The sequence below is a fragment of the Pleurodeles waltl genome, chromosome 3_1, assembly GCF_031143425.1.
Source record: "Pleurodeles waltl isolate 20211129_DDA chromosome 3_1, aPleWal1.hap1.20221129, whole genome shotgun sequence".
In the NCBI taxonomy this organism is placed as follows: domain Eukaryota; kingdom Metazoa; phylum Chordata; class Amphibia; order Caudata; family Salamandridae; genus Pleurodeles; species Pleurodeles waltl.
In genome coordinates, this window is record NC_090440.1 from 1,418,593,765 (window position 1) to 1,418,665,853 (window position 72,089).

Consider the following 72,089-nt stretch of genomic DNA (forward strand, 5'->3'; position numbering starts at 1 on the left):
TTGACATGGCATTAGCCATTACTTTTTGTATTCAGTTTGGCTGCCTATTGGCTTTGACATTGCATTAGCCATTACATTCTGTATTCTGCCTATTGGCTTTGACATGATGTATTCAGTTTAGCTGCCTATTGGCTTTGACATGCTATTAGATATTACATCCTGTATCCAGCTTAGCTGCCTATTGGCTTTGACATGATATTATATATTACATTTTGTATTCAGCTCAGCTGCCTATTGGCTTTGACATGATATTAGACCTTGCATTTTGTATTCAGCTCAGCTGCCTATTGGCTTTGACATGCTATTAGATATTACATTCTGTATCCACCTCAGCTGCCTATTGGCTTTGACATGATATTATACATTGCATTTTGTATTCAGCTCAGCTGCCTATTGGCTTTGATATGACATTAGACATTGCATTTGATATTTAGGTTAGCTGCCTATTGCCTTTAACGTGGAGTTAGACATTGCAGTTGAGAATCCCAGCTGTATTTTTCCAAGCTGTGTTTTTGCACAAGATGAACCAAGCTGTTTTCTTCTCACAGTAGACTAGACCTGATAAGAGAGGGTACATTGAGTGTTTTTCTCTCTGCTTGAGCCTGGGAAGAGGAGCAGTCTAGGAGATCTGGCCAATCTCCAAAGGCTTGCGTAGTTTTCCCGGGTCTGAGAGGAGGGGGAACGCTGTTCTAAGGGTGGCTCACAGGCTTCAGAGAATTAGATTCGAATCTGCCTGACTTCGTGCTGGAACTAGGCGCCAGTTGCCAGCATCCCGTGTGGGTAGATAAATCTCTTTCTCGCAGCTGACAAGGAGTCATCAGCTTGCAGACCCTAGAAAGATGAAGCTGTAAATAGTTTCTCACACAGTGAAGTATTTGTTTTGCTTTGCATTCAATATCTTATAAATATAACCTGCTGTGTATATTGCAAACTGATATATTTTGTTTTCATTGAACGTGTGCTTGAAATCTACTAATCCTCAGTTACGAAATTGCGGTTGGGGAAGAATTAACAACAATAAAAGTCTTCTTTGAACTCAGAAGTGCATTCTTGATATGTTATGTAAGTGCTAAAAATGAGATAAGAGCAGAAGCACTACATTTGGTACCAGGAGTGGGGTTTGACGAATTAATAGATTTCTACGTGCACACTTTAAAAGTGTAATTGTTTTTGTTGTTTGGAGAGTTACAGATATTGTTTTTTGTTGTTTGGAGAATCACAGAAGCACGGCAGACCATGTTTGAAAATGCATGTGTTGTTAAACTGCCCGATGGTGCTATGAAAAACGGTGAATTGTTTTCTGTTTGGAGAATTACAGAAGCACGGCAGACCATGTTTGAAAATGCATGTGTAGCTAAACTGCCTGATAGTGCTTTGAGAAATATTTGTTGTGATGAAGCATATTTAGAAAATGTGCCTTTTGGAAGCAATGATGACAGAAAGGGTTGGATACCTTTATCTGCTTACAGAGAAATGCAGGAGAAATGTAGGCAGTTGGAACATGAAAATGAGAATTTACGTGAGCAAATTAGCCAGAATACATTAATTCAAGATAATGCTGAAAGTTATAAAAATGCTGTTTTAGAAGAATCTTTCTTTTCCCATTCCAGTAATGAGGGGGTTAAGACAGCTTCCAGCTGCTCTGAGCCTTCGTGGGAGCCAGGGTTTTTGGCAGTCAAAGTGCATTCCTTAACTGATAACACGGACGAGAACAAGAGAGCTCAGAATGTGATTTACGAGTTACCGTTGCAAAATGCACAAGTAAAAAGAAAGATCTTAGAGCTTCTTACTGTTTGCACTAAGCAAGAGACACCGAGTTTCATTAGCTTGTTTGATTTTTGGAAACAGAATAGCCCTCATTTGAGTGAAATCCTAACACTTTTGTATATGGTCACTGTGAAAAATAATATGCAGCTGCGCGCTTGTGATTTGGCAAATGAAATAATGCAGACTTTAGGTTTCTGCGCAGTGCAAGAAGGAAATTCTTATGTACATGTAAATCATCAACAGGGAAAGAAAAGAGTGCCCCTAGCTAGAATCATACAATGGATCTGGTACTTGCAAGACAGGGCTAGAGTACCACAGGTAAAAGAGTCACCAGTGAAATTGTGTGCACCATTTGAATTCGTGTTCACTGAAGATAAAAAGCATGTTTGTTTTACTAATGATTCATTGACTGAAATGTTATTTTATGGCACAGGAGAAGGAACAGCGTTGTACAATGTGTGCCAGATTTTAAAGCAAGAGCTACGTGAGATGTGTCATTTTTACACTGATTCTTGGTTCATTGCCAATGGTTTAGCTGTTTGGTTTTCCACATGGCTTGCACCTAACTGGTTCAATTCCCTTTCAGATGTTAAAGAGAAAAAATCAGAGAGAGAAGTGGACACCCAGAATTCTGCCTTAGTGGGGATGGCTAAGTGGGTGTCCCAGAAATGTGAACAGCTGGGAGAAAAAGCCACTTACAGGTGGGCAGAGATGAGAGAGATGCACATTCCCCTAGATTTGATAAAAACTGTGCAGCACGCACAAAAGCAATCTGTCACGCAAGCAGTCACAGAGCAGTTGGGGAGAGGAAAGTTACCAGGACAGAAATGGCAAATTGATCAGGTTTTAGGGAGAGTGATTGCTGCAGATTACCAAGGAGAAATCAAAATTATGCTGATAACTAGAAAAGAATCTGATTTATTGATACAAATTGGAGACAGAATGGCCCAAATTGGCAAAAATGCAGTGAATGCAGGTTTGGTAAAGAATGAGTCTGCCCCAGCCCTTCTGACAGTGCAAGAAAAGGGAAGCTGTGGTGCAGCAGATAAAAACCTCAGTGCTGAGGTGTGGGTTAAAGCCCCAAATGACCCTCCAGAATCTGCAGAAAATATAATAAAGGGCCCCAAAAACGTCCTGCTGATTATAAAACAGGGAAAAGAGGAATGGTACATTTTAAATGACAAATGTTATTTGCAAGAAAAGTCATACTTGTTTCTTTTGCAGATCCTACCACGTTTCGCCACTGTCCCTGAGTGTGCTGTGTGGTCCCCCTTCGGGTGTGTGCGTGTGGGGTCGGGGAAGGGACCGAACCCCCAACCTGAACCTGGCTGAGTAAAGTGCCATCACCATGGATCCATTTTGCGCAAATGGCGCCTTCAGTTCAAGTTCAACTTGTTTGATTGCCTTCTTCCACTTGAACTAAGCTGTGTTTTTTTTTCTTCTCGTATGGAACTCTGACTTTCACTTATCTTCCAGCATACCTTTCAGGTGGACCGTGCACCTTTAATTGAGTAGTACTCATGCCACATCAAATTGCTAACACTGTTGAATTAGAGACACTATAATCTCATTCAGTCTTTTCTGTGTAGATGTATCTGATGTGAAAGGTTATGAGATCTATATGTTAATCCACTTCTATTGCTTTACAGGGATTGCTTTGATCATTCAAATCTGATTTGCTGATAATGTTTTTTGTGCTGATGTTTTTTGTTTTTGTTTGAAACAAGAGATATGTGAAACAAAAATTAATTGGTCAAAGGGTGGAATGTCCTGCCATTGATTAAGTTTGTTTGACCAATGACTTTGTGTTTCACCACTGAGCATATTAGTTGCTCAATGTTCACCAGTAGCACATTGTATGTTTTGTTCAGTTGAGCCGCCTATTGGGTTTGACATGGCATTAGCCATTACTTTCTGTATTCAGTTTGGCCGCCTATTGGCTTTGACATTGCATTAGCCATTACATTCTGTATTCTGCCTATTGGCTTTGACATGATGTATTCAGTTTAGCTGCCTATTGGCTTTGACATGCTATTAGATATTACATCCTGTATCCAGCTTAGCTGCCTATTGACTTTGACATGATATTATATATTACATTTTGTATTCAGCTCAGCTGCCTATTGGCTTTGACATGATATTAGACCTTGCATTTTGTATTCAGCTCAGCTGCCTATTGGCTTTGACATGCTATTAGATATTACATTCTGTATACACCTCAGCTGCCTATTGGCTTTGACATGATATTATACATTGCATTTTGTATTCAGCTCAGCTGCCTATTGGCTTTGATATGACATTAGACATTGCATTTGATATTTAGGTTAGCTGCCTATTGCCTTTAACGTGGAGTTAGACATTGCAGTTGAGAATCCAAGCTGTATTTTTCCAAGCTGTGTTTTTGCACAAGATGAACCAAGCTGTTTTCTTCTCACAGTAGACTAGACCTGATAAGAGAGGGTACATTGAGTGTTTTTCTCTCTGCTTGAGCCTGGGAAGAGGAGCAGTCTAGGAGATCTGGCCAATCTCCAAAGGCTTGCGTAGTTTTCCCGGGTCTGAGAGGAGGGGGAACGCTGTTCTAAGGGTGGCTCACAGGCTTCAGAGAATTAGATTCGAATCTGCCTGACTTCGTGCTGGAACTAGGCGCCAGTTGCCAGCATCCCGTGTGGGTAGATAAATCTCTTTCTCGCAGCTGACAAGGAGTCATCAGCTTCCAGACCCTAGAAAGATGAAGCTGTAAATAGTTTCTCACACGGTGAAGTATTTGTTTTGCTTTGCATTCAATATCTTATAAATATAACCTGCTGTGTATATTGCAAACTGATATATTTTGTTTTCATTGAACGTGTGCTTGAAATCTATTAATCCGTCAGTTACGAAATTGCGGTTGGGGAAGAATTAACAACAATAAAAGTCTTCTTTGAACTCAGAAGTGCATTCTTGATATGTTATGTAAGTGCTAAAAACGAGATAAGAGCAGAAGCACTACACCTTCACAGACCAAAGTAAAGCCTTCTTCACAATGAATGTAGGTGTAGAGGAACAGACTGACAAATAGGAAATTGTTTTGAGTATATATTAGCAAAATTACCACTGAAGGGCAACGCTGCTTGTTACTCCGGGTAGAAAAACTACAAAGAAAATCCCCCAGAAATAAAGCACACTAGAAAGCTGCTAAATAAGAATACTTGCCTCCCGCAAACCAGTCCACCCAATAAGGATCTAACAATAATAGTGAAATTGAGAAGAAGAAAAATTAAAAAGTAACTGCAAAGCAGACACTGAAAATCGCGACGGGTGCCACTGCACCCGTCGCACCCCTTCAACTCCGCCGGCTCCATTCGGAGACGGCTTCATTGGTGAAGGGGCTTTCCCGCTGGGCCGGCGGGCGGCCTTCTGGCGGTCGCCCGCCGGCCCAGCGGGAAAGCCGGAATGGCCGCCGCGGTCTTTTGACCGCAGAGCGGTCATTCGGCGGGAACCGCTTGGCGGGCGGCGACCGCCGCCCGCCGCGGTCAGAATGACCGCCTAAGAGCCTAATTACAAGGTTGGCGCCAGGCCTGTGGAAATTAGACTTCAGCAGAGCTGGCGGTCTCCCACCTGAGTGGATAACAAGGTTTCTACTAGGCTGACTGGCAGAAACCTCCAAAATTGGAGGTTTCCAGCAGTCTGCCCAGTGGAAACAGTGTCCTTATGGGGCTGGGGCCAATGGCGTCACACAGAATGTGCTCCCAGTGCCCTCGGAATACACACTGTCTGCCATAGCAGACAGTGTAGATTTTGAGGGTGTTGGGCAGGGGCCCCTGAACTGCCCATGACATCGCCCTGGGCAATGCAGGGGCCCCCCTGTGGTCCCCCTGGACTGGTTTTCTGCCAGCCTTTTTAAGGCAGGGTCCTGCCATGAAAAGGCTGGCAGAAAGAGGACTCGTGATCAGCACGGCAGTGCTGAACTCATTGCCGTCGTGGCTGACCACGCATCTGACTGCAGCCACCCTGTCTGGAACCATGTTCCTGGCAGTGGCAGCAGTCCCCAGGGGGTCTGACTGACCGGGTCATAATTTGGCTGTCGGTCTACCAGGAGTGTGGCAGTCGACCCCACTGTGAGTCTCGTGGTCTTAAGACCACCAGACTTGTAATGAGGCCCTAAACAACTATTGAGTTAAGTTAGCCCATGCAAGTAAGAGTAAGAGCCCAGCATAGTTCTGGCAGATAGTAAACAAGACAGAACATGGGCAACATACGGCAACCAACATGAAGAACTAGGAGCAAGAATTGGCTCAGGGCCATATTTATGACTCGGTTTGCAACACATTTGCACCAGGCAATGTGGTACATGCACAATGAAAACCTTAAGTGAGATTTATGAATCCACACTAGGCCTCTTTGCATGCCCTGATTTCCTCCATATTTCTTGTAAGGCAACGCAGAGCAAATTGATTCATTGTCATACTCTGCACTGGGGTGGGTGCTCCTAAGTATATCCCATGTTTTTTTACACATTCCCAGATTTACCAGGACTTGTAAACCTGGGAATACGCCAAAATGATATGCCTTCCCAGAAGAGGCAAAACGAGGAGAAATATTTTTATTTCTTTCCATTCTTTGCTATTTCTTTGTGTGCTGCTTCAGGGGATTGTTTTTGTGCAGGGAGGAGCTCCTTTCTGCACAAAACAAATCCTGCATGCAACGGAGGCATCTTTGCACCATTGTGTAAGGGTGCCTGCGTTGGTGCTATGCAGCCAAAATGGCACGAGCAAGGGGGAAAAGGCAGGATTACGCTGTATTCCTTTAAATACAGCACATTTCTGCCCTCTGCTCTGTCAAGCATGGCAGTGACAAATTCATAAATATGCCCCTTAGGGCCAGATGTAGGTAGAAAGCAAATTGCGAGTTGCAAATTGCGAGTCCTTCCGACTCGCAATTTGCAACTCGCAATTTGCTATGCAGAAAGGTGTCTCAGACACCTTCTGTGACTCGCTATGGGGTCGCAAAGACCCACCTCATTAATATTCATGAGGTGGGTCGCAGTTTGCGACCCCATAGCGAGTCGGGCACTCACGGGGATGGTGGCCTGCTGGAGACCGCAGACCACCATGTCTGTGACTGCTTTTCAATAAAGCAGTTTTTTTTTCTTTCTATCTGCAGCCCGTTTTCCTTAAAGGAAAACGAGCTGCAAATAGAAAAAATTACCGAAACCTTTTGTTTCGGTTTTTTTCAGAGTAGGCAGTGGTCCATAGGACTACTGCCTGCTCTGAAAAAATAATTTTGTGATCATTCACAAAGGGGAAGGGGTCCCATGGCGACCCCTTCCCGTTTGCGTATGAGTTACCATCCACTTCAAGTGGATGGTAACTGCGAGTTGATTTGCGACCGCTTTTGCGGTCGCAAATCAACTTACATCGCGGTGCGAGTCGCAAATAGGAAGGGAACATCCCTTCCTATTTGCGAGTCGGAAACACATTTTGCGAGTCGGTTCCAATTCGCAAAATGTGTTTCTGCATCGCGTGCAGGCATTAGCGCCTTGCAAACGGCGTTTTTCACCATTTGCGAGGCGCTAATGCCTTGCTACATCTGGCCCTATGTTCCTAGCCACCCACTTGAAAATTAAGGAGGATAAACAGCAAATAGACGGCAATCATCGGTTAAAAAAGAAGGAGGTAAGCAGGCCACTTAATCGCCATGCTAATGCTAAAGAAACATTGCGAAGCCACAAGCTGCAGCAAAAGGAAAATCAGGATGGTGCACACAGGCAGGAATTCAGCTCACTGGTAGCAATAGAATCAATCAGCCTTCAGTTGTTCAATCTCGCACGGACTGTTCTCCAGGGCCAAATGAGATACCTGCAAGCAGTTTTTTAAACAAATCCCCTCATTTTGGTCAGATTAATTAGCCACTCTCTTCAATGAAGTGCACCAGATCGAAAAGGTCCCATATTCCTTGAGAGGTTCAATCCTATGTCCAGTTTTTAAGAGTGGGAACGGAACTAACCAATAAACTATTGTCTGATATTTATTCTGGATCTGGAGGCAACAAACATTGTAGGTTTACTGCTGGAAAACCTCAAATCCTGGGTTGAGGAAAAGGGGCTAGTACCCCTTAACCAGACACTGTAACGACAAAACTAAGGCTGTATTTCGAATCTGATGTCAATTTCTATGCTTACAGCTTGAGATGTGTGTTTGAGTACATTATTATACATCTGCTATGATGATTTTTATGCAGCCTTTGATAGTGTACCCAGAAGTTTATTGTGGAAAAAATGACACTCCTGGTCAATCCCAAATAAGTTTCTAACAGCAATAGAACTTCTATATTCGGGACATGGACAAGGATAAAACTACGAGAAATAGTAAAAATCGCAGTATGGTGAGATTAAAGCAAGGATGCATTTTGGCCTTCTTGTTATTCAACTTATACATATCAGAGATGACAATAGCTTTGGATCAAACTCGCACCCACCAAAATTAGGAGGAAACCACTGTCCCATTTGTTGTACACAGATGCTTTGGTGATAGTGAGCAAACAAAAGTGGGCCCCTAGGAACAGATCAACAAATTAGGCAAATACACTAACACCAACAAGCTTGAACTGAATCTGATAAAAACAAAGTTAACTATCTAGGAAAAAGAGTCATGGAGCTTGGTATTTGAGAAGAGAAATTGTACAAGTACATTGTACAAGTACACAGGATTCTGGATTGATTAAAGAGGACATCTTCTTCAGCAGAAAGAACCAATTAGAAATAAAGCTCAGTCTCTTCAATCTGCATTCTCAACTGCCTCAAAACACCGATGGGGCTCCAGCTTAGACCAAACCCTTCAGGTTATAAAGGCAAAGCTATTGCCATCAAAATCTTATGGAAGTAATATCTTGCTTGAAGAGGATGCAAGCATAAAAAAAGCATAGAGGTTAAAATATTTAAGTCAAACTTTCATCTCCCAAGAACAAAGGGGCATATTTAAACTCCGTTTGCGCCGGAATTGCGTCGTTTTTTTGACGCAATTTCGACGCAAAACTAACTCCATATTTATACTTTGGCATTAGACGCGTCTAGCGCCAAAGTCCATGGAGTTTGCGTCATTTTTTAGCGTGGACACCTACTTTGCGTTAATGAGATGCAAGGTAGGCATTCACGTCTAAAAAATCGACTCCGAGTCATCTGCGTCGGATTTATTCTCCCGGGCGTGATTGACTCCGAGGCATGTGCGCCGTATTTACACTCCCGGGCAAAATTCACGCCCGGGAGTGTGCGGGTCAAAAAAAATGACGTACGGCCGTTTTTTAGCGCCTGCAAAAGGCAGGCGTTAAGGGACCTGTGGGCTCTGAAGGAGCCCAGAGGTGTCCTCCCATGCCCCCAGGGACCCCCCCTGTCACCCTTGCCCACCCCAGGAGGACACCCAAGGCTGGAGGGACCCATCCCAGGGACATTAAGGTAAGTTCGGGTAAGTGTTTTTTTTTTTTTTTTTGTGGCATAGGGGGCCCTGATTTGTGCCCCCCTACATGCCACTATGCCCAATGACCATGCCCAGGGGACAGAAGTCCCCTGGGCATGGCCATTGGGCAAGGGGACATGACTCCTGTCTTTGCTAAGACAGGAGTCATTTCTATGGGGGTTGGGAGTGAAAAAAAATGGCGCAAATCGGGTTGAGGCAAAAAAATTGCCTCAACCTGACTTGCCCCATTTCTTGACGCCCAAGCTCCATTTTACCCTACGCCGGCGCTGCCTGGTGTACGTCGTTTTTTTTTAACGCACACCAGACGGCGCCGGCGGATAACGCCGGCTAACGTCATTCAATAAATACGGCGCCCGCATGGCGCTTCAGAATGGTGTTAGCCGGCGCTAATTGTTTTGACGCAAAACTGCGTTAGCGCAGTTTTGCGTCAAAAAGTATAAATATGGGCCAGAGTCTAGAATATGACCCATTGAACCAAGTTATAGCCAGACAGCATGCATTCCTCACTCTGTGCCATAAATGAAGAGCTTCAAAGCCAGATACCCTGGATAATCTAATAATTTTAAGCAGCCCCATTTCATTGCCACACCATCGATTTTAAGAAAAGGCACTGTATTCACTACAAGAAAGGGAGTTGTGTAATCAGAGAGTTGGTCACCAACCAGCATATTTATGAGCCCGTTGCCCCACCCATGCATCACTTTTTGTGACACATAGCTGGCGCAAACCTTGAACTCATGTCTATGAGGCCACTCAAAGCCATTTTATGTGGCTGTGAATGGACTCATAGATATGGAGTATGGCAAGGCAGCACAATTCACTGCGTTGCCTTACTCAGTGCATGGGAGGTGTTCCATGGGCATTGTGGTGGCTGTTCCATGCAACATTCATGGATTTTGATGCATCATCAGATTTCTAAGAGCTTGTAAACCTGAGGATGCACCAAAAACGTATGCCTTCCCATGGGAGGCCAACAAGGAGAAATGCCTTAACTTCCTATTGTTCTGGCCTCTTTTTATGTGTGTTGCATTGTGCAGCACACAAAGAAAGAGGAAAAAGCCTCCCAGGATTGTTTTTGTGCAGGAAGGTGACCCTTCCGGTACAAAAACAATCCTGCATGCAACACAGGCCCTTGCACCATGGTGCAAGGGTGAATGCGTTGGCACTAGGCTGCCAAATGGGAGTGCAGTGTATGCCATAGATACAGTGAATTTCTTCCCTTTCCATTTGATGCAGGACCATTTCTAGCATCAATTTTAAGCAGGCATTAAAATGAGGCTCCTATTTATTTCAATGGGCCTCTTAATACTATAGTGGATTACCGTACTTTTTAACACTAATCTAGTATAACTTTACAATAGCATCCAAAAAATGACGCCATTGCCCCAACATGCACAATAGTGCAAAGTATTGTAAATACGGAGCTACCAAGGTGGCATTACGGACCGCAAGAGGGCCGCAAGAAAAGTGGCACTACTTTCTTGTAAATATTGCCCTTTGTGTTTAAAAAGCATATTGACACCAATGCTCTCAAACGTAGTGGATTGCAGGATAAAAATGTGCTAGCATGGCAAAGTCATGCCTGGATAGTGATAAACACTTACAACAAGAAAGGTCAACAAGCATTCATCGGCATAAACCATTCAAAATATATCTCATATGCAAGTTCATTCTGTACTGGCTTGGAGGACTGTTGACATTGGGTTTTTCGCCAAAGTGATTTATGTAATCCACAGTTATAAACAGCAGATTATGTAATAAGGAAGAAGAAACTTATAGAAGTCATATGTATGTGTCTTCCACTTCTAAGAAATATAGGCAGCTCATATGCAGACCTTTTTTTTACCTGAGGGTAAGGACATGTAGGCAGGTTATGATAGTTGTTAGAAATGGGGTTTTTGGTTGGCAGTCAGGTTACCCTCTGTCCAAGCAAGAACCCTCACTCTAGTCAGGGTAAGTCACACACAATCCAAAATTATCCTGCGCCCACCATCTGGTAGCTTGGCACAAGCAGTCAGGCTTAACTTAGAATGCAATGTGTAAAGTATTTGTGGAATAAATCATACAATAACACAATATAGCACCACAAAAATACACCACACAGTGTTTAGAAAAATATATAATATTTATCAGGATATTTGTAGGTCAAAACGAATAAAGATGCAATGTGAAATTGTAGAGATATCACTGAAAAGTGATATAAAGGGGGTCATTCTGACCCTGGCGGTCATGGACCGCCAGGGCCAACGACCGCGGAAGCACCGCCAACAGGCTGGCGGTGCTTCCGGAGGCATTCTGACCGCGGCGGTAAAGGCGCGGTCAGAAAAGGGAAGCCGGGGGTTTCCCGCCGGCTTCCCGCTGCCCCAGGGAATCCTCCACGGCGGCGCTGCAAGCAGTGCCGCCATAGGGATTCCGACCCCCTTCCCGCCAGCCTGGTTCTGGCGGTTTTCACCGCCAGAACCTGGCTGGCGGGAACGGGTGTCGTGGGGCCCCCTAACAGGGCCCCACATAGATTTTCAGTGTCTGCGTGGCAGACACTGAAAATCGCAACGGTTGCAACTGCACCCGTCGCACCCCTTCCACTCCGCCGGCTCCATTCGGAGCCGGCATCCTCGTGGAAGGGGGTTTCCCTCTGGGCGGGCGGGCGGCCTTCTGGCGGTCACCCGGCAGCCCAGCGGGAAACTCAGAATGAACGCCGCGGTCTTTTGACCGCGGTACGGTCTTTTGACCGCGGTACGGTCTTCTGGCGGTTCCCGCCAGGCCGGCGGCATCCGCCGCCGGCGGGGGTCAGAATGACCCCCAAAGTGTCTTAAGTCTTTAAAAAGCAAACAAAGTCTCTTTCAAGCACAAAGTACCTGGTTTAAAGTGGAAAATCTCTGCAAAGGGCCGCAGAAGAAGAGATACGTGGAAAAATGGTGTGTGCGTCGATTTCTCCCCTGCACACACAGACTTGCATCATTATTTTTCACGCGGGGAAGTCGTGAGTCGTTTTCCGGCACGCAGACAGTCTCTTTCTGTTGGTCGTGGGATTACCAGATGTCCCGGGGTCTGTGCATGGATTCTTCGGCTTGTTTTCCGGCTGCGTGTCGTTCCGGGAGGCTGTGCGTGGAATTCTCGTTCTCACGGCAGACGTCGCGTCGATTTCCCCTCTGGAAGTCGGGCGGCGTTGTCCTTGCGAGGCCGTGCGTCGAAGTTCCGGTCGCCCCGAAGGTGTCGCGTCGATCACCGTCAGTGTGCGGCGATTTTCTCGCTGCGGAGCAAGCTTTGTGTCCAAATTTTCGGCGCACGAAGAGTCCAAATGAAAAAGAGAAGTCTTTTTGGTCCTGAGACTTCAGGGAACAGGAGGCAAGCTCTATACAAGCCCTTGGAGAGGACTTTTACAGCCAGACAAGAGTTCAGCAAGGCAGCAGGGCAACAGCAAGGCAGCAGTCCTTTGTAGAAGCAGTCAGGTGAGTCCTTTAGGCAGCCAGGCAGTTCTTCTTGGCAGGATGCAGGTTCTGGTTCAGGTTTCTTCTCCAGCAAGAGTCTGATGAGGTAGGGCAGAGGGACTGTTTTATACCCAAATGTGCCTTTGAAGTGGGGGAGACTTCAAAGAGTGGCTAAGAAGTGCACCAGGTCCCCTTTCAGTTCAATCCTGTCTGCCAGGGTCCCAGTAGGGGGTGTGGCAGTCCTTTGTGTGAGAGCAGGCCCTCCACCCTCCCAGCCCAGGAAGACCCATTCAAAATGCAGATGTATGCAAGTGAGGCTGAGTACCCTGTGTTTGGGGTGTATCTGAGTGAATGCACAAGGAGCTGTCAACCAAGCCCAGCCATACGTGGTTTGTAAGGCACAGAAAGATTTAAGTGCAAAGAAATGCTCACTTTCTAAAAGTGGCATTTCTAGAATAGTAATATTAAATCCAACTTCACCAGTCAGCAGGATTTGGTATTACCATTCTGGCCATACTAAATATGACCTTCCTACTCCTTTCAGATCAGCAGCTAGCACTTCAATACTGTATGAGGGCAGCCCCAATGTTAGCCTATGAAGGGAGCAGGCCTCACAGTAGTGCAAAAACGAATTTAGGAGTTTTACACTACCAGGCCATGTAAACTACACAGGTACATGTCCTGCCTTTCACCCACACAGCACCCAGCTATAGGGGTTACCTAGGGCACACATTAGAGGTGACTTATATGTGGAGAAAGGGGGGGTTTAGGCTTGGCAAGTACTTTTAAATGCCAAGTCGAGGTGACAGTGAAACTACACACACAGGCCTTGCAATGGCAGGCCTGAGACAAGGTAAAGGGGCTACTTAAGTGGGTGGCACAACCAATGCTACAGGCCCACTAGTAGCATTTAATCTACAGGCCCTAGGCACATATAGTGCACATTACTAGGGACTTATAAGTAAATTAAATAGTCCAATCAGGTATGATCCAAGGTTACCATGTTTAAAGGGAGAGAGCATATGCACTTTAGCACTGGTTAGCAGTGATAAAGTGCGCAGAGTCTAAAAGCCAGCAAAAACAGTGTCCAAAAAGTGGAGAGAGGCAGGCAAAAAGTTAGGGGTGACCACCCTAAGGCTGTCAGGTTTAGCAATAGTCATTGAACCTAATAAACACAGCCCTGAATATTAGGCTGGTAATTTTCCTGTCTATATTTCAGCAAAAATCTCGACCCCAAGCTGGCCTAAAAAAGAAATGTAGATGCAGAGCACAAATACACCTCACCAGCACAGAATGATCTGCCTTACCTTAATGCTGATTTTTATGATTAACTCTGATTATGTGGGTGCATACATTTCTAGATAGTGTTTTACTTTTATCTTGTTTTTAAAATTAAATAACTATTGTTGCAAGGATTTTAATTGATCATGCAAATAAAACAAATTTGAGTTTCAATATTCTAAAAACGTAGGGGCATATTTAAGAGCCCCTTGCGCCATTCTAATGCCACATTAGTGTAATTTGTTTTATGCTACTGTGGCGTTAGAAGGCTAAAAACGTCAAATGATATTTACAAAGTGGGGCAATGCATGCATTGCGCCACTGTGTAACAGTTTGCGTTACATTATGCCTGCGCCAGGCATAACGTTTGCAAAGTGGGCTTTCTCCCATTAGGGGGGCTGAAAAAAATGGAGCAAAGAAATCTAAGAGATTACTTTGCATCAATTCTTCAGCACTTTTAACGCCTGCTCAGGGCAGGCATTAAAAGAAGGCTTCCATTGGTTACAGTGGAGCTCTGGGTGCTTTGCAGCATTAGCGTCAACATTTTTGATACTAATCCTGTAAAGCGCAAGAGTAGCGTCACAAATTCTGATGCTAGTCCCCTAACTACCACCACGGTGCACCATATTTGAAATACGGCGCACACATTATGTCATTGGGGGGGACACTAAGGGGTGCACTGTGTGCAGTGCCACTTTTCTTAAATATGCACTCTGATACCATATATTAAAACACAGAACACAATAAAACGAAGCAACAATATTAAAATAAAGTATTAAAGTGAAGAATATTTTAAACTTCAATATTATAATAAAATACCATGCTGACATTAGATATTTTGTTCACTATAGTTTTTCATCACAATATTTTGTTCATAATATGGTCAGATGATGATTTTTTCCAGCAATATTTATGTGAAATACCCATTGGAAAACCTCACCATTAGGACTGAAAGCAGACCAAAAGAGGAAACTATAAAAAATAGTCCAAAATTGTTATCCTCCAAAGGAGAAATAAAGATTCATAGCCACGTGCCAAAGATTGGACTAGCACCAAGGTCTCCAGGTTCAGGAATTGGCAAAAAGCCAGCAGACCAACTGTCCTCTATCCAGCAAACTACAGACGAAACTACTCCCAACTAACCCACCTAGACAAAACCTGTGACCACCACAGAGCAAGAAGTTAACAATCTACCAAATGAGAAAGACTCAATAACACAGAGTAGCAAGATTCAAGATGACATATGACAGGATCCAAAGATAAATAAATGAGAAACAGAAGACGGGACTGGCCTGCCACAACTTGTCCAGGAGTCACAGAACCCTCCTGCCTCCCAAGCAAGAACAAAGAAAATGACAAACTATGAAATCAAACAAATATATGGCATAGTAGTTAGGCTATGAACAGTGCTACATGTAAAAAAGGGAAGCTATAGAAGAAACCCTATAGTAATGACCATCCTCAAGAGATGCAGAGGTTCACCTCCAAAAGTGAAGTGCATGAAAGACAGTTAGCTGACCAACTTGATGGGGGATTCCACTCAAAGAGTGCCTGTAAAAGAAAAAGGAAACAGGAAACCCAAACCAGGTGACGAGAAGTGTCACAAGGAGAAAGAAAGTGTCCCATCCCTGTGAAGACTAGTGTGAGGATTAGTATTTCACGCAAGAAACCCTGGGCTTTAACAACTAGGAATCTTTACACTGATAATTATGTGTTAGCATATTCGACAGAGCATTAAAACACCTTATGATTTAACTGAGACTCAGAGTCATTTACGAATATGCCACAAGTCAATCAGATTGAGGACTACATCTGAACCTTCCGCCAGGGTCATGTCAACTGCAGCACATGAGTCGTAAGTGTCAGATTGAGGGTCTAGGATTATAACCACTAGGTCTCAAATGACTCTGTCAGAGCAAGCAACACCTAGGAAAGTGATCAGACATAGTGTCCCACTGCAACGATTTGGAACTGCCTTTGAGTCTCAAACCTTGGTTCTGCATGTGTGAGCAATGTTAGAGACCACAGTATTGTCAGTAGGGTATTTGGGTCTCTAACCACAGCCACAGGTGAATGAGGGAGATGTCCAAGGGCTAGGACTGCATCAGCAAGAATGCAATAGGTTTGCACCAAACCCTGTTGCACTGCTCCACCAACTTATTACTTTGCACTGGTCCACTAACTTATTACTTAGGGCCTCATTACGAGTTGGCTGATGTGATTACTCAATCACAAACATGACGGATATCCTGTCTGCCATATTACAAGTGCCTTAGGATATATAATGGAACTTGTAATATGGCAGGCGGGATATCCGTCATGTTTGTGACGGAGTAATCCCTTTCGCCAAACTCGTAATGAGACCTTTAATGTTTGGATTAGTCACATTCAGTGAGATACATGGCCATGCTTACCCCTTCACCTGAACCCTTAGCTCTCAAGCTAAGAAAAAGAACCATAACCACTCAAGAAGGGAGCCTCAGGAGACCCTAAGAACCCACATCTGTTGTGATGATCACACAGACCTCTAGCCTGAGCCCTCACAATTGGAGGGGAAAGCCAACACTGTCTGTCACAAGTGCATGCAACTGAAGCAAGCATAGTAGATGGCACACAACCCTAGATTTCCAAAAGACAAACCACTCAACCAGACAGTAAGAACGGGAGCAGTAACAAGAAAAATACTGCTAGTTCAAGAAGGATAGACAGCCCCCAACCCAGGAAGAGTGATACCTTCTAAAAATGAGAATGGAGAGTCAGGAACCCCACTCTCCTAACATCTTCCCGCCACTGGAAAATGCATGTAAAGAGCAGAGACAGCAGTGAAGCATAAGGGGTGAGAACACCAGCTGAACACAAGTTCCTTGCAGGAGGACCCTGCTGGCATAAAAGCCCCAACTGCTAAGAATGCTAAGAGAGTATCACTAAAGGAGCCACTATGGAAAGAAAGCAACCTGCTGAATTACTACTAGAAAAGAAAAAGTGTATATGATACCACAGCTGCACAACAAATATCTTGAAGTACAGAGTGCAAACAACAGGGAACATGAAGTTGAAGATGAGAGGATGTGGCGTAAATGTCAGAGTTGCCAAGTTTGTAACTGGGGAGCTGTGCATCCATTTTTTACATATGTTCAACATCCCTTGATTCTGGGTAAATGACTTAATATCCCCATAACTAAAAAAACAAAAATGAATGTGTCCTTGTGTAATATACCTAATGCTCATGTAAAGTACACAATACCTTTTGGTTGAGCTTGCAATATATTAAAAAAAGCACAGAACCCCTTAGGAAATCATTGTCCCCCATCCACCTTGGGAAATGTCTCAATTACTTACTGGTAATCAACATTACCCTAGTGGCTGTTTGTCCTCATCTCATTAATTGCTAGTGAGGTGAATCAGCCTCCTGAGACTGAAAAGAGAACAGGAATTGTTTGAAAAGTGTCCCTCCCCACAGGCATTAACCAATAAGGCTAGCCTTTACTCAACATTCCTCCTGGAATTCCAAGGTCCCACAACAGTTTGAAGTTCTTGAAACCTGGGAGGGCAGGAGGGATATAATGAATGGGATAGGGACAATCAGGACAAGGATTAATGAAGATCACTGTTAAGTAGTTGAGACATTACCTCCACGTCCTTATGTCCCAGTCCCATACATTACTAATGAGGAATACTAAAGCAGTCCAAACAAGGCCTTCAAACAATACCATCAAAAAACACCAGTCACAACAAAACCAAGATGCTGGCAAAATCAAAATGGGTTTATGAAAAATTTAACAGAACAAAAGAGAGCTAGGTCAGAGCAGAATCCAGAAACTGAAGCTAAAAATTCCTATGAGCATGCAAACATTCTGAAGGCAATAATGTCTAACAAAAGTCCTACAAATCTCAGCAATGGAAACACCCCACGCCTCAGCCCTTGAGGAGGAAAGACTTCTAGTGGATTGACTCTTAAGGCCATCTGGCTGGGGTTTTACCCGCTACGTAGTATGCTAGGGAAATAGCCTGCTTGATCTATCTGCAAATGGAAACCAAAGATTTCTCACTCTTGTGAGATGAGCTAAAAGAAACAAAAAGGAAGTCAGATCTATGAAAACATTTTGTCCTGGCCAAATAAATCTGCAATGCCCTTTTTACGTCTGGGAGATGCCAACCCATCTCCTGAAAAGCCTCAGGCACCTCTAAAAGTGCTGCAGAGAAGTACTTGCTGATCCCAGTGAAAGGTAGAAGCCAACACAGAACAAAAGAGGAATCCAGACAAAGCACCACACTGTTCCCTAAGAAGGTAAGAAAAGGCTCTCTAGCCATAAGAGCAGCAAGCTCTTCAATCACACTGTTAGATGTAAAAGATACTAGAAAAATAAATTTTAAGGTCACAAACTTAATGTCTGCCTGCTCAAGGGGCTCAAAAGGAGAAGTCAAAGCCCTGAAAAACAAATCCAAACCCCACAGAGGAAACAAAGGCTTAACCATTGGCCTAGACCAAGAAAAGCCTTTTAATACATTTCTCAAATTCTCCCAGGGAGCATGAAAAGCCGAGACGGCAGCCGACTGGGCTCACAATGCAGAAACAGACAACTGCGTCTCATAACTATCTCAGAGGAATTGCAACACATCAAGAAAGAAACAAGCTACTGGATAGACTCAGGAGCAGATTTATAGAAAGTGGTGCTGCACCGAGTGCAGCACGACTTTCCATGCACCCCTTAGCACCAACCCTTTAAAATACGGTGCACCAAGGTGCAGGCTAGAGGGCAATAGCGCCATCTTTATTTGCGCTACTCGTGCAGAGTACATAAGGCCCAATTCTAGAGAATGGAAGGCCCCTTTTAATGTCTGCTCTTGAGCAGGCGTTAAAAATGCCATAAAAAATGGTGCAAGGAAACCTCATAGATTTCCTTATGCCATTTTACCAGCTCCCCTAACGGGGAAATGCCCCCTTTGCATACATTATGCCTGACTCAGACATAATGTAGAGCAAAGGTTTACGGGTGGCACAATGCATGTATTGCACAACCCTGTAAATACGGTGCAGGGATTTTGGCCTTGTTGGGACACATTAACGTCAGAAGAAATTATGTTTATGTGGTGCAAGATGGCACTAGGGGCCTATAAATATGCCCCTGAATGTCCTGTGCACCTTGTCTGGAATTTGCGCAATGGCATCCATATGTGTGCAATGTCAAAGGGCAACAGGAATTCTGAACTGCCACTCCTAGGTGATCAGCTATCCCTTTCCACTTTCAAACCCTCCTCTCAGCTTCAAAATGAACAGCTGCAGCCTCTGGCAGAGAACTCTGGTAGAGAACCAGTAAGGGGAACAATGGAGAGAAAGCAACCAAGGAACTTGCAGGGCCAGGGACTTGAAAATCAGGAGCCATGCCCTCCTGGGCCAAAAGGTGAGCACCAGAATCATTACGCTGTACTCCCCAGAAGCCTGTCCAGAAGTTAGGGGAAAAGGGGGAGATGCATAAAGCAGTGAGCTCAGCCATGGGACTGTTAGAGCATTCACCCCATGATCCGTCCTATGGAGCCCTTGCACAAAAACTCTATAGTTGGACAAAAGGATCCAGAAAAGAAAGTCCAAACCTCTGACAAATCTCCCTGAAAATGCGCACAGACAGTGACATCTCCTGAGGGGTGGTGCGTGGTACTCGACTGTGGGAGTCTGCCATCACATTGCCCCAACCCAAATGTGAACTCTGAAATGGAAACTAGTCCATCAAGTGCTGTGCTATCAAATTTGTGAACCTTGATCTGGTGCCACTGTGTTTGTTTATGTGGGCCATCATTACCATATGATCGGCCCTGACCAACACTTGTTGCCCTTGAAGAACAGCATGGCAATACAGCAGAGCCCACTGGACAGTCGTTAACCTCCTCCAGTTGGAGGACTGCCTGCTCTCTGCAAGGGACCAATGTGCTTGCTTGAAGGCAGCCTCCAAAGGTGCTCCCCATCTGAAATAGCTGGTTCTTTTATCAACACCTTTGCAGTGTCTGGCTGCTGCTCCACACCATTGCATTAGAATTCTGTGAGAAGCCACTAAGCAAGAACCTACTTGATCTCAGGATTCATAGGGACCATCTCCTCAAAGACCTTCGCATAAGGAACCTGGAGGGAATGAAGATGACTCCAAAGAGGATGAAGATTCAGTCTGGCCCTCAGAACTGTAAAATCAGTAACTGCCATGTGCCCCTGCAGCCACTGCCAACGGCGATATAATAGTGACTGACTCTGAAGCACCTAGGAAACCAATTCCCTCAGAGTCCTGACCCACTCTTATGCAGTCTGGAGGTGACAGTTGTCCCAATTAAGGAGGAATCCATGCTCCTAGGCCTGTACCAGAACCATCCCTAACTCCAGTAAAACCTGTTGTTTCATGGAAGCGCGCAGGAGCCAATCATCTAGTTAAGGACACAGGAGGATACCCTTAAGAAGCAGAGAAGTTTCTAAAAGTGCCACCACCTTGGTGAGCACCTGAGAAGCCATCTTGAAACCAAATGGAAGAACATTTAAATGGAAATGATGATTGCTGATACAGACTTTAAATAATTCAGTGGAAGTGGATGAACTGTAACATGGAAGTATGTGGCCTGAAGACCTAAGGTATACATCTAATCAATGCTGCATACCAAGAACATAACCATTTGCTGGGTCTCCATCTTGAATGGGAGAGTAAGCACAAATTTGTTCAGTTGTTTGAGATATAGCACCATCTGAAAATCTCCTGAGGGATTCTGAGCCAGAAGAATTATGAAATAGAAGTCCTGACCCCTAGACACTAGGAAACCTCCACAATTGCCTCCTTTTGCAACAGAATATCTACCCTAGCTGAATAGTGAGCCTCTTTTCCTTGTATGATGGTCATGGCATCGGTCTCACTCTTGGATCTGTTGTAAAGGACACAAATTCTATCCTGTATTCTGTGCAAATTATTTGGAGAACTCAAGAGTTGAAAGTGGAGTTGAACCAGGCCCCCCAGGAAAAAACACATTCTCCGTCTGACCACATAGGACTGTCTATCCCCTAGATAGTCAGGAATGGTGTTTCATTTGGAACATAGGTCCTGATTTAGAGTTTGTAAGAGGGGGTTACTCCACAACAAAGGTGACAGATATCTTGTCTGCTGTATTATGTTCCCATTATTGCCTATAGAGATCAGAATTCGGTGAATGAGATATCTGTCATATTTGTGATGTAGTAACCTGTCCACCAAACTCAAAATCAGGCCCTTAGACTTTTATTCCAGCTCCCTCCTAGGACAAAATTTCCCATGCTGATTCTGATTCTGGCGACGAGAAGCCTAACGTAAAGGAAAGGTTTTTGCAGGTGGAGGAAATGATGACTGTTTGGGAGAAGAGAAATGCTTATTCTCCTTAAATAATCCATGCAACTAGTCTTTCAGCTCTGCCTCAAACAGGTGAGTACCCTCAAATGGCAGCTGCACCACAGAGGACTTTTGGCACAAATCTATGCTTCAGTCCTTGAGAACCAAGTTATGGTGAGCCAAAATTGAAGCCCAAGCTGCCAGAGCAATAGCCCGTATGGCATCAAAAGAAATGTCCAACGTACATTCAATCTGTCATTCAATACCCTCTAACAAGGAGGAACACTCTGCCTCCTCCTCCACTGCTTTAAAGAGCTGTTTGAAAATTGAGATTAGGGATTACAACACTTAAGTACATTGAATGCCAGTCCTCAAAGCCAGGTGGGCACCTGAGTGCACCTTCTTCAGGATGGAATCAATCTCTTTATCTGTCTTATTACAAATAACAAAATCCTTGATTATTGATGCGTGGAATATGCCAATGCATTCTGCATATCTGAGATAGGATATAACCTGGCGATAAAACTAGCCAAATAAATCCTATCAGGGTCCTTCCATTCTCAGGGCAAGACCCCCATAACATCCAGATACACAGGGCAATCCAACTTGACTGACTTCTGAAACTGCTACAAAAAGGCTTTCACTTGAAGAAGACTCAGAGGTCTCTTCCCCCTGAAAACCCATGTTCTCCTCATATGTGATAGGAGCTCGCAGAGTAAGTCTTTCCCAATATACTTGACCTTTTGTTCATTCCAACTGTGGTCTGCTCTTCTTCAGGCAGAGGTGGCACATCAGCAGACAAATCTCCCATAACTGCTATGCAGGAAGTTTCACCACATTAAGCTGAAGCAAGGTCTCCTTGATCAGTCTCTTGAGATGCTCATCCTCCCCCTTCTTAGCAGCCCATTTTAGAGGATGGGAGACCAAAGAATCACGGGAGGACGGGCCACATTTCTCCAACACAATGCTTGCCAAAATAGCTCCAAAACAGAAGACAGCAACCACCACTATGAGGACTCAATCATGGATTTGTAGAGTGCGTTTAATCAGCCAAATTGTCTTAATGTGCTGTATGTGGGAGTTCTGTTCAGTCGAAGAGCCAGGTCTTGAGGTCCTTCCTGAACTGCTTCAATGATGCGGTCTGCCTGAGCTTGAGATGTAGTACATTCCATGTCTGGGCTGCTAGGTAGAAGAAAGATCTTCCTCCTGCTGTATGTTTCCGGATCTTGGGGATGGCTGTAAGGCGGTGGTTGAGGTATGCCAGTCCTATGTTGTGCAGTGCCTGGAAGGTATGGATCAGGAGTTTGTCTGTGATGCGCTTGTTGACTGTACCAGTGTAGGTCTCTGAGGTGGGAGGAAGTGCGGCTGTGTAGGGGAATCTCCAGGATGAGAATGGCTGTTGCATCCTGGACTCTTTGTAGTCTTGACTGAAGTTTTTTGGTGATGTTGGCATAGAGTGCGTTGCCATAGTCCAGTTTGCTGGTTATGAGTGTGTGGGTGACTGTCTCCCTCATGTAGGGGGGAATCCATTCGAAAATCTTCCACAGGGAGTCGAAGGGTGTGGAAGCATGATGAAGAGACGGCATTGAGTTGGCGGGTCATCGATAGAGAGGAGTCCAGGATGATGCCCAGGTTGTGGGCATGGTCAGTGGTGGTGGAGCGGTGGGACACCAGGAGTCATTCCAGGCAGAAGGAGTGGAGCCGATCATGAGGATTTCTGTCTTGTCCGAGTTGAGCTTGAGGCAACTGGCCTCCATCCAGGTGGCAGTGCCTAATCTCAGGAGAGGAAACACAGGGTAGGTCCTCATGCTGGCTCCCACCCAGCAGAAGCCGAACACACTCTGTCCCTTCTTGAGAGAGACAGATAAGAGAACAGGATATGAGAACAGGAGGAATGCTGGGTAAAGTGTACCCTTATGCACCAATGTCTGTCAGAAAGGACACATTTCAAGCATTTCTTGCTCTCTTTTCTGTCTCAGGAGGTGGATTCTCCTCCTTAGTAATGAATGGGACAGGGACATGATGATGTGAAGATAATGAGAAGCAGCCTAGGACGACCAAAAAAATTGGCGAATTCTGCTGTCTTCAGATGGAGAAAGAAAAACACAGGCCAGCTTAAGGCACTGGAAATGTATGGGTAATAAAGGAGAAGAGCCAAGCAGAGAATAAAGACTTTGCTTGGAGTTTTAAAATTAAAATTAAATAAATAAACAATGGATACACTGCTGCAGTTGATTACCCTCTCTCCTCTGTTAGGAATGTAAAGCAAAAGTCGGATAAGGAGGAAGTGCATTTTGTGCTTCCGATAGCCCTTTCTGAGTAAGATGGAGGGGAACTATATAAACTATTACTTTCTGTATGGGAAAGTTTTTCTGGACAGGCTTTACTCCTTGAGCTGGGAACCAATAGTGTGTGTCATTGAGATTTGGTAGCACTGGCACATTGGGCTTACTATTTTTTAACTGGCTCATCTTACTCCTTAAGAGAGATCTTCTGTAATGAATGGCTTTCCATTCAGAGACCCAAACTCAATGTGTAAGAATTTTAACTTCACTGCAAGTACAACAAAGGTAATATTTACTGAACGTATAAGCTTTAAGTTTACATGCATATTAAATATGAATGCACAGAATTTCTGTAAAGTTTATTGGTTTCAACTTTGACATCCCTAGACAGTGTAACTCTTCAGCAGAAAATTCAGCCTAGTTTGGAGATGTTTATCTTCTTGGCAGTTTTCTAGGTCACACCTTACCAGACAGCATAGCTGTCTGGTTTTTGAAAGACAATTTGGGGAGTTTCAGAAAGTTGACCTGGAAATGTATTCTGCCTGTTGCTTACAATTAGCTTTATTGTTTGTAACTCATGTTTTCTGAGTTTATATTTGCTGGCTTTATTTGCTTTAGTCTCCATAGGTCGAGTTTGTACTTGTCCAAGCTAACTCATTTTCAATCATAAACGATCCTGTAAAAATTTTTATCTCACTAAATTTGCTGGGCTTTCAAAGACCAACGTCAAATGTCAAGCTGTGTCTTCAGGGAGCCTGGTGTTTATTTTGCTTTCAGCTGACTTCAAAGTGAGAGCATTTACAGGAAAGTGTCCTTTTTCCATGGAGTCTGTTTGTATCTTTTTTTATTTCATTTTAGATATAGCCATCTCAAAAGATATCTTGTTCTTCAGCTGCACAAAACAAATGCCTTTCATTTGTAGGGAATGAAATTCACTAATGGCATTGTCAGGGTGGGTGGAAGGATGAACATTTCTAAAATCATGTTCAAAACTATCAGGAAATGTACGCAGTTTATGGCCCATTCATTGTCAAGCACAAGATGAGATCTTTTCACAGGAAACAGCCAACCAGATTGTAATACAATTTAACAATGCTTGGTTTCCACTTTGATGTGTAAAGCATTTGCTTTACTCTAGACATCTGTGGCAACTCGTTTTGGAGATTTGGATAAGTTTAAAAGCAATTTATATGAAAACCTTTGTGTTTATGTTTAGCTACACAATAATTATAAATTACATCTGCAACTGTGCCTATATTTTATAACTAAACAAGCAGTCATAAGTGCATTTACCTTGCAGGCACTAGGGCCACCATTTGAATGGTGCAGAAGGTGCAGTGGTACAGGGGCCAAAAGCTATAGGAAAACTGCTAAACAAGCAGTCACAAGTGCAGTTATTCTGGAAGCACTAGGACCATGATTTGAATGGTGTAGCAGGTGTAGTGGCACAGGGGCTAAAAGTTTTAGGAAACCCACTGAACACTGAATATTGATATATTTTACTACTAAACAAGAAGTCACACGTACGGTTACCTTGCAGGCACTAGAGACATGATTTGAGTGGTGCTGTAGGTGCAGTGGTACAGGGGCCAAAAGATCTAGGAAACTCACTGAACTATGATTATTTCTATATTTTACTACTGCCCCAACTCGGAACCAGCTATAGCTAATCTATAGGCAACCTTAGGCTTTGCCAATGCTTGTTCTTTATTATTGCATATAATATGATCTTGAAATACATACCTTCAGGTTGTGAGCTGTACAAAAACTTCTCCAACATTTGATTTTACTAAAATGTTGTCCATGTAGAACAGCACCTTAGACCATCCAAAGGGTGCACATAACTGACTTGACTCTTAGTTCACTGCTGGCATTGTCAGGGTGGATGGAAGCATGAACATTTCAAAATTCCTGTTTAAAAACTATTTCTTTAAAAAAAAAAATTTGCAATGATTGAGGCCCTCATTATGACCCTGGCTGTGGGGGATAAAGTGGCGGTACTACAACCAACAGGCTGGCGGTAATTACCACCAAATTATGACCACAGCGGTGATATCTCCGATAGACAGCCATTATACCACACCAACTGCCAGGGTGGAAATAACAGTCACCACGGTGGTAGCGAACTACAGCCAGGCGGAAGACTGTAGTATCTCCCACCATATGTTGACACACGAATCTGCCACATTTTCCGGGGTGGTACCAACACCATCAAAAGCATGGCAGAAACAGAGCACAATTGTCAAAGGACTCACCATTGGAGACACAGGGAAGAACCACGCCGCCATGGAACCCGAACTGCAAGTCTTTCCGATGATCTTCTACGTTATGCTACACCTGGAACACCAACGTCGGCGAAGACGACGATGGTGAGTACAGCCGCCTTGCACACAAGGGAGGGTGGGAGGAAAAAGAGAGTGACACACACACGCACAACACACACCCAACATGCACACGCCATACACACAACCATATGCATTACAAAAACAATTTGACCACGAAAATCTGCAGAATAATGCAAGGACAACAGGAATTGATGAAAGTGAATGTAATAAGTCCAACAATAAAATCAACAATCCAAATTTGGCCATGAAACAGATATTTACACTTGTATAAAAAATGGGACACTGCCCAGTTCATAGTTGAAAGGGTCCACATGGCCACAGGGCACAGTCCAAGGCCCCACTTGAATCCTGCACCAATCTGGATAGAACACTGCAGGGGCATCAGTTGTCAAATAGGCATGCACCTCAGAGGGAGGTGGGGCACCTCAGCCGGATGTGGGAACAAGCCCACTGGTTTTGGAGGGGGCAATATGACCCCCCGGCAACCACCAACTCCACAGATTCACCTCTGACCAACCTCCTGCTCTCCTGGACCCCCATCAATGACAAAAACACCATTGAAATCATGAACACCATCCACTCCAGCTCTTCATCTGACCCCTGCCCTCACCACATCCTCAACAAAGCAAGCTCCATCATTGCACCCCAACTACGAAAGACCATCAACGGCTCCTTCTAGTCGGCCACCTTCCCCGAGAGCTGGAAACATGCTGAGATCAACGCCCTCCTCAAAAAACCCAAGGCGGACCCAAAGGACCTCAAGAACTTACAGCCTATCTCCCTGCTCCCCTTCCTGGCTAAAGTAATCAAGAAGACTGTCAACAGACAACCAACGTGTATCACTTAAGGAGAACTGCACACTCAACCCTTCCCAATCCGGATTCCGCAGCAACCACCATACAGAAACTGACCTCATCACCGCCACCAACGATATCAGAACCATACTGGACAGCGGCAAAAATTCGGCCCTTGTCCTCCTGGACCACACCCTATGCTCATGCCTCAGCAATGCAGGAATCCACGACAGAGCCCTGTACTGGGTTACCTCCTTTCTCACCGGCAGAACCCAGAAATTCCGCCTCCCCCCATTCTGCTCGGAGGCCACCAAATTCATCTGCGGTGTACCCCAGGGTTCGTCATTCAACATGACCCTCTTCAACATCCCCATGGTCCGCTCGCTAACACTGCCCGATCCCACAACCTCAACATCATCTCATGCGCCGATGACACCCAGCTGATCCTCTCCCTCACCAAGGACTCTACCAAGACCAACCTCCATGAAGGAATGAAGGCCATTGCTGAATGGATGAAGAATAGCTGCCTCAAACACAATTCCGACAAGACGAAAGCCCTCATCTTCGGCTCCACCCCCACGGCATGGGATGACTCCTGGTGGCCTGCCACTCTCTGAGCCATTCCGACTCCCACTGACCAAGCATGCAACCTAGGATTCATCTTGGATTCCTCTTCATCCATGACCCAGCAAGTCAATGCCATCTCCTCCTCCTGCTTCAACACCCAGCATGCTCTGAAAGATATACAAATGGATCCCTACTGAAACCATAAGAGCAGTCACCCAAGGCCTCATAAGCAGCAAACTGGACTACGGCAATGCCCTCTATGCAGGAACCACAGGCAAACTACAGAAGAGGCTACAATGCATCCAGAACGCCTCTGCACGCCTCATCCTGGACATTCCCTGCCACTGCCACATCACAGTCCATCTGAGAGACCTGCACTGGCTCCCAGTCAACAAGAGAATCACCTTCAAACTCCTCACCCACGGTCACAAAGCGCTGCACAACACCAGACCACAATACCTCAACAGATGGCTCTCCTTCTAAACCCTGACCCGGCATCTCTGCTCCGTTGACCTTGCCCTTGCAACCATCCCAAGCGTCCGCAGAACTACAACCGGCAGTAGATCAGTCTTGCACCTCGCCGCCAAGATGTGGAACGCTCTTCCCACCCAGAAATTCAATATTGTCATACCAAGGCACACTACAAAAGTTCTTGTTGTAGCAGTCAGAATTCCAATTTGCTGTGAGTATATGGTAGCGATTTTATTCATCCAAATAATTAATAGAGGTAACAGCCATCATGAGTCCATAGATACAACAGCCACCCACCTGCGTCAGGCCTAAGACCTCCTTACCTTCAGGAAACTTCTCAAGACCTGGATGTTTGAGCAGTAGCAGCACCTCTCTCCCTCCCCCCACCTCAGCGCCTTGAGACCCTCATGGGTGAGTAGTGCGCTTTACAAATTACTGATTGATTGAATATGCCCATTGCTATGTCCTGGGGAGTGCACGGCCACAGTCTCTTGAGTGGGTGAATTGCCCACTGGTTCTGGAGGGGGCAACATGCCCATTGCTTTGTCTTGGGGAGTGCAAGACCACAGTCTCTGGAGCGGGTGTCTTTCCCACTGGTTCTGAAGGGGGCAACATGCCCATTGCTTTGTCCTGGGGAGTGCAAGGCCACCGTTTCTGGAGTGGGTGTCTTTCCTACTGGTTCTGGAGGGGGCAGGCCGCACAGCAGCCCTTGGAGGCTGGACTATATGGCATCTGCTGGCAGTGATGCCTGCACCATGATGGTGGTTGTGGGAGGCTCCTGCTCAGCCCCTGCACTCTCTCATGGCTGCACTGTGGTGGTGGTTGTGGGAGGCTCCTGCTCAGCCCGTGCACTCTCTGATGGCTGCACTGCGTGGTGGTTGTGGGAGGCTCCTGCTCAGCCCCTGCACTCTCTGATGGCTGCACAATCACTGCTGGCGGTGGGGGCCCCGTGACAGCTGGTGGTGGTGGCGGTGTTTGTCTGGCAGCTTCCACTGGTGTAGATTGCCTTCTCTCCTCCTGGTTATGGCTTGAGGATCCCTTACCCTTCCTGGCATTGGTGGGTGGGCTCTTCCCCCTCTGCCTGCTGGTGCAGGCTCCTTCCCCTCCTTTCCAGGTGGTGCATGCTCCTTGCCGTTCTTCGTAGCTGGTGCAGGCTCCGTCCCCTTCTTTGCAGCTGGTGCAGGCTCTTTCCACTTCAGTATTGTTGGTCTGGAATCCCTACCACCATGACTAGGTGGTGCTACCACTGGGCCCGGTGTTTGGCTGAGGTGCTGGGCTGGGTCCTTGCTACCCTGCCCATACGTGCAGGACGGGGGGAGGGTTAGGGAAGAGGTCAATCGTGGAAAGGAAAAGCTTTTTAGGTACGTTGGGGTGGGGAGAGGAAGGAGTAATGGAGTGGAGATTAGGGAGTGGTTGTTGGAGGTGTTTGTCTGCTAGATTTGGGTGCATGGGTTGTATGCTGTTGTGAAGTGGATGACTGTTGGGTGTCTGAGTGCTTGCTTTTGTGTCCTTTAGGAGGGGTGGACAGACACAGTGGGAGAGGACACAGGGGACGCATGCATGGATGTTGTGGAGGTGTCTGCCAGTGAGGTGAGTGTTCTGCTTGGTGTGGTGATTATGCTGGTAGTGAATATTGATGTAGTGCATGCAGGTGTGAGTGTAGACGTAACTGGGAGGGAGGTGGAGGAGGAGGAGGGGGAGACAGTGAGATAGTGGATGTTGTTGTATCTGCTACTGAATGGTGTTTGTGTGAGTGCCTGTGGGATGAAGTGTGGTGCTTGTGTTTGCCTGTGACACTCTTGGGCATTGTCTTGTGTGCAAGCTCGTCTGGCTGTGTGCTTGGGATGGTTTGGGGTTGAGGAGAATAGGACTGGGAAGTGGAAGTTGGAGGGGAGACGGTTGAAACAGGGACCATACCTGAAATCAGAGAGGCGGCCAGAGCCTCAATCGATGTCTGTTGGCTCTGCCGATCCAATGTGAATGCCATCCAGGAATGCATTTGATTGCTGCATCTGGGCTGCCAGCCCCTGGATGGCATTCACAATGGTTGTTTGCCCTACAGAGATGGATTTCAAGAGGCCAGGGCTCAATGGGACAAGGCCTGAGGTGCATGGGGCAAAGGAGATGCCCACCCTCCTGGGTGAACTGGCACAGGCAACTCGCTGAGGGGCTACTGGGAGGGTGGTGCTGGTATGGGGGTGGCAGCTGTACCTGCAGCTGGGGTGGTCACAGAGGTGTCTGCCACCACCAGGGAGCTCCCATTGGAGAAGGTATCAGAGTCTGTGTTGTCCCCTCCAGTCTCCGCCGTGGTGCTCCCCTTGCCCTCCATCCCACTGGTGCCGTCTGCATCAGTGGACTCTGCCTCCAGGGTCCTGCGGGATGCAGCTCCTCTGTCGCCATTGCCTCTGCTCCTCTGCCAATGATGCTAATGCACATAAGGACAGGATGACAAAACAAGAAAAGGGGGGAGAGAGACAAAGGATACAGAGGGTCAATGACTGCACCAACACCACCGTTGGTGTACACAGCACCCTCACACACAGGGAACAGGCCTGTGCACTATGCATGGCACTACCAGTGAAATTGCTAGTCACTAAGGAATGAGAAAGGACACACACGGCCAATGCAGCACACCTGGGACCCACGCAGCCCTGCCTAGGAATAAATACTAAGAAGCTAGGTAAGCTGTATTTCATGTTCAAACCCTTAGCAACCAGAGGACCCGCTCTGCTATGTCTGGCCTGGCCTAGGGGCACCCAAGGACACACAACCACCACCTGGATACCACCCCACCAGCTGTAAGTTGTAATGATAGCCACTGTACTCACCACCTTGTGTCTGCTGTGATGTCCTCAAGCGCCCATCTAGCTCAGGGTAGGCCACCATGTTTGCACATTGTGGACTGCTGTTGTGACTCCATTGTTCAGTTTGTAACAGCCTACTCACTCTTGTGTCCCTTAGATACCTACTGCTGTGGATGAATGGGAGATGGAGACATACCCCTGTGTACAGACCCCTGGTCGACTTGGCTACACTGGAGGACAGGCACATAATACTCACCTATAGACTGGATAGGGCCACAATCACAGAGCTGTGTGCCCAATTGGAGCCTGACCTGATATCAGCTATCCGTCACCCCACTGGGATCCACCCTCTTGTGCAAGTGCTATCAGTGCTCCATTTCCTGGCAACTGGTTCTTTTCAAGTGACAGTGGGCTCGGCAGCAGGAATGTCACAGCCAATGTTCTGAAATGTGCTAACAAGAGTGTTGTCTACCCTAATAAAACACATGTGCAGCTACATTGCTTTCCCCCAGGTTGAGGATTTGGTCACTGTGAAGGACAGATTCTATGCAATGGGACATAGCCCCAATATAAATTGTGCGATTGACAGAACACATATTGCATTTGTACCCCCCCCCAGAATGAACAGGTGTTCAGGAATTGTAAGAGTTTCCACTCCATGAATGTGCAGATGGAGTGCTTGGCGAACCAGTACATCTCCCACGTCAATGATAATTACACTGGATCGGTGCAAGATACCTTTCTCCTGAGGAATAGCAGCATCCCAAATGGGATGTCCCAACTACAGAGGCATAGATTGCGGCTAATAGGTGAGCCCTGGTTCCCACCCAGTAAATGTTGGTTATGCCTATGGTGTTGACCATATAGGGTAGTGTGTGGCTAAATGTTGTCCCTCAATATTTCCAGGTGATTCTGGTTACCCAAACCGATCATGGCTGCTTACCCCTGTGAGGAATGCCAGGAGAAGGGCAGAAGAATGTTATAATGAAGCACATGGGCGAACCTCAAGGATCATTGAAAGGATCTTTGGCCTCCTGAAGGCCAGGTTCAGGTACCTCCCTCTGACAGGTGGATCCCTGTGCTACTCACCTAAGAAGGTCTGCCAGATAGTACTGGCATGCTGCATGTTTCACAACCTGGCCCTCAGACGTCATGTACCTTTTCTTCAGGAGGAGGAGACTGAAGATTCCCGTGTGGCAGCAGTGGACCCTGAAGACAGTGAGGATGAGTAGGCAGAGGATGAGGATGTGGACAACAGAACATTAGTGATACTTCAGTACTTTCAATGACACACAGGTGAGACAGTGCAACTTCACATTTCTATGACCATTGGTGTATTCTGTGTGGCATTGCCAGGCTGGCATTACCTACTTGTTTCCCCTACTTATTGTTACCTCTGGATATTCATTTTGCAGATGTTGGTGATGTGACATATTCTCCTGGTGTGATTACAACAGCCGCCTACAGGTCATTACTTCCATGCTCATTTTATGTACAGTTCATTTGCAAGGTTGTAGCTGTTTCAATGAATACAAATTTGCAGTACATGAAATACTAGAAGTCGAGTTTTATCCAAGGGTGTTTATTGTAGTGCTAAAATATAGAGGGAAAAGTGCAATGGAATGGGGTGATGATGGAGGAAATCCAGGGTATTGTTCCAGTCTCTTTGTAGCACAGGTGCAGTGTCCATAGGGACATAGGAAGGGGAGCAATGGCAGTTCAAGGAGGACAAAGTGACTGAGTGGGACACAAGGGGGACAATCAGGAGAGTCTCATTTCCTGGTGGTGGTCTTGGCAAGTGTCTCTGGCTTCTGTCTGGTTCAAAGGGAACGTTTGCGGGGTGGTTCACCTTCTGCAGGGGGAGGGGTGCCGGTGTCCTGTTGGTCCTGGTGCGGGACCTCCTGGCCACTAGTGGCAGTGAGGTGCAGGGCTGTTCAGATGACTGGCTAGTGGTAGGTGCCCGATGGTGTGACACTGCCTCCATCATGATGTTGGCCATGTCTGCCATTACCCCTGCTATGGAGACCAGGGTGTTGTTAATGGCCTGCAATTTGTACCTGATCCCCTGATACTGTCCCTCCAGCAGCTGCCTGTTCTCCTGCACGTTGTCTAGGATCTGGCCCATCGTGTCCTGGGAATGTTGGTAGGCTCCCAGGATCTCGGAGAGTGCCTCCTGGAGAGTCGGTTCAGTGCTCCTATCCTCCCCCTGGTGCTCAGCAGTCCTCCCAGTGTCCCTGTTGGCCTGTGATTCTGTCCCCTGAACGGTGTGCCCACTGCCACTGACCCCAGGGCCCTGATTTTCTTGGGGGCGAGGTGTGGCCTGGGGTCCCTGTACAGGTGGGCAGGGAAACAACCTGAACAACTACGTTTGAATTACTACTTGCCTTAACAACGAATCTTGAAGAACTACTGGGTCTTAACAACGAAGTTTTGAACAACTACTGGTTTAACAACGATTTTACCTTAACAACTAACGACAGAACAACAAATTTTAAGGTAAGTGAATTATTTTTTGATGAATTTTAAGGTGAGTTTTGTGTTTTGTTTTTTATTTGTTTAGGGTTTAATTATTATATGTTTAATTTTTTAAAGGATATTGTGTGGATTAAGTAATGGAATGTATGGGTTGTGGGTGTTATGGGTGGGGAAGCATATTAATACTCAGGTATTACTTTAAGTACTTGTGTTTTTTTATATGTTGTAATTTATGTTGTGGGTTTAGGGGTGGGATATATGGGATGTAGGGGTTATGGGTGGGGAAGTGTATTAATGCTCAGGTATTAATTTAAGTAATTGTATTTTTTAAATATTGTAGTTCATGTTGTGGGTTTAGGTGCGGGATATATGGGATGTAGGGGTTATGGGTGGGGAAGTGTATTAGTAATTGGGTATTATTTTATATACTTGGGTATTTTTAGTTTATTTTGTGAAATCAGTGTGGGGAAGTGTATTAATACTTGGGTATTAATTTAAGTTCTTGTATTTTATTAAATTTTGTAATTTATGTTGTGGGTTTTGTGGCGGGATATATGGGATGTAGGGGTTAAGGGTGGGGAAGTGTATTAATACTCAGGTATTATTTTAAGTACTTGTGCTTTTTTATATGTTGTAATTTATGTTGTGGGTTTAGGGGCGGGATATATGGGATGTAGGTGTTATGGGTGGGGAAGTGTATTAATACTCAGGTATTAATTTAAGTAATTGTATTTTTAAAATATTATAGTTTATGTTGTGGGTTTAGGTGCGGGATATATGGGATGTAGGGGTTATGGGTGGGGAAGTGTATTAGTAATTGGGTATTAATTTATATACTTGGGTATTTTTATTTTATTTTGTGATATCGGTGTGGGGTAGTGTATTAATATTTGAGTATTTTGTTAGGACTTTGAGTATTTTTTTATATTTTATTAAGGATATATTGTGAATTAATTTTTGGAATGTATGGGTTGTGGTTGTTATGGGTGGGGAAGTGTATTAATACTTGGGTATTAATTTAAGTACTTGTATTTTATTAAATTTTGTAATTTATGTTGTGGGTTTAGGGGTGGGCTATATGGGATGTAGGGGGTATGGGTGGCGAAGTGTATTTATACTCAGTTATTATTTTAAGTACTTGTGTTTTTTTATATGTTGTAATTTATGTTGTGGGTTTAGGGGCGGGATATATGGGATGTAGGGGTTGTGGGTGGGGAATTGTATTAATACTCAGGTATTAATTTAAGTAATTGTATTTTTTAAATATTGTAGTTTAGGTTGTGGGTTTAGGTGCAGGATATATGGGATGTAGGGGTTATGGGTGGGGAAGTGTATTAGTAATTGGGTATTAATTTATATACTTGGGTATTTTTATTTTATTTTGTGATATCGGTGTGGGGTAGTGTATTAATATTTGAGTATTTTGTTAGGACTTTGAGTATTTTTTATATTTTATTAAGGATATATTGTGGATTAATTCTTTGAATGTATGGGTTGTGTTTGTTATGGGTGGGGAAGTGTATTAATATTGGGTATTAATTTAAGTAGTTGTATTTTATTAAATTTTGTAATTTATGTTGTGGGTTTAGGGGTGGGATATATGGGATGTAGGGGTTATGGGTGGGGAGGTGTATTAGTAATTGGGTATTATTTTATATACTTGGGTATTTTTAGTTTATTTTGTGAAATCCGTGTGGGGAAGGGTATTAATACTTGGGTATTAATTTAAGTTCTTGTATTTTATTACATTTTGTAATTTATGTTGTGGGTTTTGGGGTGGGATATATTGTATGTAGGGGTTATGGGTGGGGAAGTGTATTAATACTCAGGTATTATTTTAAGTACTTGTGTTTTTTATATGTTGTAATTTATGTTGTGGGTTTAGGGGCGGGATATGTGGTATGTAGGGGTTATGGGTGGGGAAGTGTATTAATACTCAGGTATTAATTTAAGTAATTGTACTTTTAAATATTGTAGTTTATGTTCTGGGTTTAGGTGCGGGATATATGGGATGTAGGGGTTATGGGTGCGGAAGTGTATTAGTAATTGGGTATTAAATTATATACTTGGGTATTTTTATTTTATTTGTTGTAATTGGTGTGGGGTAGTGTATTAATATTTGAGTATTTGGTTAGGACTTTGAGTATTTTTTAAAATATTTTATTAAGGATATATTGTGGATTAATTTTTTGAATGTATGGGTTGTGGTTGTTATGGGTGGGGAAGTGTATTAATACTTGGGTATTAATTTAAGTAATTGTATTTTATTAAATTTTGTAATTTATGTTGTGGGTTTAGGGGTGGGATATATGGGATGTAGGGTTTATGGGTGGGAAAGTGTATTAGCAATTGGGTATTAGTTGGTATGTTTGAGTTATATTTTATTTATTTTTTCAAAAATGAGGTGTGGGATTATAGATGGGTATATGGGATGTAGGTGTTATGGGTTGTAAGTATGTTAATACTTGGTTATTTTTTTATATATTTGGCTAATTTAACACAGGTTAATAAAAATAATTTGTGGTTTAATGATTGGGATGGATTGAATGGAGGGGTAATGGGTGGTGAAGTGTTTTAGTATTTGGGTTTTAATTTGTATTTTATAAAAGATAGTTTGGTTGTGTAATGGTTGGAATGTATTGTGATCTAGGGGTTATGGATGGGAAGTATATTAGTAGTCTGGTATTATTTATTGTATTTGGGTAATTGTTGATTTTTTTTTCATTAAAAGTATATTTAGAATTAGGGGTGGGATATAGGGGATGTAGGGTTTATGGTTGCGGTAGTGTTTTTATGATTAGTTTTTTTTCTATGTTTGAGTATTTTTTATATTTATGTAAATTATTTTTTGGGGGATGCAATTCTGTTTATTGGTGGATAATGATTTGGAAATGTATTGATAGTTTTGAATTTTTTATTATGGGTTAATTATTTTATTGGGTTATTTTTTTAGGTTTTGTATTTAATTTTATTTTTTGTTATTAAAGGTGTAAAAATAATTTTGTTGAAAAATAGTTATGTTTAAAAATGTATATTTGAATTTTTAATAGTATAGTAGTTGGTACAGTAGAATTTGGAATATAATAATGTTACATTTTAGTTTTTTGTAAAAAAAAATATATATTTATTAGATTGTAATTTGTTTTTGTGATTTTTAAAATTAGTTAAAATATATTTTTTTTATTTTGATTATTTTTGTTTGATCTGATGTTATTAATATTATTTTTGTTTTTAATTATTTTTTTGGATGTCTAATTTTATATATATATTAAATTGTATTAATATTATATTTAAAAATGTATTAATGCATTAATTATTTGTAGATAATATATACAAAAAAAAATGTTTAGGTGTTAGAAATTTTTTCATTTGAAATAATGTTTTATTTCATGCACATTTAATAAAAATAAAATAAAAACACCATTCATTTTTTAAAAAATATTTTTTAATTTGAACATAATCAAGTTTAAAAAACGCAAAAAATTTTTTTAATTATTATTATTTAATATTTACAGATTTTTAGAAAATTTTTACAATTTTTTTTATATTTATTCATCTATTTTCTGTGGTATTTTCTTATTTTCCCTATTATAGTCTAGGAGTGAAATAGTCCGTTTTCTATTTTTAGTGCTCTTCCATGTTTACGTTGTTTGACGTCTTCTGTTTTCAGTCGGAGGAGCGTCGCGGTCAAGATAGGACGGAAGTGGAGACCTCGTTCAGGTAAGTGGGATTATAATTTTTTTTACAGTATGTAGTAGGGTCTTTTTATTACAGAAATAGTTGTCTGAGGTAGTTATAAGGTAGGTAGTAGATTTTCGGTGTTTGCTATGTTTTTTATGTTTAATTATTTGTTTTCGTACATTTTTGTATACGATAGTGGTATCGTAAAAGTAAACAAATTTGTTTAGCAGTGTTTTATCTTTGAAATGATTATACTGCTTTTGTAGTAGTTGGAAAGAATTGTATATTTTTATGATAAAATTATTTTGGGGATTTTTGAGGGAGTCAGTTGTTCGGTTTATGAAAATAATATTTGGTTCATTGTAATAGGTTTCGTAATTCATTTTTTCTTTTGTGTTAGTAGTATACTTTATTTCGTTTTCATGTCTTTTTCTTGATAGTTAATGTTTTAAATAATGATGTGGCTTTGTTAAGTATGTGATTATTTTTTTTACTTTTTTTTGGTAAAAAAAGTATATATGGTGTTTTTCATTTTTGTGTTTTTTCTCTCAAATTTCTGGTTTGGTAAAGTATTCTATTTTATTTTTTAAATTGTTTTTATAGTATATAGAGTTGGTTTTTTTATCATCCATTTAATATGACTATTTGTTATTTGTTTTTGGATGATGAATGTTTTTTTTTTTTTTTTAAGTATGAGATGCTTATTCTATATTAATGAAGAAGATTTCTTCAGCAACATGTGTTTGGATAAAGACATGAAAACTTGAAAGGTAGGAACAATTTTTGTTTTTTAAATTTAGTGTAAAAAAAATTTGAAAAATGAAAATTTAATTGATGATGTTTTTTTTTTTAAAACTGGCAAGTAATTTTTTAGTAGGTTAGTGGTTGTTAGTAATGTAGAATATATGCTAGACTGTTGAGGTAGTCTGATGGTGTTATTGTATCAAATTGTTGTGTTTTTCCCCAAATTCTTTCGGTCATTTCTTTGCTTTTTTTACTTGTGCGTGGGTTCAGGCTACCTGAGAGCGATTGAGCAAGTCTAATTTCTTGGAAACTTTGTTCCTTTTTCAAAATTTCCTTGAAATGATATATGTTTGGGTGGGGTTTACCTATTACTTTATTGAAGGCGTTGTGCCATCCTTCTATGGCATTATTAGTCTTTGCACCACCTTCTAAACAGGTTTTGTAGCAGTTCCACCATTCTATTGGAAATCTTGGCTTTTGTCTGCGACCAGATCTGTTTAGGTGTCCATTCCAGGTTTCTTCAAAGTAATTTAGTAAGTGTGCTAATTTGTCTTCATTTTGTGTATAATAGTTAGAGTCTGTTATTGTGGTGTAATACTCATCTACTTTTGTAGGTGGTACAAAGCATAATGCTGTGTGTTTTTTTAATTCAAATTGTAGTATGCAGTCTGAGAAATATTCTCTACTTAGGGATGATTTTTGTATTCTACGCCAATATTCTTGTGAAAAGTGGAAAAAGCATCCTTGAATTTGGGTTTGTGGATATATTTTTAGTATTGTGTTTATCATTGATAATTCTAAATCTAGTATTACTTTTCTAGGTGTTTTATTTAATGTTTTGTTTTTGATTGTTGATAAAAATTCACTGTAAGCAGAGGAATGTTTATCAGGCAGTAATGCATACACTAGGGGGATTGTAGTGCTATTTTTTGTGGCATGTATGGTGTAAATTTGAGTGAATGGATGGGGTGTAGATTTAAAAGTTCCATCCATCATCCAAATTTCACTATTTTGTAGGATTAGTAAGTTGCATTTTGTGCTGAATATTAAAATTCTTTTTTTAGGGTTTTCGTTGTCGTGAATGAGGAAAGTTTCTTTGGAGAAGGTAATTGTTAGTTCTGGGGGGATGTTAATGTCTTCATAGGTTTGTGGTGTTATATGTTGGGGATTACTTGCCAGTCTTTCTCGTTGAAATATTCTCCTAAGGTTTGGTACAGAAGGCATGCTACCGGAAATCTGTACTGGAATATTTTGTACTACCTCCCTTATCACCTGTCCGCAGGAGTCATTGGAGGTGTGTGCAATGTTTTTTATTTTTAGTATGTTTTCTCTTATCTCAATTTCTATTGCAGAGGCAGAGTGGTTGTGATCTGTTGTCTTAACAATGGTGTTTTCTAGAGTTACAGCTCTGCAATGTGAAGAGTAGTATTGTACACATCTCCAATGGCTCCTGAGGTTGACAACCTTGTCTCTGCAATAAAGATAACCTTCATACTTTAGTAGCTGGTTTCCGGTTCTTGAGGTTATGTAACTTGCTTCTCCTTGCGATGCCATTTGTGAAATATCTGTAAATAATATAAAAGAAATAGGTTAAAAGAAGTTTGTAGTTTTTATTATTCAATTTGTGGTGGATTTAGTTTACCAAATAGTAAGTTAATTAATGTATAATGTGTCCTATTTGTAAGTGTTTGGTGTAGGTGGTTTGTTAACTTTTACATTTGGTGATTGTGTGTTATTTATTGAGGTAAGTAATTTTTGCTTTTAGATTTGTATATGTGGGTCTATTGTGTTCCTAGTTTTTGTTATGAGGTAAGTACTTAGTGGAGTTGTAATAGCATATTATTTGATAGTTACTCTCCAGCACCTATGTTAATGTAAGCATCTAGTGAAGTTGCTTTGGTTATTTTGTAATGTTCTGAGTATTTGTAATGTGATATGAGGTAAGTAGTTGGTGGAGTTGGAATAGTAATTTTAGTGCTATTTACTGTGTAGCAGCTGCTGTGATGTAAGTATGTGGTGGAGTTGTAATAGTAAATTTTGGGAAACATCATTTATTACGACGTTTTATTTACGAAGTCGTGGTTAATGAAAGCGAAACAACACTTTTTTTTAACCACGACTGTTATTTTGTGCCTTAACTACGTATGTTCTGAACAACGAACATGCATGGTTAAGGTACAAAGAAGGGAGTTGGCGAAGGAGCACGACACAGGTGACAAGGGGTCGACTAAGTTAAGTGGGGGGTTTTAGGTTTTGGGGAGGGGGTGGGGGTCAGGGGGTTTTAGGTTTTGGGGTGGGGTTGGGGGGTGGGGCGGTTTTGGTTTTGGGGAGGGGGTGGGGGTCAGGGGGTTTTAGGTTTTTGGGTGGGGTTGGGGGGTGGGGCGTTTTTGGTTTTGGGGAGGGGGTAGGGGGTCAGGGGGTTTTAGGTTTTGGGGTGGGGTTGGGGGGTGCAGCGTTGTTGGTTTGGGAGAGGGAGTGGGGGGTCAGGGGGTTTTAGGTTTTGGGGTGGGGTTGAGGGGTGGGGCATTTTTGGTTTTGGGGAGGGGGTGGGGGGTCAGGGGGTTTTAGGTTTTGGGGCGGGGTTGGGGGGTGGGGCGTTTTTGGTTTTGGGGAGGGGGTGGGGGGGTTAGGGGGTTTTAGGTTTTGGGGCGGGTTTGGGGGGGTGGGGCGTTTTTGGTTTTGTGGAGAGGGTGGGGGTAAGGGGGTTTTAGGTTTTGGGGTGGGGTTGGGGGGGTGGGGCGTTTTTGGTTTTGGGGAGGGGGTGGGGATCAGGGCGTTTTAGGTTTTGGGGCGGGGTTGGGGGAGTGGGCCGTTTTTGGTTTTGGGGAGGGGTGGGGGGTCAGGGGGTTTTAGGTTTTGGGGCGGGGTTGGGGGGTGGGGCGTTTTTGGTTTTGGGGAGGGGGTGGGGGGTCAGGGGGTTTTAGGTTTTGGGGTGGGGTTGGGGGGGTGGGGCGTTTTTGGTTTTGGGGAGGGGGTCAGGGGGTTTTAAGTTTTGGGGTGGGGTTGGGGGGGTGGAGTGAGGGATGTAGAGTGAATGGTGCCTATTAGTAATGCTTTTATCAGGAATGCCTTTACAACGAAATATCGTTGTTAAGGCATTCGTGGTAAAATCATTAGTAGTAAGAACGAGGTCGGTGTTCCGACCTTGTTGTTAATGCACTAGTTGTTTTGGAAGTTGGTGTTCCGTTGTACAACCGTAAATTTTATTTTGGTTACTGTGTAGCAGATATTGTAATGTAAGTATGTGGGGTGTTGCAATAATTTATTTGTAGTGTAGTTAATGTGTGTAATATCTTTTGAGGTAAGTAGTTTGTGGAGTTAGAATAATAATTTAAGTTTTATATAGTGTGTAGCAACTGCTTTGAGTTTAATATTTGGTGGAGTTGTAATAGTAAATTTATTTACAGTAATTGTTCTGCACATACTATGATGTGGTGATGTGGGGTTTTTGCTATGGTTATTTTGCAATGTGCTGATTTAATATTTCTGATTTGGTCTGAGGTAAGTAGTTGGTGTATTTGTTATAGTTATTTTGGTTGTATTTGGTGTGAAGGATGTGTTGTGAGGTATGTATTTGGTGGATTTGTAATGGTAAATTTATTTATGTTTATTGTCCAGCAGTTGTTTAGAGGTAAGTATTTGGTGGAGTTGTAATAGTTACCTTTTTTATATACTATATGTACTGTGTTTGTGAAGTGTTTTTAATTTTACTGAGTTTATGTGTGTTTGGTGTCAAGTTAAGGGGTATTTGAATAAGAATGTTTGTTTAGTTTTATTTAATTAGAAAATCTGGTTGCATGTTATAATGAAAATGTTATACTTCCTTTGAGTTTTTTTTTTTCAGATGTTATTTTTTTAAAATTTATTTATTTTACTTTTTTAGCTCTTCTGGTGTTTTTTGTGGTTCCTTGGAGTCTGTAACAAAGAAAAAAGAGTGTGTTATTTAGTTTATTATTTTGTTTTATTAATTATTTAGTTTTTTTAATGTAGAAGTAATTTTTTTAGTAGCTTTGAAATTTGGTGAATAATATTTGGTTTTTGGTTAAATTTATTAGGTGAATTATTATTATTTTTTTACTAATTTGTAGTTCTAATATTTTATATATATATATTTTAATTATATTATAATTAATTTTTCTAGTATTATGGTATTCGTTATTTAACAGTTTTTTTAATGCAATTGTTTATGGTTTAGTGAAATTGTTTTTGAATAATGGTAATGGTTTACCTTTGATGGTGAAGGTGTGGTGTTTATCTTTTTGGTCAGTTTCTTGATATTTATGCCTGTAACAAAATAGCACGAAAGGTGCATTAATTATATATTATTTTAGCTGTGGTATAGGTTAGTAAATTTCTTTACATTTATTTACGGACATTTTACCTTGTTATCTCAGTAGATGGCGGTGTTGGATAAATTATATTTTAATTTCTTTCCGTACTGATATGTTCGTCTTCTCTGTAAGTTGTTTGGTGTAGTAATGAGTAGAAAATGGAGGTTGTTGGTATTTATATGTGTTTTTGTAAGTATTGTTTTATTTGTAAATTGAATGTGTTTTGGATGTGTTTTTTTATTGTGAATTTGTTTGTGATGTTAGATATATATAATTGTGGAGTGTATTTGTTTTGTAGTTTGTATTTTTTTTCTATGTTTGTTCTCGTTTGTTTAGTAGAGGAAGTACTTCCTGGGTCATGTAGAAACTGTTGTAGGACTATCGTTTTATGTAGGGTTTTTTTGAGTGTTGTGTCTTCTTTATAATTATTTAAGTATTATTTATTTTGATTTAAAACGGTGTTTATATGGTTTTGATTTTTGTGATGTTTTGTTTTATATATGTAGGAAAGATATTGTTGTTTTCTATTTCGTTTATTTTTTACGTAGTACTGTAGTGGTTTTAATATTTTATTTATTAATCGTTGTCGTTTAGTTGTGATATTAATTATTCTTATTTTTCGTTGTTTGGAGTTTGTTTTTAATGTATTAGGCGTTTTCGGTGTTGGGTAGTATTTGGGTATTCGTTGTTTGGCTAGTCGTTTGTTTGGGTAGTAGTTATTTTAGGAGTCGTTGTTTAAGTATTCGTTGTTTGGGTAGTAGTTTGTTTGGGTAGTAGTTATTTGGGGAGTCGTTATTTAGGTAATTTTAGTTTGGGGAGTCGTTGTATAGGTAGTAGTTATTTGGGGAGTCGTTGTTTAGGTAGTTGTTGTTTACATAGTAGTGTTTTAGTCAGCACAGCAGTAAGCAGCATTTACCGCCAATTTCATAATGAGGGAATTAGTCTGTTGTACTACTACTTTTAAGATGAAACACTCCTGCATGTGAATTAAACACTTAAAAAAAAAAAATTTAAGAGTCTTTTTCATGTTTTCTCACACGTGTTGCAGAATGCCTTTAAAAATTAAGGTGGCCCAAAAGTTAATTGTGCAGGACACCCTAGTTACTTGCATTCTTTCACTTATAAATTAATACTTGCCCATTTTGAACAGGATCCCCAGACTATAGATCTCCTGGCACGTTATAGTATAGATAAAAGAGCAGCGCTTGCTTCAGTGGAGCATAGCTGCAAGAAATAAAAAAAACACTATAGCACAGCCAATGCTGGCTGTATCATAAAACTTTTTAGCTTTAGTTTCAGCCATTTGCAACGTAGCTAAAAACATTGCAACAACCTATTGCATTTGCCAATGCTTGTTCTTCTTTTTATTTATAGCTTCCACTTAAAACTGACAAAGGGAAATGGCAAGACTTTGGTGTAAGTAAATACATCTGTGCTGCTTGTAAATTTGAACCTCAAGGTCTCTGTCCTGTATTGTTTGTTTAGCTGTAAAGTGTGCACATACTTCTTTTCTAAGATCTTCGTTTATGAGATGTAAAGTGAAAACTGCAAAAGAAGCACTTGAGTGCATATTGGCTCCACCTACGTCTGTTGATTTTTATCTTGTTTTATTATATTGTATTTGATTATGAATTGAATTTGTGTTCATATGTCGTAGATTTGTAGGCCTCTAGACGAGGTTACAATCAAACATTTTTAAAACTAAACCTGAATTTTTGAGTCTAGAGGGAGATGGATGAGGATGAGTGAGGAACATGTGTAGTGGGCAAATAAGATGAGGCTAAGTGAGGAGTTGTAAACAATAAAAAACAAACAGGAATATGAGTAAGGCGAAACCCTGTTAAGGACCAATGAGTAGGACCCATTAGTCCTTGAAGAGGACAACCTTGCTTTGGAACGATGTTTAAGATCAGTGAGTAAAACTAGCATTGAGTGTGGAGGCTAACAAGGAGGGTGTGTGTTGAGTCAGAAGGATGAATGAGAAGGAAGATTGGCGACTTGAAAGGGTGACATTATCAGATGGGTCAAGAGGAAAAAGAGAGAAAACAACTGAGGAGCATAAATGAGGAGCATAAGAGATGGGTGTAAGACTGAAGGCGGTCAATGAAGAGTATGTGTGCAGAAAATGAATGATTCATCTCTATGCCTTTGTTTTATTGACATTTGCCTCCTGTCACTCTCTCCCATCATTTTGTGTTCATTACATTGTGTTAATTTCCTCTTTCACTTAATGCTTCATTTTACAATTCTATGTTTATTTAACAGCCTTCTGTTTTACCTGGTCTCAAGTGTTCCTTCTCTTTAACCTAGCAACAATTGCCTTTTCTCTCTCTCTATCCCTCTTGGTAATCCACTCAACACCAGTATTTTCTTCTCTCTCCAATCTGGTATTCTTACTTTCCTCATTTCATTGTGGTGTCACCATGATTAAGTCTCAGTTGTCTTGGGCACTGTATGTGGCACTATTCTGGACTCCTTGATGGGTAGGTTAAATTTAGGCAGGAGGTAGGCCAGAACCTATACAACCTTCCACTGAAGGTTCTTCAACCCTCCCAGGACACTATCCCAGCCATCTCCACCTTCCTGGAACCCATGTGTGAGTCCCATTTGGTCTCCCTGTCATGCTGCTGGAGCCCGCGGCACCTCCTGCTTGGGCCACGGTAGGGACCGCGGTCTGTTTTCTGGATCGCGGGGCCCGCCATGGGTCTTTTTTCCAGCCGCACTCTGTTTTCTCACTGCGGTGACGCCGGAGGCCCAGGTTTGGGCGTCGGTCCTCGCCACGTATAATGCACAGCGCGGGTGTTGTTGCGGGGTGCCCGTGCCCCCTCAGTCCTTCCACTTAACTGGTGCCCCATTCTAGGGTCTTCTCTTTTTCCTTCTCCTTCCTGGAGAAGCCATGATTTCTCTTTTGAGGCATAGCATTCTCCTTTCATCTTACCTGCATTCATCTGTTTCCCTTACTACAATGGTGTATTTTCCTATCTGGTTCTATAGCCCCTTTACCAATCCAAGATGGCAGTCCTACTTCTTCCTGCATGTCACTTCCTCTCAAGGGGTATATAAGGGGATAGATTCTTCTTCTCTTTGCGTTGCAACACTTCTCCTGTGGTGGTCACGCTCCGGCTGGTATTTAATTGGACTCCAGTTTCACTCCTGTTTTTCCTTTGTCCTTCCAGAGAATTTCCAGGCATTGAAGTTCTGATTTTCTTTTGTCCTCCTTCTGTTCCAGGGAGTTCCCGGCTGGAGTTTTTTTCCCTATGGGATTTGTCCTCTTGGACTCCTTCTGGAAAGCATGGACTGTGGTGGGGTAGTACTGTCAGCAGCACCGTGGCTATCGGAAGGGGTCGCCCCTACCTCGGCCGGAGTAGGATGTGCAAGAACCAAATCCGCAGGCCATCCCCATCTGGTCTGGACGGTGAGCCAAAGGTAAATCGTGACAGATTGCAACACCCAAAACTCCAGTCGTTGTCCGGTATTATGGAGAAACCCTCGACAACTATGGAACCAACAAGCCAAACATTGCTCCTGACAATCCAACAACAAGCCCAGGAACTAAAACACTTATGAAACGAAAATGCGGCCTTACGACAAGCCTTAGCCTCTAGGACCGCTGATGTTCCCACCATCTCGGCCACTACACCTCATTTTTCTTGGGATCCTAACAAGTTGCGAGAATTCCTAGATGCCCTGACAGTTTATTTTGTATTTAGACCATCACAATTCAATCAAGACAAGAACAAGGTTGGATACCTGATCAGTACCCCGTCTGGTCCGGCCTTAGCCTGGGCAACTCCTCTGGTAACCTCCAATGATTCTCTTCTGTATAATTTTCCAGCCTTTGTCTCTGCCTTTAAGCAAATGTTTGAGCATCCTGGACTTGAATCCTCAGCAGAAGCCCCATGCGACATCCAACAAGGGAGTCAGGACATTTTACAATATATCATACGGTTTAGACAATTGGCAGCTGAAACCTCTTGATTAAAACGTACCCTTGTTACTCTTCATCGAAGAGGTCTTCGGGATGAAATCAAAGGCAAATTAGTGCATTCCGCCAGAGAGGAGGACCTCAAGAGTTTGATGGGCTTGACTCTCTCCATAGAATACCGTCTTAACGAACATAAGATGGAGAAGAAAAAGAGCCGTAAACCATCACATTCAGGAACCTCACATGCTATTCCTCATTGTTCTCGGTCTGAATCTAAAGGAACTACTGATGAGGAACCTATGCAAATTGACATGGCCCGTGGACCATTATCGGCTAGTGAGCATGAAACTAGACGAAGGAAAGGACTATGGCCCTCATTCCAACCCTGGCGGTCGGTGATAAAGCGGCAGTAATACCACCAACAGGACGGCAGTAAAAAAAATGGAATTCTGACCACAGTGGAAACTGCCAACACAGACAGCCACTTTAACACACCGACCGCCACAACGGTAGCAACATGCACCACAGCGGTAACCGCCAACAGTCAGGCAGAAGACAATGGGGGTGATTCTAACCCTGGCGGTCGGTGATAAAGCGGCGGCCAACCCGCCAACAGGCCGGCGGTAAAAAAAAAGTCAATTCTGACCCTGGCGGGAACCGCCAAGACAGCCCGCCGCATTAACACTCCGACCGCCACGGCGGAACAAACAAACAGCGCGGCGGTCACCGCCAACAGCCAGGCGGCAGACAATGTACCGCCCACCCTATCACGACCCACCAATCCGCCACCTTTTCCGGGGCGGGAGCACCGCCGATAAAAACACGGCGGAAACAGACATTTCCAATGGAAAACGCTCACCTCGAGACACTCCACGCGGAATCCGGACAGCATGGAACCCAAATTGAACATCTTACCTGCTCTCGTCTACCTGCTTATCTACCACGAGTACGAACTCCGGCGCAGACGTCAACGGTGAGTACTGCACCTACGACACACGGGAGGGGGGAGGAAGAAAGGTTACGGGCATATACATATGCGACCCCCCCACCCCCCCAATATGTACACACCAATGCAGAGCAGGAAGTCACAGTGACACCACACAAACACCCTTAAAAAATACAATGACACAACCAAATTTGAATACATTTTCATGTTAAAAAAAAGCACCTGGAAATAATTGAGCAACCGTGAAAAATATTTACAAAAACCAAAAATATATACACATCAGTGTATCACTGAAGTAACAAGTCCTGCACATCCTACGAATCTAACATGTCCGTGGGCCAAGGTTCTGCGAAACAAGGGCAAAGCCCACACACGAGACCTGAGTCCTTTGGAGAGAACACTGCAGGGGCATCCGATGTCAAAACTACAGGCACCTCAGGGGGAAGGGAAGGGGTGGCCACCACAGCCACATGAGTCCACGACGCCAGATCCACGAGGAGCCACCATGCCCACTGTACCATCCTGGGGAGTGCAAAGCCACAGTCTCTCAAGTCTCTGCAGTGGGTGGGTTGCCCACTGTACCATCCTGGGGAGTGCAAAGCCACAGTCTCTCAAGTCTCTGCAGTGGGTGGGTTGCCCACTGGACCATCCTGGGGAGTGCAAAGCCACAGTCTCTCAAGTCTCTGCAGTGAGTGGGTTGCCCACTGGACCATCCTGGGGAGTGCAAAGCCACAGTCTCTCAATGTCTCTACAGTGGGTGGATTGCCCACTGTACCATCCTGGGGAGTGCAAAGCCACAGTCTCTCAGGTGGATTACAGAGTCCACTGGTCAAGGAGGAGGCATGGTGGGCACAGTGAACCATAAACAGTGCCTGAGACGGCGGGACCCAGCGCAGAGGTGCATGACATGGCGATGTCCAGCGGAGCGGTGCTTGAGACGGCGGGGCCCAGCGGAGCGGTGCTTGACAGGAAGGGCCCAGCAGAGCGGTGCTTGAGACGGCAGGGACCAGCGGAGCGGTGCTTGAGACGGCGGGGCCCAGCGGAGCGGTGCTTGACAGGAAGGGCCCAGCGGAGCGGTGCTTTAGACGGCGGGGCCCTCTTCAGCGGTACCTGTCTTCACGGCGGGGCCCTCTTCAGCGGTGCTCTTCTGCACGGCGGGGCCCTCTTCAGCGGTACCGGTCTTCACGGCAGGGCCCTCTTCAGCGGTACCTGTCTTCACGGCGGGGCCCTCTTCAGCAGTACCTGTCTTCACGGCGGGGCCCTCTTCAGCGGTACCTGTCTTCACGGCGGGGCCCTCTTCAGCGGTGCTCTTCTGCACGGCGGGGCCCTCTTCAGCGGTACCGGTCTTCACGGCGGGGCCCTCTTCAGCGGTACCTGTCTTCACGGCGGGGCCCTCTTCAGCGGTGCTCTTCTGCACGGCGGGGCCCTCTTCAGCGGTGCTCTTCTGCACTGCGGGGCCCTCTTCAGCGGTACCTGTCTTCACGGTGGGGCCCTCTTCAGCGGTACCTGTCTTCACGGCGGGGCCCTCTTCAGCGGTGCTCTTCTGCACGGCGGGGCCCTCTTCAGCGGTACCGGTCTTCACGGCGGGGCCCTCTTCCGCGGTACCTGTCTTCACGGCGGGGCCCTCTTCAGCGGTGCTCTTCTGCACGGCGGGCCCTCTTCAGCGGTACCGGTCTTCACGGCGGGGCCCTCTTCAGCTGTACCTGTCTTCACGGCGGGGCCCTCTTCAGCGGTGCTCTTCTGCACGGCGGGGCCCTCTTCAGCGGTACCGGTCTTCACGGCGGGGCCCTCTTCAGCGGTACCTGTCTTCACGGCGGGGCCATCTTCAGCGGTGCTCTTCTGCACGGCGGGGCCCTCTTCAGCGGTACCGGTCTTCACGGCGGGGCCCTCTTCAGCGTTACCTGTCTTCACGGCGGGGCCCTCTTCAGCGGTGCTCTTCTGCACGGTGGGGCCCTCTTCAGCTGTGCTCTTCTGCACGGCGGGGCCCTCTTCAGCGGTACCGGTCTTCACAGCGGGGCCCTCTTCAGCGGTACCTGTCTTCACGGCGGGGCCCTCTTCAGCGGTGCTCTTCTGCACGGCGGGGCCCTCTTCTGCGGTACCGGTCTTCACGGCGGGGCCCTCTTCAGCGGTACCTGTCTTCACGGCGGGGCCCTCTTCAGCGGTGCTCTTCTGCACGGCGGGGCCCTCTTCAGCGGTACCGGTCTTCACGGCGGGGCCCTCTTCAGCGGTACCTGTCTTCACGGCGGGGCCCTCTTCAGCGGTGCTCTTCTGCACGGCGGGGCCCTCTTCAGCGGTACCGGTCTTCACGGCGGGGCCCTCTTCAGCGGTACCGGTCTTCACGGCGGGGCCCTCTTCAGCGGTACCTGTCTTCACGGCGGGGCCCTCTTCAGCGGTGCTCTTCTGCACGGCAGGGCCCTCTTCAGCGGTACCGGTCTTCACGGCGGGGCCCTCTTCAGCGGTACCTGTCTTCACGGCGGGGCCCTCTTCAGCGGTGCTCTTCTGCACGGCGGGGCCCTCTTCAGCAGTGCTCTTCTGCACGGCGGGGCCCTCTTCAGCGGTACCGGTCTTCACGGCGGGGCCCTCTTCAGCGGTACCTGTCTTCACGGTGGGGCCCTCTTCAGCGGTGCTCTTCTGCACGGCGGGGCCCTCTTCAGCGGTACCGGTCTTCACGGCGGGGCCCTCTTCAGCGGTACCTGTCTTCACGGCGGGGCCCTCTTCAGCGGTGCTCTTCTGCACGGCAGGGCCCTCTTCAGCGGTGCTCTTCTGCACAGCGGGGCCCTCTTCAGCGGTACCGGTCTTCACGGCGTGGCCCTCTTCAGCGGTACCTGTCTTCACGGCGGGGCCCTCTTCAGCGGTGCTCTTCTGCACGGCGGGGCCCTCTTCAGCGGTACCGGTCTTCACGGCGGGGCCCTCTTCAGCGGTACCTGTCTTCACGGCGGGGCCCTCTTCAGCGGTGCAATTCTGCACGGCGGGGCCCTCTTCAGCGGTGCTCTTCTGCACGGCGGGGCCCTCTTCAGCGGTACCGGTCTTCACGGCGGGGCCCTCTTCAGCGGTACCTGTCTTCACGGCGGGGCCCTCTTCAGCGGTGCTCTTCTGCACGGCGGGGCCCTCTTCAGCGGTACCGGTCTTCACGGCGGGGCCCTCTTCAGCGGTGCTCTTGCAGTATGTCAAGGGAGTCATACCTGGCCTGGACACCCTGCTCAGTCGCCCTCCGACCGTGCTGTGTCAGGCCCCTTCGGGGTGTGAGTCCTGGGCCCTTTGGTGTTGTCCATTGCAGCCGGGATGGGGCTTGTGGGGCCCTCCTGCTCTGCGCACCTGGTGGTTGTCCTCTCCGCCCTGCTGTCCTTCCGCTCCTTAGATGGGGCTCTCGGGCCCTTGCCTCCCCTGGCTGCTGTGGCCGGTGAAGTGGCCGGAGTCACCTCCTTGGGGGCAGCCGTCTCTGTCCGCTCACGGCGGCCCTTCAATTTCCGGGTCCTCTTGCCTGGGGGGGGGCTGGCTGTCCCCTTGCTGCTCACCGAAGTGTTACTGCCGCCAAAGGGTGGACTCCACATGCCATGCACCACTTGCACTGTAGTAGTTGGGCTGGTGGTGGCTGAGGTGCCCTTGGGACTTTTCCCAGTTGGAGGGGGTGGGTCGGGGGAGGGAAAGAGGTCAAAACTGGAGAGGTAATTTTTCTTGGGACCAAGGTAAGGGGTAGGAGTAGTGGTGAGAGAAGTGGAGGAAGAGGATGTGGTTGTATGAGAGCCAGGTGTGCTGTCCTTGGGTGCAGGTGACTGGGACGTAGGCTGTGGTGAGGTGGTTGGCTGTTGTTTGGGTGTCTGCCTGCGTTTATGTGTCTTGGAAGAGGGGGTGACAGACACAGTGGGAGAGGACACAGGGGACGTGTAAATGCCAGTGGGGGTGGTGACTGCAGGTGTGCGGACTGTAGTGGAGGGTTTGCTGGTGGTGGAAGAACTGGCTGATGTTGGGGTGCATGCAGGTGTGAGTGTAGACGTCACAGGGAGGGAGGAGGGAGACGAGGAGGACGGGGACACAGAGGTGGTAGTGACTGTTGATATGTCTGCATCTGTGTGTTGCTTGGGTGAATGCTTGTGTTTTCTGTGGTGCTTATGTTTGGATGAGCTGGCCTTGGGTGTTGAGGTGTGTGCAGGCTGGTCTGATGGTGTGGATGGGATAGGTTGAGGTACAGGAGACAGAGAAAGGGTGGAGGCAGATAGAAGAGGGAGACTGGAGACAGGGACAATTGCTGCCGTCAGTGCTGAGGCCAGAGCAGTGAACGCTTGTTGATGGGCAGCCTGACCCGAATGAATGCCCTCCAGGTAGGCATTGCTCCGATGTACCTCCCTTTCCACCTCCTGGATGGCATTCAGAAGGGTAGTCTGCCCAACAATGAGCGTCCTCACCAGGTCAATGAGCTCCGCACTGAGGGCAGCAGGGGTAACAGAGGCAGGGGCTGAGGTGCCTGGGGCGAAGGAGACGCGCGCCTTCCTGGCCGAGCGGCCACGGAGCGAAGACTGAGGGGCTGCTGGGAGGGCGGTGCTGGTGCGCTGGGTGGCGGCTGTACCTGTTGTTGCGGGGGGCACAGATGGTGCCGCCCCCGCCAGGGAGCTCCCAAACGAGGACGTGTCCGTGTCGCTGGTGTCTCCACCGGCCCCCGTTGTGGTGCTCCCCTCGCCCTCCGGATCACTGGTGCCCTCGGTGTCTGTGTCAGTGCCCACCGGGGCCTGGTGACCTGCAGCTCCCTCCTGCTCCGACGCCAAATCTCCTCCGCCGGATGATGCTAAAACACAAGAAGACAAAGATTTAGGGTGGGGGGAGAAATTAAACAAAGTTGAGTGCATGCCTTAGCAATACCCTTTGCGGAGAGGACAGACACAGGTGCCTCGTGCACTAAGTCGCGAACTTGGGGTACACTACTCAGTACCTCTGACTAGGCAAACAGGTATAGGGACAACACACGCGCACATGGGTGATGCTGGAGCATGGGTAGCTGCACTTGGCACCCTACAGAGGTGGGGGGCGGGGGCACAGGGCCATGCCTAAGGGAGCGGACTACACTACAGAGAGCGCCCTGGCCTAATGTCACCCACAGCCCTCCTCCCCCCCCCAGACGCCTCCAATGCGCATACAGATGGGAGAATGTGCGGATACTCACCCCCTTGTGTCTGCTGTGCTGTCCTCAAGCGCCCATCCAAATTAGGGTAGGCCACCGCCAGGATCCGGGACATCAGGGGGGTCATGGTGCGACTGGCACCCCTCCTAGGTCGGGAGGCCATCCCCAGCAGTGTTTCTGCGGTCTTCCTCGTTCCGCGGCGGATGTCCTCCCACCTCTTGCGGCAGTGGGTGCCCCGTCTGTTGTGGACCCCCAAGTTCCGGACTTCCTGGGCGAGGGCACGCCAAATATCGATCTTCTGGTGGGCGCTCACCTGTTTGACATGTACAGGGTGGGAAAGAGAAACCGTCACATATCTGCATGTTTGGAGTACATGCCCCCCCCTCCCCAACCTTGTCATGGTTCCCATTCTCTCATCTGTCGTGCCTTGCACTCCCCATTCCCTCCACACCCCACCAACTTACACCCCCCCCTCCACACAGGCATAACCCATTCAATGTGCACTGAGTGTACTCACCTGTTGGTCTGGAGGACGGTACAGTTGCGCATACTGGGGGAGGACCCCGTCCACGAGCTTCTCCAACTCTTCTGAACTGAAGGCGGGGGCCCTTTCCCCAGTCGCAGCAGCCATTGTCACTTCCAGACCGAGTTCACAGCAGCACTTGCAGTATAGGTCCTCTCCTGTGGATGATCAGGTCTCGAATGATTGAGCTGATAGAAAATGGCGGTCACGCCCGCGGCGGTGCGTACCGCAGCGGTGCGTCCCGCGACCGCCGGCGCACATCGTCATTGGCTCCTGAAACCCATAGGCTTCAATGTTAACCAATACGTCTTCGCACAGCGGTCTTCGACCGCCTCCCGCCACGGTGCGCCCCGCCAGCGCAGTGACCTCACATCCCATTGTCCCACTTCACAGGTCAGGCATCGGCCATTTCAAGGGCCCACATGGCTTAATTTCTAATGCGTCACACAGGCCTAGGCCTTGCAATGGCACACATACAAACATATCAAACCATACATTTACCTGTACTGTGCAAGCTGTGTTGTACGTACCTGTGAGGGGATTGACTCTGTACTCCATATTCTCCTTCCTAGGCACCGTCCGCTGGGACTAGCGATGAGAAGGAGGAATCCTCGCGTGTACCGTCCGCTGGTGGACCTGTCGACAATGGAAGAACGCCATATAATACTACGATACCGACTTGACCGTGCCTCCATCCATGAACTGTGTGCCCAGCTGGAGCCAGCCCTGATGTCCCCCATCCGCCAACCCACAGGAATTCCCCCTCTGGTGCAGGTTCTGTCTGTCCTCCATTTCTTTGCAACTGGCTCATTCCAGACAACAGTGGCCATGTCATCTGGGATGTCTCAGCCTATGTTTTCCAAGATCTTATCCAGAGTGTTGTCTGCCCTGATGAAACTCATGCGGAGCTATATCATTTTCCCAGAGGAGGGTGATTTGCCTACAGTGAAAGCTGATTTCTATGCCCTTGGACACATCCCCAACATCATTGGTGCAATTGATGGAACCCATGTGGCTTTAGTCCCCCCAAATGACGATGAACAGGTGTACAGGAACAGGAAGAATTACCATTCAATGAATATCCAGGTGGTCTGTTTGGCTGACCAGTACATCTCCCATGTGAATGCCAAGTTCCCTGGGTCAGTGCATGACACGTATGTGATGCGAAATAGCAGCATTCCCTATGTGATGGACCAGCTACAGAGACAGCGTGTGTGGCTAATAGGTGACTCTGGTTACCCCAACCTGCCGTGGCTATTGACCCCAGTGAGGAATCCCAGGACCAGGGCAGAGGAACGGTACAATGAGGCCCATGGGCGTACTAGGAGGGTGATTGAGCGAACCTTTGGGCTCCTGAAGGCCAGATTTAGGTGCCTGCATATGACAGGTGGATCCCTAATGTACTCACCAAAGAAGGTGTGCCATATCATCGTGGTGTGCTGTATGCTCCACAACCTGGCTTTGCGACGCCAGGTGCCTTTCCTGCAGGAGGATGGTCCAGATGGTGGTGTTGTAGAAGCCGTGGAGCCTGTGGAGAGTGAAGAGGAGGAAGACTCTGAGGACGACACAGACAATAGGGACAGAGTGATACAACAGTATTTCCAGTAACACCCAGGTAAGAATCACCCACGCCATTTCACAATTGCTTATAGCCTCCTGCATCTGTACATTCTGTAGTTCCCCACAGATGTTTTTCATTGATTTTTGCCTTTCCCTTCCCTTCTTAGTGCTGTCTGACTCAGTACCTGACTTCTGCTTGGTTCGCCCATGAAATACAGCGTATTGACATTGGTATGTTGTCATGACTAATTGACAGAACAGAAATTGAACAGTAATATGTAATACATTTGTTAATAATACAGCATGACTCAAAACTGATTTGTGTGCAAAATGTGATTTATTTACAGTGCTAGATATCGGTACATGTGATTCTAAGGGTGATGGGTGGGGGTGGAGGAATATCCATGGCAGAGTACACTTCTCAGTCTCACAGGTGCATTGTTCTTTTGCCTGTGGAAGGATGGAGCATAGGCAGTTCATGGTTGGACAGGGTGGCAATGTGGGACAGTGGGAAGACTTGAGGGGGTATGTCCTGTTGGCGGGGGTCTTCACATCCTACTCTGTCTTTTTTTTTGGTCTCGGGCTCCTCTTACGGGGTGGTTGTTCTTCAGCAGGAGGTGGGGTTCTGGGTGGCTGTCGAGGTGTTGGGACCTCCTGTCCACTAGCGCCGGCGGAGGTGGTAGGCTGTTCCTGGTCCGGCCTAGTGACAGGGGCCCTGTGTGGTGCACCATGGTCCCGCAACGCGTCCTCTATCCTGTGGAGGGCCAGGACGATGGTCCCCATTGCGGTCCCGATGATTCTCAGCTCCTCCCTAAACCCCATGTAGCGTTCTTCCTGCTGTGCCTGGATCTCAGTGAACCTGGCCAGTACCGTCGCCATCGTTTCTTGGGAGTGGTGGTATGCCCCCATGATGGTGGTGAGGGCCTCTTGGAGAGTGGGTTCCCTGGGCCTCTCCTCCCCCCCTGTCGCACAGCAGCCCTCCGAGCTGCCCGGTTTCCCCCGGCCTCTGTCCCCTGGCCGGTGTGCCCGCTACCACTGCCCCCAGGTCCCTGTTGTTGTTGGGGTGTTGGGTTAGCCTGGGTGCCCTGTAGTGGTGGACACACCGCTGATTGAGCTGTCCTAGAGACAGAGGCATGGACCCGCTGGGTGGGAGCTGTGCTGGTGTTGGCAGAGGGGGTCGGGTCTGGTGTGGCTGCCTGAGGGGAACCGACTGCCAGAGGTCCCCGATGGTCCGGGCTGGTCATCAGGTTCACTGTCGACAGAGCTGCTATCCTCAGTGTGGGCCTGTTCCGGGGGTGGGATGGACACTTCTGGACCCTCCTGGCTGGTGTGTTGTCGTTCGGGTCCTGCATGGGGTAAGAGAGTTTGGTTATTGTTTCTGTGTGTGCAATAGCGTGCGTGTTATGGGTGCCCTTGTCCCCCAGTGCAGGCATTCCCTTGAGGGAGGTGTTGTGAGGGTAGTTAGGGGGGGGGTTAGTGCAGTGGTCATGCTTAGGTGATGGGTGCCCATGATTTGTGTTGGCATGCAGGAGTTGGTGTTGGGATGGGTGGGTTGTGCTGGTGAGACATTGTCAGGGAGGATGTGTGCTGGGGGGTTGGGGGTGAGGGTGTGTGTTGGCATGCTGGTGGGGTGGGGGGGATATAGTAGTTGAGATTGGACTTACCAGAGTCCATTCCTCCGGATACTCCTGCGAGGCCCTGAGGATGCAGGATGTTCAAGACGTCTTGCTCCCACGATGTGAATTCGGGAGGGGTGGGTGGGGGTCCGCCGCCAGTCTTCTGGACCGCGATGTTGTGCCGGGAGACCATCGATCGGACCTTCCCCCGTAGGTCGTTCCATCTTTTGCGTATGTCCTCCCTATTCCTGGGATGCTGTCCCACCGCGTTGACCCTGTCCACGATCCGCTGCCATAGCTCCGCCTTCCTAGCTATACCGGTGTGCTGCACCTGCGAGCCGAAGAGCTGGGGTTCCACTCTTAGGATTTCCTCCACCATGACCCGGAGTTCTTGGTCAGAAAAGCGTGGGTGCCTTTGGGGTGCCATGGGGTGGTGTGGGTGTGGTGTGGGGTGGTGTATGTGATGATAAGTATGTTGGTGAGTGGTGCTTTGTGCTACTATGGGGTGTGTGTGATGGTGTAGTGTGCCTCAGTGTGTCTTGCTTTGGATTGTCTGCTGTGTCTCTCTCTCCTTCTCTCAGTAATTCTGGTCGCAGGGGTTTGTGGGTGATGTGGGTGTGTGTTTTATAGTTGGTTGATTGTGTGGGAGTGGTGTGTGTATGTGTATCAGGTGTGTGTATTTCAAATTGTCCAATGTGGCTGGGTTTTGGTGATGTGTGTGTATTCTGATTGCGGCGGTGTGTACCGCCAATGGAATACCGCGGTTGAATGACCGCCGAGTGGATTCGTGGGTCGTAATGGCATGGGCGTATTTCTGTTGGCGTGACGGTGGAGGTTTGGTCATCTCCAGTTTCTCGCTGCCCGCTGATGTGGCGGGCTGCAGTGGAGGACGGATTTTTGGAGGTTTGGCCGTTGTGGGTCTTCTGACCGGCGGTAAGGGCCTTTTACCGCCGAGGTCAGAATGACCCCCAATGTACCACCCACACTATTATAACAAGCCAATCCACCAGCTTTTTCGGGGCGGTACCAACACCATCAAAAACATGGCGTAAACAGTACACAGAAGGGAAACGACTCACTCCTGGATACTCACCGAAGCACCACAACACCATGGAGCCCGAACTACAGGTGTTACCCATGCTGGTTTACCTCCTCCTACACCAGGAATACCATTGGTGGCGAAGATGACCACGGTGAGTGCCACACCTAGCACACAAGGGAGGGGGGGAGGAAAAAGAGATTAACACACACACGCAACACCCCCACCCCCACTCCCAACACCATACACACAAACAGACGCAACAACATTACATATCCACCCGGTACCCCTCACGAATACCTTGAGGGCCAAAGGAAGTGAGTAAAGTCAGTGTAACAATACAACGTTCTAGAAATATGTCCTCAAACCACAAAACAGTATCTACAATATATACAAATGGAGGCACACTGCCCAGTCCATAATGTCCATGGGCCACAGGGCCATATCACATAGGCCAAGTCCCCACTTGATTCCTGACTCAATACGGAGAGAACACTGCTGGGGCATCAGGTTGAAAATACACGGGCACCTCAGGGGGAAGGTAAAGGGGGGGCACTTCAGCCGGAAGCCACTGCTCCTGGAGGGGGCCACATGCCCATGTCCTGGGGAGTGCAAAGCCACAGTCTCTATAGTGGGTGGTTTGCCCACTGCTTGGCCCTGGGGTGGGGAGTACAAAGCAATAGTCTCTCTAGTGGGTGGTTTGCCCACTGCTTGGTCCTGGGGAGTGCAAAGCAATAGTCTCTCTAGTGGGTGGTTTGCCCAATGCTTGGTCCTGGGGAGTGCAAAGCCACAGTCTCTCTAGTGGGTGGTTTGCCCACTGCTTGGTCCTGGGGAGAGCAAAGCAATAGTTTCTCAAGTGGGTGGATTGCCCACTGTTTGGTCCTGGGAAGTACAAAGCCACAGTCTCTCTAGTGGGTAGTTTACCCACTGCTTGGTCCTGGGGAGTGCAAAGCCACAGTCTCTCTGGTGGGTGGTTTTCCCACTGCTTGGTCCTGGGGAGTGCAAAGCAATAGTCTCTCTAGTGGGTGGTTTGCCCACTGCTTGGTCCTGGGGAGGGCAAAGCCACAGTCTCTCTAGTGGGTGGTTTGCCTACTGCTTGGTCCTGGGGAGTGCAAGGCCACAGTCTCTCAAGTGGGTGGTTTGCCCACTGCTTGGTCCTGGGGAGTGCAAAGCAATAGTCTCTCTAGTGTGTGGTTTGCCCACTGTTTGGTCCTGGGGAGTGCAAGGCTGCAGTCTCTCTAGTGGGTGGTTTGCCCACTGCTTGGTCCTGGGGAGTGCCAAGACACAGGGGGTGATTCCAAGCTTGGTGGGCGGCGGGAGCCGCCCGCCAAGCGGGAACCGCCAGACCACCGTACCGCGGTCAAAAGACCGCGGCGGTCATTCTGGGTTTCCCACTGGGCTGGCGGGCGACCGCCAAAAGGCCACCCGCCAGCCCAGCGGGAAACACCCTTCCACGAGGAAGCCGGCTCCGAATGGAGCCGGCGGAGTGGAAGGGGTGCGACGGGTGCAGTAGCACCCGTCGCGAATTTCAGTGTCTGCTAAGCAGACACTGAAATTCTAAGTGGGGCCCTCTTACGGGGGCCCCTGCAGTGCCCATGCCATTGGCATGGGCACTGCAGGGGCCCCCAGGGGCCCCACGACACCCGTTCCCGCCAGCCTGGTTCTGGTGGTCAAAACTGCCAGAACCAGGCTGGCGGGAAGGGGGTCAGAATCCCCATGGCGGCGCTGCCTGCAGCGCCGCCATGGAGGATTCTGCAGCCCAGGGGAAAACCTGCGGGAAACCGCCGGTTTCCCTTTTCTGACCGCGGCTTTACCGCCGCGGTCAGAATGGGCCTGGATGCACCGCCAGCCTGTTGGCGGTGCATCCGCGGTCCCCTACCCTGGCGGTCTCGGACCGCCAGGGTAGGAATGACCCCCACAGTCTCTCTAGTGGGTGGTTTGCCCACTGCTTGGTCCTGGGGAGTGCCAAGCCACAGTCTCTCAAGTGGGTGATTTGCCCATTGCTTGGTCCTGGGGAGTGCAAAGCAATAGTCTCTCTAGTGGGTGGTGGAGTGCAAAGCCACAGTCTCTCTAGTGGGTGGTTTGCCCACTGCTTGGTCCTAGGGAGTGCAAATCCACAGTCTCTCTAGTGGGAGTTTGCCCACTGCTTGGTCCTGGGGAGTGGAAAGCCACAGTCTCTCTAGTGGGTGGTTTGCCCACTGCTTGGTCCTGGGTAGTGCAAAGCAATAGTCTCTCTAGTGTGTGGTTTGCCCACTGCTTGGTCCTGGGGAGTGCAAAGCAATAGTCTCTCTAGTGGGTGGTTTGCCCAATGCTTGGTCCTGGGGAGTGCCAAGACACAGTCTATTTAGTGGGTGGTTTGCCCACTGCTTGGTCCTGGGGAGTGCCAAGCCACAGCCTCTCAAGGGGGTGGTTTGCCCACTGCTTGGTCCTGGGGAGTGCAAAGCAATAGTCTCTCTAGTGGGTGGTGGAGTGCAAAGCCACAGTCTCTCTAGTGGGCGGTTTGCCCACTGCTTCGTCCTAGGGAGTGCAAAGCCACAATCTCTCTAGTAGGTGGTTTGCCCACTGCTTGGTCCTGGGGAGTGCAAGGCCACAGTCTCTCAAGTGGGTGGTTTGCCCACTGCCTGGTCCTGGGGAGTGCAAAGCAATAGTCTCTCTAGTGGGTGGTGGAGTGCAAAGCCACAGTCTCTCTAGTGGGTGGTTTGCCCACTACTAGGTCCTGGGGAGTGCAAACCCACAGTCTCTCTAGTGGGTGGTTTGCCCACTGCTTGGTCCTGGGGAGTGCAAAGGCACAATCTCTCTAATAGGTGGTTTGCCCACTGCTTGGTCCTGGGGAGTGCAAAGCCACAGTCTCTCAAGTGGGTGGTTTGCCCACTGCTTGATCCTGGGGGGTGCAAAGCAGTAGTCTCTCTAGTGGGTGGTTTGCCCACTGCTTGGTCCAGGGGAGTGCAAAGCCACAGTCTCTCTAGTGGGTGGTTTGCCCACTGCTTGGTCCTGGAAAGTGCAAGGCTACAGTCTCTCAAGTGGGCCACAGTCTCTCAAGTGGGTGGTTTGCCCACTACTTGGTCCTGGGGAGTGCAAAGCAATAATCGATCTAGTGGGTGGTTTGCCCATTGCTCGGTCCTGGGGGGTGCAAAGCCACAGTCTCTCTATTGGGTGGTTTGCCCACTGCTTGGTCCTGGGGAGTGTAAGTCTACAGTCTCTCAAGTGGATGGCTTCTCCACTGGTTCTGGAGGGGACTTTGTGCCCAGTGTGCTTCATCCTGGAAAAGAGGGGGTGAGTGGATGCCTTCTTCCACTGGTTCTGGAGTGGGCCTTGTGCCCAGTGTGCTTCATCCTAGCAAAGAGGGGGTAAGTGGATGCCTTCTTTCGCTGGTTCTGTAGGGGGCTTTGTGCCCAGTGTGCTATATCCTGGCAAGGAGGGGTTGAGTGAATGCCTTCTTCCACTGGTTCTGGAGGGGGCTTTGCGCCCAGTATGCTTCATCCTGGCAAGGAGGGGGTGAGTGTTTGCCTTCTTCCACTGGTTCTGGAGGGGACTTTGTGCCCTGTGATGGAAATCTTGGGGAGTGCAAGGTCACAGTCTCTCACCTGGGTGTCCCACCCACAGTTTTTGCAGGGGCCAGGACGCACTACAGCCCATGAAGGCACAACTACACACTGTCTGCCGGCGGTGACGGCTGGTCAGTGGTGACATTGGCGGTGCTGGCGGCAGTGCTGCCTGTGGTGGGGGGAGGCCCATCCATTCCCCTGCAGCCTCGAACGGATGCCCACTGGGGCTGCTACTGCTGGCAGTGGTGCTACTGGCAGAGCAGGTGGCGGTGCTGGCGGTGGTGCAGGTAGCGGTGCTGGTGGCAGTGCAGGTGACGGTGCTGGCGGTGGTGCTGGAGGCAGTGCTGCCTGTGGTGGAGGGAGGCTCCAGCCCTTCTCCTGCACCCTCGGACGGCTAAAGTGCCATTGCTGGTGTTGTTTGCTCAGATGCTACTCCAGCACAAGGCTCCATATCCATCCTGCCTGCCTCGTCTGTGCCTTTGTCATTGCCCTTGGCAGCTAGTGGTCGCTTCCTGCCCTTGGCAGCTGGTGGCCCCTTCTTGTCTTTGCCAGTTGGTGGTGCCTCCTTGCTTTTGCCAGCTGGTGGTGCCTCCTTGCCTTTGCCGGCTGGTAGTGCCTCCTTGCTTTTGCCAGCTGGTGGTGCCTCCTTGCCTTTGCCAGCTGGTGGTGCCTCCTTGCTTTTGCCAGCTGGTGGTGCCTCCTTGCTATTGCCAGCTGGTGCTCCCTTTTGGTCTTTGTCAGCTGGTGCTCCCTTTTTGACCTTGGCAGCTGGGGCAGGCATACTGGCTGTGTGGACGGGTGCCTTCTTGGATCCTCTCACAACTGCAGTGGCTGCAGAAATGACAGTGGCCGTGGACTGGGTGGCTGAGGTGCTGGCCTGGCTCCTGACCACCCTGGCCCGAAGTGAAGGACGGGGGCGGGGCAGGAAATAGGCCAAGGGTGGAGAGGAAAAGCTTTTTAGGGACACTGGGGCTGGAAGAGGGTGAAGGTTTGGGAGTGGAGGAGGAGGGAGTGGTGGTAGGAGGTGTCTGCTGTGTTTGGAGACAGGTGCATGGGCTGGATGCTGTTGTGAGGTGGATGGCTGTTGGGTGTCTGACAGCTTGCGTTTGTGTACTTTGGGAGGAGGGGGCACAGACACAGTGGGAGAGGACACAGGGGACTGTGCATGGATGTGGGGTCGTGACTGCAAGAAAGGGGCGTGTACTGATAGACGTGATGGTGATGGGGATAGTGGACGAGGATGTAGTGCATGCAGGTGTGAGTGGAGATGCTACTGGGAGGGGGGTGGACGCCGAGGAGGAGAGGGACACAGTGGAGGCAGTGGATGTTGGTGTGTCTGCATCTGGATGGTGCTTGTTTGAGTGCCTGTGGGATGACGTGTGGTGCTTGTGTTTCCCTGAGCCACTTCTGTGTGTTGATCTGGGTGCATGCTGGTCTGATGGTGTGCTTGGGATAGGCTGGGGTTGAGGGGAATGGGACCGGGTAGAGGAAGTTGGATTTGGTAGGATAGAGACAGGGACAATGGTTGCCATCAGGGAGTTGGCCAGAGCCTGGAATGATCTTGGTTGGGCCGCCATGCCAGAGTGAATGCCCTCCAGGAATGCATTTGTTTGTTTCAAATGCCCTGCCAGATCCTGGATGGCATTCACTATGGTTGACTGCCCAACAGAGATGGATCGCAGGAGGTCAATAGACTCCTCACTGAGGGCAGCAGGGCTGACTGGGGCAGGGCCTGAGGTGCCTGGGGTGAAGGAGATGCCCACCCTCCTGGGTTAGCAGGCACAGGAAACACGCTAAGGGGCTGCTGGGAGGGCGGTGCTGGAATGTGGGTGGCGACTGTGCCAGTAGTTGGGGTGGCCACAGAGGTGTCCACCACCACCAGGGAGCTTCCATCGGAGGAAGTGTCGCTGTCTGAACTGTCCCCTCCAGTCTCCATCGCGGTGCTCCCCCGCCCATCGTCCCACTGGTGCCCTCAGTGTCGGTGGATTCGGCCTCATGGGCCATGTGGGATGCATCTCCCTCCGTTGCTGGTGCCTCTGCTCCTCTGCCAGATGATGGTAATGCACACAAGGAGAGGGTGACAAAACAAAAAGTCGGGGGGGAGACAGAGGATACACTTGGTCAATGCCAGCAACAACGCCACCGTTGGCGTACACAACACACAGGGAACAGCCCTATGCACTAGGCCATGCACTATGAGTTCCAATGCTAGTCACCTGGCCATGGAGTACAATGCCTAACTCCAATAGCAGCACACCTGAAGTCCACAGGACCCTGACCAGTAGTAGATGCCCACTTGCATATTTGGGGCTGAGGTGCATCAGAGTCTGCCCAACATGGGACCTACCCTGCCATGTTCGTCCTGGCCTAGGTGCACCCGCAGGCCCACATCTCCCACCCAGATAACACCTCACCACGCACAATTTTTAGATTCTGAAACTGTATTCACCCCATTGTAGCTGCAGTGATGCCTTCAAGTGCCCATCCAACTCCGGATAGGCCACCGCCAGGATGCGGTACATCAGGGGGGTTAGGGTTCGACGGGCACTCCTTCCTCGTTGGGAGCCCATCCCCAGCTGACCCTCCTCCATCTTCCTTGCCCAGCAGCGCATGTCTTCCCACCGTTTGCGACAGTGGGTGCTCCGCCTGTCAAAGACCCCCAGGGTCCGCACGTCCTTGGCGATGGCACGCCAAATACCCTTTTTCTGATGGGCACTGACCTGCAGACAATGATACATAGGAAATGGGATCAGCCATACTGTCCGACCTGTTAAACTCATGGCCCACCTTATCCCTCCCATCCCCTTACGCACAGACATTGACCACCATCCATGCAGCACTCTGCCCAGGACCCCTCAGCCATCCCCCACAAGAGGCCTACACACGCAGCACTAAATGCATTCATGCCCCGTGCATCGTGCTCACGGTGTACTCACCTGTTGGTCTGGAGGACCATAAAGTAAACAGTACAGGGGTAGGGCCCCATCCACTAGTCTCTCCGACTCCTCCAAAGTGAAGGCAGGGCAGGGGCCCTTTCCCTAGAGACTTGAGCCATAGTCACTTCCAGACACAGGAAACAGCAGCACTTACAGTGTAGGTCCTCTCCTGTTGAAGGTCAGGTAGCAAGTGAGTGAACAGATATAAAATGGTGGTCCCGTCCGCGGCGGTGTGTACCGTCATCACTGGTGTACATCACCATTGGCTACTGGAACCCGTAGGGCCCAATGATAACCAATGTGGTGTTGACCGCCTCCCGCAACGGCGCACAACATCAGCGGAATTACCTCATTTCAACTTGTCCCTCAACACAGGTCAGGCGGCCGCCATTTCAGGGAGGAACAGGCCCTGGCATCTAACTGCATCACAGCAGACATAGGCACATTTATGGGATTGCACGTTTACACTTTGTTTCTGTCACAACATGCAAGGAATTTTACCCTGAGGATATGTTTGAATATGACCATCTGCTCACCGTTTTTGACCATAGAGTTCAACCACTGAGGATGAATAGGAGATGGAGACATACCCCCGTGTACAGACCCCTGGTGGACCTGGCAACACTGGAGGACAGGCACATTACCCTCAACTACAGACTTGATAGGGAAACAATCCAAGAGCTATGTGCCCATTCGGAGCCAGACCTGATCTCAGCTATCCTTCACCCCACTGGGATCCCCCCTTTTGTGCAAGTCCTATCAGTGTTCCATTTCTAGTCAAGTGGCTCCTTCCAAGCGACAGTGGCCATGGCAACAGGGATGTCACAGCCAATTTTCTCAATAGGACTGACCAGAGTGTTGTCTGCCCTGATAAAACACATGCACAGCTACATTCTTTTCCCATAGGTGGAGGATTTGGCCACAGTGAAGGCTGACTTTTATGCAATGGGACATATCCCCAACATCATTGGTGCTATTGATGGTACACATATTGCCATTTCTCCCCCCCCCGGAGAAATGAACAGGTGTACAGAAATCGAAAGAGCTTTCATTCGATGAATGTTCAGATAGTGTGCCTGGTGGACCAGTACATCTCTCATGTCAATGCAAAGTATCCTGGGTCTGTGCATGATGCCTATATCCTCAGGAATAGCAGAATCCCATATGTGATGGCTCAACTCCAGAGACACCGGGTGTGGCTAATAGGTGAGCCCATAGCCCTCACCTACTGTATGTTGGTATAAGAGTGTGGGGTTGGCCCTAAGGATGAGTGTCTGGCTAACAGGTATCCCTTGATATTTGCAGGTGACTCTAGTTATCTCAACCTCTCATGGCTACTGAGCCTAGTGAAGAATGCCAGGACAAGGGCAGAGAAACATTTCAATGAGCCACATGGGCGAACAAGGAGGATCATTGAGCGCACCTTTGGCCTCATGAAGACCAGGTTTCAGTGCCTCCATCTGACAGGTTGATCCCTGTGCTACTCACCCAAGAAGGTCTGCCAGATCATCGTTGCATGATTCACAACCTAGCCTTGAGACGCCAAGTGCCTTTTCTGCAGGAGGATGAGGCTGGAGATGGTCGTGTGGCAGTGGTGGAGCCTGTGGACAGTGACGAAGAGGAGGCAGAGGAAGAGGATGTGGACAACAGAACAACTATAATATACAGGGGCTATTTATACTTCGTTTGCGCTGAATTAGCGTCGTTTTTTTCGACGCAAATTCGGCGCAAAACCAACGCCATATTTATACTTTGGCGTTAGACGCGTCTAGCGCTAAAGTATGAGGAAAGAGCGTCATTTTTTTGCGTGAACGCCTTCCTTGCGTTAATGAGATGCAAGGTAGGCGTTCCCGTCCACAAAAATGACTGCGACACAAATGCGTCGTATTTATACTCCCGGGCAAAATTCACGCCCGGGAGTAGGCGGGGCAAAAAACCCCGCATTTGCGCCTCTTTTTAACGCCTGGGTCAGGGCAGGCGTTAAGGGACCTGTGGGCTCAAAATGAGCCCACAGCTGCCCTCCCATGCCCCCAGGGACCCCGCCTGCCACCCTTGCCCACCCCAGGAGGACACCCAAGGATGGAGGGACCCATCCCAGGGACATTCAGGTAAGTTCAGGTAAGTATAAAACATTTTAAAAAAAAAAAAAATTTTTGTCATAGGGGGGCCTGATTTGTGCCCCCCTACATGCCTCAATGCCCAATGACCATGCCCAGGGGACATAAGTCCCCTGGGCATGGCCATTGGGCAAGGGGGCATGACTCCTGTCTTTACTAAGACAGGAGTCATGTAAATGGCGTCTGGGTGTCGTTAAAAATGGCGCAAATCGGGTGGAGGCGATTTTTTAGCGTCAACCTGACTTGCACCATTTTTAAGACGCCCTTACGCCATTTTCCCCAACGCCGGCGCTGCCTGGTGTACGTGTTTTTTTTCCACGCACACCAGGCAGCGCCGGTCTGCTAGCGCCGGCTAACGCCATTCAATAAATACGGCGCCCGCATGGCGCTTCAGAATGGCGTTAGCCGGCGCAAAACTTTTTGACGCTAAACTGCGTAAGCGCAGTTTAGCGTCAAAAAGTATAAATACGGGCCACAGTACTTCCAGTGACACACAGGTAAGACACTGTAACCTCACCTCCCATTGCTGTTTTGTGAAGTGAATTTTCTCAGGCTGGCTGCTGTTCCCGCTACAAAGACCACTTATTGTACCCTTTAACATGTCTATTTGCAGATATTTGTGCCCTCCTGTGGCTCCTAGTGTATTGACTGCAGCACATTACAGGTCATACCTATGTATACATCACTGTACTGACTATTTGCAATGTCTACCGATTGTTAAACAACTACATCCTTAAATCATTTGACATGCTCCATACTTGTTTTTTCCAAGGGTGTTTATTTCAGTGCTGAGAAGTAAATGGAGATGTGCAAGGGGCTTGGTTTATGGTGGAGGAAAGTCCAGGATAGAGTCCAGTCTATTGGTATCACAGGTGCATTGTCCAAGGGGGCATAGTAAGGGGAGCAATGGCAGTTCAAGGTGGACAGGGTGACAGAGTGGGACACAAGGGTAACAATCAGGAGAGTCTTATTTCCTGACGGGGGTCTTGGCAATGTTCTCTGGCTTCTGCCTGGATTGCAGGGACAATTTGCCAGGTGGTTCTCCTTCGGCAGGGGTTCTGGTGGCCTCTTGTTCCTGTGGCGGGCCACCTGTCCACTAGCGTCAGCGAGGCTGAAGGTCTATTCATCGGTGTGGCTAGTGCCGGGCCGGTTGGTGTGCCACTGTCTCCCTCATGGTGTTGGCTATGTCTGCCAGCACCCCTGCAGTGGTGACCAGGGTGGTGTGGATGTCCCTCAGGTCCTCCTAGATCCCCAGGTACTGTCCCTCCTGCAGCCACTGGGTTTCCTGCATGGTCTCCTGAGAAAGGTGGTATACTCCCAGGATGTTGGAGAGTGCCTTGTGGAGATACGGTTCCCTGGGCCTGTACTCCCCTGTCGGACAGCAGTCCTCCCAGCTTCCCTGTTGTCCTGTGCCTCTGTGCCCTGAACCGTGTGCCCACTGCCACTGACCCCAGGTCCCTGATCGTCCTGTGTTTGTGGGGTTGCCTGGGGTCCCTGTAGTGGTGGACACACTGCTGATTGACGTGTCCTGGGGACAGTGGTATGGGCTCGCTGGGTGGTTGCTGTGGTGGTGTTTCCTGAGGAGGGAGGCTCTGCAGTGGTATGAGACTGTGCATGGGTAACCGACTGTCCAGAGGTCCCTGATGGGCCAGGTTGGTCATCCTGATCCAGGCGTGCAGAGCTGCTGTTATCACTGTGGGCCTCTTCTGTGGGGGGACTTGATGTTGCTGGCACCTCCTCTCCGGTGACGTTGTGTGGGGGTCCTGTGGGGATGTAATTGCAGTGTTATTGCTTCTGTGTGTGACATCTTGTGCATGGGTATGTTTCCCTCTATGGTTGTTATTACCTAGGCAGCTTTGGCTTATGTGAGTTGTTATTTGGTTGTGATTGTCACTACTGTGCATGCTGTGATAATAGGTGTCCATGTAGGGCTGTGAGTGGTGTTCATGCATTGTTGTTGCATGCAGTGCTGGGTACTGGGATGGGTGTGTTTTGATGGTGGGGTGTATGGGAGGTGGTAGAGTGATGGGAGTGAGGGTGGGGGTGGAGGTATGTGATGGCAGGCAGGTAAGGTGGGTAATTGTAATAGAGATTTGACTTAACAGAGTCCAATTCTCCTGCTACTCCTGCCAGGCCCTCAGGATGCAGTATTGCCAAGACTTGCTCCTCCCACGTTGTTAGTTGAGGGGGAGGAGGTGGGGGGCCACCACCAGTCCTCTGTACAGCTATCTGGTGTCTTGCAACCACGGAATGCACCTTCCCTTGTAGGTCATTCCACCTCTTCCTGATGTCATCCCTTGTTCTGGGGTGCTGTCCCACGACGTTGACCCTGTCCACGATCCTCTGACATAGCTCCATCTTCCTTGCAACGGATGTCTGCTGCACCTGTGATCCGATCAGCTGTGGCTCTACCCAGATGATTTCCTCCACCATGACCCTTAGCTCCTCCTCAGAGAACCTGGTGTGTCTTTGTGGTGCCATAGGTGTAGTGTGAGTGGTGTGTGTGAGGGTGTGTGGGGTGATGTGTTGGGGTGTTGAGGTGCGTGGATGGTGTATGGGTGATGGTGTTCTGTGGCTCTGGTTCTGTGGGTGCTCCTGGTGTGTCTGTCTCTCTGCTGAAGATTGTTTGTCATGGTAAAGGGTTGTGGGTGGTGTGGGTGTGTGTTTTATAGTGGTTTGTGGGTGTGGTGTGTGTATGTGTGTCAGGTGTGTGTAGTTTGAATTGTCCAATGTAGTGTTGTCTTGTATGTGTATGTGTATTTTGAGGGCGGCGGTATGTATCCCCAATGGTTTGCTGCAGTTGAATGTCTGCCGCTGTGATTCATGTGTCATAATGTTGTGGGTGTAGTTCTGTTGGCATAACAGTGTGGGTTTTGCTACCGCCAGTTTATCACTGACCTTTGGTCTGGCAGACTTGTGTGTGTGCCTGTATAGTGGCGGATTTCTATGTGTGTCATAATACGGGTAGCGGTATACCGCCGCGGTGGTGGTATTTTGTCAGCAGTCAGCATGGCGGTAAGCGGCATTTGCTGCCAATGTCATAATGAGGGCCATAGTCTTTATTGTGGTGCTTCCTGTCATCTCATCCATACCTGCCCCATTCGTCTGTCAAAGTCCTTAGGAAACACCAACTCCCGTCCTCTGTGAGAAGGGAGAGGACGGGATGTTCCGAGATACCTTCCTTTTGTTCCTCGAGAGAAGAAGTAACAGCTCTTTTCCTTTTACCCATCACCTTACAATTAGCTGATGGCCGAGAAGAAAGAGCATTAGCCTTGTTGGATTGTGGGGCCAGTGGTATTTACTTAGATGAAACATGGGCTCTGGAAAGAAAAATCCTTCGGGTACCCAAGGACATACCAGAGCAAGTTCATACAGCTGATGGTTCTCTTCTAGCCTCTGGTCCTGTCATTAATACCACTCCTACCTTGTGTTTACAATTCAGGAAACATCAGGAATATGGGGGTCATTACAACATTGGCGGTAAAAGCTGATTACCGCCGTGCAGAAGAACGCCAACACACCTCCGTGGCCGCGGAATTCCGCCACGGCCATTATGACCCACAGCTCGGAATCCGCCAAAATTCAGACACCCACACAAGTCCGCCTCACCAAAGGTCAGTGATAAACTGGCGATAACAAACCTCCACCGTCAGCCAACAGGAATACGCCCACACTATCACGACCCACGAATCCACGCTACGGTCTTTCAATCGCGGTATTCCATTGGCGGTACACACCGCCGCGCTCAAAATACACACACATATACAAAACACTACCACATTGGACAATTCAAAATACACACACCTGATACACATACACACACCACTCCCACACACCCAAATTAATATAAAACACACACCCACATCACCCACAAACCCCCATGACCAAAATCCTGAAAGAAGGCCAGAGAGAGAGACACTACAATCTACAAACAAGCATCCACAGGCACACAACACCATCACCCACATAACATCCACGCACCCCACACAACATAACACTAAATATCACCCCACATATCACAACACACACCACCCCACACATCACCAACACCACCCAATGGCACGGCAAAGACACCCCAGGTTCCCTGAGGAGGAGCTCAGGGTCATGGTGGAGGAAATAATCCGGGTAGAGCCACAGCTAGTCGGATCACAGGTGCAGCACACCTCCATAGCTAGGAAGATGGAGCTATGGCGAAGAATAGTGGACAGGGTCAACGCAGTGGGACAGCACCCAAGAAATAGGGATGACATCAGGAAGAGGTGGAACAACCTACGGGGGAAGGTGCGTTCCGTGGTATCCAGACACCACCTTGCGGTACAGAGGACTGACGGCGGACCCCCACCTCCTCCCCAACAACTAACAACATGGGAGGAGCAAGTCTTGGCTATTCTGCATCCCGAGGGCCTCGAAGCAGTAGCTGGAGGAACGGACTCTGGTAAGTCAAACCTTAACTACCTTATCCCCCACCCTACCTGCATGTACAATTCCTGTAGGTCAGCGCCCACTAGAAGAAGGATATTTGGCGTGCCATCGCCAAGGACGTCCCTACCCTGGGGGTCTATCACAGACGGAGCACCCACTGCCGTAAGAGATGGGAGGACATTCACCGCTAGAGCAAGAAGACGGTGGAGGCCCAGCTGGGGATGACCTCCCAATGTGGGAGGGGTGCCCGTCGCACCATGACCCCCCTGATGTTCAGGATCCTGGCAGTGGCGTACCCAGAGTTGGATGGGTGCTTGAGGGCATCACAGCAGCAACAAGGGGTTCAGTACACTCTCATTCTGCTGATTCAGCATGCAGTGGAGGTGTCTGGGTGGGGGAGGTGGGCTGTGGGTTTCCCTAGGTCAGGGCGAGTGTGCTAGTTAGGTCTCCTTTTTCAGACAGACCCTGCGGCACACCTCCCCATCTGTGTACAGTGCCAACTACACCTAGTCAGGCTAATGTGACATCCATGTGTGCAGATGTCGGCCATAGCCTTGTAGGCCATGTCCCAGGGATTGAATAGTGGACCCCAAGTGCGCGGCGTAGTGCAGGGGGCTTCTGTGTCTGTCGTGTCCGCCAACTGTAGTGGTAATGCATGCACTCAACATGTCTTTCTTCTGTTGTCCCCCCCCTTTTTGTGGTCTCCCTGTTCTTGTGTGCATTAGCATCATCAGGTGGAGAAGCAGTGGCACCGGAGCAGGAGGGAGCTGCATCCCACATGGCCCTGGAGGGCGTCACTACGGAGTCTGATTTCACCAGTCGGACGGAGGGCGAGGGGAGCTCCACGGCGGGGACAGGAGCTGACACCAGTGATACAGACTCGTCCTCTGATGTGAGCTCCCTTGTGGTGGTGGGTCCATCTGTGCCCCCCGCCTCTACAGGTACAGCTGCCAACCCCCTACCAGCACCGCCCTCCCAGCAGCCCCTCAGCCTTTGCCCCGTGCCCGCTCACCCAGGAGGGTGGGCATCTCCTTTGCCCCAGGCACCTCAGGCCTTGCCCCAGTCACCCCTGCTGCCCTCAGTGAGGAGGCCATTGACCTCCTCAGGTCCCTCACTGTTGGGCCGTCTACCATTTGGAATGCCATCCAGGGTGTAGAGAGGCAGTTGCAACAAACCAATGCATTCCTGGAGGGCATTCATTCTGGCCAGGCAGCCCTTCAGCAAGCTTTTCAGACTCTGGCCTCAGCACTGATGGCAGCCATTGTCCGTGTCTCTAGCCTCCCCCTCCAACTTCCTCCACCCAGACCCACACCCCTGTACCTCAGTCTACCCCAAGCACACCATCAGACCAGCATGCACGCACCTCAACACACAAAGGAAGCTCAGGCAAACATAAGCACCACACATCCCACAGGCACTCACGCAAACATCACACACATGCAGACATAGCAACATCCACTGCCTCCACTGTGTCCCCCTCCTCGTCGTCTCCCTCCTCCCTCCCAGTCTTGTCTCCACTCACACCTGCATGCACTATATCTACAGCCACTACTTCCATCACCAGCACACCCACCACCACACCCCGCTCACGTGCAGTCACCACCCCCACTACCATTCACACATCCCCTGTGTCCTCTCCCAGTGTGTCTGTGATGCCACCTCCCAAGGTACACAAACGTAGGCACACACCCACCCAACAGCCATCCACCTCACGACAGCCTCCAGCACATGCTCCTTCACCCAAAGTCACCAAACGTACACCTCCTACAACCACAACCTCTTCCTCCACTCCCAAACCCCTTCCAGCGACCCTTCCCAGTGTTCCCAAGAAACATTTCCTGTCCACCCTTGACCTCTTTCCCTTACCTCCCCCACCCCGTCAGTCTCCTAGGGCCCAACTCTCCAGGTCCCAACCTAGTACCTCAGCCACGACATTGGCTGGATCAGTGGTGCCAGTAGTCAGCAGATTCTGGAGTGCACCAGGCAGCAGGGCAGCCAGTGTGGCAAGGAGCCACAGCACGGACAGTCCCCCGCCTGTCAAGCATCAAAAGTTGTCCAGTGCCCGGCGGGAGATGGGGAAAACACCAGCCACCAAAGCCGCTCCCAGGGGTACAGGTGGGAGTGTGGAATCAGCTGCGACACCTTCCAAGGTGGGGAAGAGGCACAAGAAACCCGGCAAGTCTGGGAAGATCAGCACGGTGGAGAAGACCGCCATCAGCCTTGCTGCCCAGGAGGCGACCGCCATCAGCCCCGCTGCCCAGGAGGCTACCGCAATCAGCCCCGGTGCCCAGGAGGCGACCGTCATCAGTCCCGCTGCCCAGGAGGCGACCGCCATCAGCCCCGCTGCCGAGGAGGCGACTGCCATCAGCCCCGCTGCCCGCTGCCGAGGAAGCAACTGCCATCAGCCCCGCTGCCCAGAAGGCGACCATCATCAGTCCCGCAGCCCAGGAGGCGACCACCATCTGCCCCGCTGGCCAAGAGGCAACCACCAGCACCAGTCCTGCTGACCAGGAGGCAAGCACCAGCACCAGCCCCGCTGGCCCAGACAGGACCGCCAGCACCAGCCCCGCTGGCCAGGAGGCGACTGCCAGC